Source organism: Oncorhynchus mykiss, chromosome 22, assembly GCF_057628025.1.
Source record: "Oncorhynchus mykiss isolate SJ-2025 chromosome 22, ASM5762802v1, whole genome shotgun sequence".
Taxonomy (NCBI): Eukaryota; Metazoa; Chordata; class Actinopteri; order Salmoniformes; family Salmonidae; genus Oncorhynchus; species Oncorhynchus mykiss.
This window is the reverse complement of record NC_143043.1, coordinates 1,594,058-1,664,434: the sequence shown is the minus strand read 5'-3', so window position 1 is coordinate 1,664,434 and position 70,377 is coordinate 1,594,058.

Sequence of the window (70,377 nt, the reverse complement as noted above, 5' to 3'; positions counted from 1 at the left end):
AAAAAATCTAGAAAAAAAATCTAGAAAAAAAATCTAGAAAAAAATCTAGAAAAAAAATCTAGAAAAAAAATCTAGAAAAAAAATCTAGAAAAAAAATCTAGAAAAAAATCTAGAAAAAAAATCTAGAAAAAAAATCTAGAAAAAAAATCTAGAAAAAAATCTAGAAAAAAAATCTAGAAAAAAATCTACAAAAAAAATCTTCAAAAAAATCTAGAAAAAAATCTAGAAAAAAAATCTAGAAAAAAAATCTAGAAAAAAAATCTAGAAAAAAAATCTAGAAAAAAAATCTAGAAAAAAAATCTAGAAAAAAATCTAGAAAAAAAATCTAGAAAAAAAATCTAGAAAAAAATCTAGAAAAAAAATCCAGAAAAAAAATCTAGAAAAAAATCTAGAAAAAAAATCTAGAAAAAAAATCTAGAAAAAAATCTAGAAAAAAAATCTAGAAAAAAAATCTAGAAAAAAATCTAGAAAAAAAATCTAGAAAAAAAATCTAGAAAAAAATCTAGAAAAAAATCTACAAAAAAAATCTAGAAAAAAATCTACAAAAAAAATCTTCAAAAAAATCTAGAAAAAAATCTAGAAAAAAAATCTAGAAAAAAAATCTAGAAAAAAAATCTAGAAAAAAAATCTAGAAAAAAATCTAGAAAAAAAATCTAGAAAAAAAATCTAGAAAAAAAATCTAGAAAAAAATCTACAAAAAAAATCTTCAAAAAAATCTAGAAAAAAATCTAGAAAAAAAATCTAGAAAAAAAATCTAGAAAAAAAATCTAGAAAAAAAATCTAGAAAAAAATCTAGAAAAAAAATCTAGAAAAAAAATCTAGAAAAAAATCTAGAAAAAAAATCTAGAAAAAAATCTAGAAAAAAAATCTAGAAAAAAAATCTAGAAAAAAAATCTAGAAAAAAAATCTAGAAAAAAATCTAGAAAAAAAATCTAGAAAAAAAATCTAGAAAAAAAATCTAGAAAAAAATCTAGAAAAAAAATCTAGAAAAAAAATCTAGAAAAAAATCTAGAAAAAAAATCTAGAAAAAAATCTAGAAAAAAAATCTAGAAAAAAATCTAGAAAAAAAATCTAGAAAAAAAATCTAGAAAAAAAATCTAGAAAAAAATCTAGAAAAAAAATCTAGAAAAAAAATCTAGAAAAAAATCTAGAAAAAAAATCTAGAAAAAAATCTAGAAAAAAAATCTAGAAAAAAAATCTAGAAAAAAAATCTAGAAAAAAAATCTAGAAAAAAAATCTAGAAAAAAATCTAGAAAAAAAATCTAGAAAAAAAATCTAGAAAAAAAATCTAGAAAAAAATCTAGAAAAAAAATCTAGAAAAAAAATCTAGAAAAAAATCTAGAAAAAAAATCTAGAAAAAAATCTAGAAAAAAAATCTAGAAAAAAATCTAGAAAAAAAATCTAGAAAAAAAATCTAGAAAAAAAATCTAGAAAAAAATCTACAAAAAAAATCTTCAAAAAAATCTAGAAAAAAATCTAGAAAAAAAATCTAGAAAAAAAATCTAGAAAAAAAATCTAGAAAAAAATCTAGAAAAAAAATCTAGAAAAAAATCTACAAAAAAAATCTTCAAAAAAATCTAGAAAAAAATCTAGAAAAAAAATCTAGAAAAAAAATCTAGAAAAAAAATCTAGAAAAAAAATCTAGAAAAAAATCTAGAAAAAAAATCTAGAAAAAAATCTAGAAAAAAAATCTTCAAAAAAATCTAGAAAAAAATCTAGAAAAAAAATCTAGAAAAAAAATCTAGAAAAAAAATCTAGAAAAAAAATCTAGAAAAAAAATCTAGAAAAAAAATCTAGAAAAAAAATCTAGAAAAAAATCTAGAAAAAAAATCTAGAAAAAAAATCTAGAAAAAAAATCTAGAAAAAAATCTAGAAAAAAAATCTAGAAAAAAAATCTAGAAAAAAAATCTAGAAAAAAATCTAGAAAAAAAATCTAGAAAAAAATCTACAAAAAAAATCTTCAAAAAAATCTAGAAAAAAATCTAGAAAAAAAATCTAGAAAAAAAATCTAGAAAAAAAATCTAGAAAAAAATCTAGAAAAAAAATCTAGAAAAAAAATCTAGAAAAAAATCTAGAAAAAAAATCCAGAAAAAAAATCTAGAAAAAAATCTAGAAAAAAAATCTAGAAAAAAAATCTAGAAAAAAATCTAGAAAAAAAATCTAGAAAAAAAATCTAGAAAAAAATCTAGAAAAAAAATCTAGAAAAAAAATCTAGAAAAAAATCTAGAAAAAAATCTACAAAAAAAATCTAGAAAAAAATCTACAAAAAAAATCTTCAAAAAAATCTAGAAAAAAATCTAGAAAAAAAATCTAGAAAAAAAATCTAGAAAAAAAATCTAGAAAAAAAATCTAGAAAAAAATCTAGAAAAAAAATCTAGAAAAAAAATCTAGAAAAAAAATCTAGAAAAAAATCTACAAAAAAAATCTTCAAAAAAATCTAGAAAAAAATCTAGAAAAAAAATCTAGAAAAAAAATCTAGAAAAAAAATCTAGAAAAAAAATCTAGAAAAAAATCTAGAAAAAAAATCTAGAAAAAAAATCTAGAAAAAAAATCTAGAAAAAAATCTAGAAAAAAAATCTAGAAAAAAAATCTAGAAAAAAATCTAGAAAAAAAATCTAGAAAAAAAATCTAGAAAAAAATCTAGAAAAAAAATCTAGAAAAAAAATCTAGAAAAAAATCTAGAAAAAAATCTACAAAAAAAATCTAGAAAAAAATCTACAAAAAAAATCTTCAAAAAAATCTAGAAAAAAATCTAGAAAAAAAATCTAGAAAAAAAATCTAGAAAAAAAATCTAGAAAAAAATCTAGAAAAAAAATCTAGAAAAAAAATCTAGAAAAAAAATCTAGAAAAAAATCTACAAAAAAAATCTTCAAAAAAATCTAGAAAAAAATCTAGAAAAAAAATCTAGAAAAAAAATCTAGAAAAAAAATCTAGAAAAAAAATCTAGAAAAAAATCTAGAAAAAAAATCTAGAAAAAAAATCTAGAAAAAAAATCTAGAAAAAAATCTAGAAAAAAAATCTAGAAAAAAAATCTAGAAAAAAATCTAGAAAAAAAATCTAGAAAAAAAATCTAGAAAAAAATCTAGAAAAAAATCTACAAAAAAAATCTAGAAAAAAATCTACAAAAAAAATCTTCAAAAAAATCTAGAAAAAAATCTAGAAAAAAAATCTAGAAAAAAAATCTAGAAAAAAAATCTAGAAAAAAAATCTAGAAAAAAATCTACAAAAAAAATCTTCAAAAAAATCTACAAAAAAATCTAGAAAAAAAATCTAGAAAAAAAATCTAGAAAAAAAATCTAGAAAAAAATCTAGAAAAAAAATCTAGAAAAAAAATCTAGAAAAAAATCTAGAAAAAAAATCTAGAAAAAAAATCTAGAAAAAAAATCTAGAAAAAAATCTAGAAAAAAAATCTAGAAAAAAAATCTAGAAAAAAATCTAGAAAAAAAATCTAGAAAAAAAATCTAGAAAAAAAATCTAGAAAAAAATCTAGAAAAAAAATCTAGAAAAAAAATCTAGAAAAAAAATCTAGAAAAAAATCTAGAAAAAAAATCTAGAAAAAAATCTACAAAAAAAATCTTCAAAAAAATCTAGAAAAAAATCTAGAAAAAAAATCTAGAAAAAAAATCTAGAAAAAAAATCTAGAAAAAAATCTAGAAAAAAAATCTAGAAAAAAAATCTAGAAAAAAATCTAGAAAAAAAATCTAGAAAAAAAATCTAGAAAAAAATCTAGAAAAAAAATCTAGAAAAAAAATCTAGAAAAAAATCTAGAAAAAAAATCCAGAAAAAAAATCTAGAAAAAAATCTAGAAAAAAAATCTAGAAAAAAAATCTAGAAAAAAAATCTAGAAAAAAATCTAGAAAAAAAATCTAGAAAAAAATCTAGAAAAAAAATCTAGAAAAAAAATCTAGAAAAAAAATCTAGAAAAAAAATCTAGAAAAAAAATCTAGAAAAAAAATCTAGAAAAAAAATCTAGAAAAAAAATCTAGAAAAAAATCTAGAAAAAAAATCTAGAAAAAAAATCTAGAAAAAAATCTAGAAAAAAAATCTAGAAAAAAATCTAGAAAAAAAATCTAGAAAAAAATCTAGAAAAAAAATCTAGAAAAAAAATCTAGAAAAAAAATCTAGAAAAAAATCTACAAAAAAAATCTTCAAAAAAATCTAGAAAAAAATCTAGAAAAAAAATCTAGAAAAAAAATCTAGAAAAAAAATCTAGAAAAAAATCTAGAAAAAAAATCTAGAAAAAAATCTACAAAAAAAATCTTCAAAAAAATCTAGAAAAAAATCTAGAAAAAAAATCTAGAAAAAAAATCTAGAAAAAAAATCTAGAAAAAAAATCTAGAAAAAAAATCTAGAAAAAAAATCTAGAAAAAAATCTAGAAAAAAAATCTAGAAAAAAAATCTAGAAAAAAATCTACAAAAAAAATCTTCAAAAAAATCTAGAAAAAAATCTAGAAAAAAAATCTAGAAAAAAATCTAGAAAAAAAATCTAGAAAAAAAATCTAGAAAAAAATCTAGAAAAAAAATCTAGAAAAAAAATCTAGAAAAAAATCTAGAAAAAAATCTACAAAAAAAATCTAGAAAAAAATCTACAAAAAAAATCTTCAAAAAAATCTAGAAAAAAATCTAGAAAAAAAATCTAGAAAAAAAATCTAGAAAAAAAATCTAGAAAAAAAATCTAGAAAAAAATCTACAAAAAAAATCTTCAAAAAAATCTACAAAAAAATCTAGAAAAAAAATCTAGAAAAAAAATCTAGAAAAAAAATCTAGAAAAAAATCTAGAAAAAAAATCTAGAAAAAAAATCTAGAAAAAAATCTAGAAAAAAAATCTAGAAAAAAAATCTAGAAAAAAAATCTAGAAAAAAATCTAGAAAAAAAATCTAGAAAAAAAATCTAGAAAAAAATCTAGAAAAAAAATCTAGAAAAAAAATCTAGAAAAAAAATCTAGAAAAAAATCTAGAAAAAAAATCTAGAAAAAAAATCTAGAAAAAAAATCTAGAAAAAAATCTAGAAAAAAAATCTAGAAAAAAATCTACAAAAAAAATCTTCAAAAAAATCTAGAAAAAAATCTAGAAAAAAAATCTAGAAAAAAAATCTAGAAAAAAAATCTAGAAAAAAATCTAGAAAAAAAATCTAGAAAAAAAATCTAGAAAAAAATCTAGAAAAAAAATCTAGAAAAAAAATCTAGAAAAAAATCTAGAAAAAAAATCTAGAAAAAAAATCTAGAAAAAAATCTAGAAAAAAAATCCAGAAAAAAAATCTAGAAAAAAATCTAGAAAAAAAATCTAGAAAAAAAATCTAGAAAAAAAATCTAGAAAAAAATCTAGAAAAAAAATCTAGAAAAAAATCTAGAAAAAAAATCTAGAAAAAAAATCTAGAAAAAAAATCTAGAAAAAAAATCTAGAAAAAAAATCTAGAAAAAAAATCTAGAAAAAAAATCTAGAAAAAAAATCTAGAAAAAAATCTAGAAAAAAAATCTAGAAAAAAAATCTAGAAAAAAATCTAGAAAAAAAATCTAGAAAAAAATCTAGAAAAAAAATCTAGAAAAAAATCTAGAAAAAAAATCTAGAAAAAAAATCTAGAAAAAAAATCTAGAAAAAAATCTACAAAAAAAATCTTCAAAAAAATCTAGAAAAAAATCTAGAAAAAAAATCTAGAAAAAAAATCTAGAAAAAAAATCTAGAAAAAAATCTAGAAAAAAAATCTAGAAAAAAATCTACAAAAAAAATCTTCAAAAAAATCTAGAAAAAAATCTAGAAAAAAAATCTAGAAAAAAAATCTAGAAAAAAAATCTAGAAAAAAAATCTAGAAAAAAAATCTAGAAAAAAAATCTAGAAAAAAATCTAGAAAAAAAATCTAGAAAAAAAATCTAGAAAAAAAATCTAGAAAAAAAATCTAGAAAAAAAATCTAGAAAAAAAATCTAGAAAAAAATCTAGAAAAAAATCTACAAAAAAAATCTTCAAAAAAATCTAGAAAAAAATCTAGAAAAAAAATCTAGAAAAAAAATCTAGAAAAAAAATCTAGAAAAAAAATCTAGAAAAAAAATCTAGAAAAAAAATCTAGAAAAAAAATCTAGAAAAAAATCTAGAAAAAAAATCTAGAAAAAAAATCTAGAAAAAAAATCTAGAAAAAAAATCTAGAAAAAAATCTAGAAAAAAATCTACAAAAAAAATCTTCAAAAAAATCTAGAAAAAAATCTAGAAAAAAAATCTAGAAAAAAAATCTAGAAAAAAAATCTAGAAAAAAAATCTAGAAAAAAAATCTAGAAAAAAAATCTAGAAAAAAAATCTAGAAAAAAATCTAGAAAAAAAATCTAGAAAAAAAATCTAGAAAAAAAATCTAGAAAAAAAATCTAGAAAAAAATCTAGAAAAAAAATCTAGAAAAAAAATCTAGAAAAAAAATCTAGAAAAAAATCTACAAAAAAAATCTTCAAAAAAATCTAGAAAAAAATCTAGAAAAAAAATCTAGAAAAAAAATCTAGAAAAAAAATCTAGAAAAAAAATCTAGAAAAAAAATCTAGAAAAAAAATCTAGAAAAAAAATCTAGAAAAAAATCTAGAAAAAAAATCTAGAAAAAAAATCTAGAAAAAAATCTAGAAAAAAAATCCAGAAAAAAAATCTAGAAAAAAATCTAGAAAAAAAATCTAGAAAAAAAATCTAGAAAAAAAATCTAGAAAAAAAATCTAGAAAAAAATCTAGAAAAAAAATCTAGAAAAAAAATCTAGAAAAAAAATCTAGAAAAAAATCTAGAAAAAAAATCTAGAAAAAAAATCTAGAAAAAAATCTAGAAAAAAAATCTAGAAAAAAAATCTAGAAAAAAAATCTAGAAAAAAATCTAGAAAAAAAATCTAGAAAAAAAATCTAGAAAAAAATCTAGAAAAAAAATCTAGAAAAAAAATCTAGAAAAAAAATCTAGAAAAAAATCTAGAAAAAAAATCTAGAAAAAAAATCTAGAAAAAAAATCTAGAAAAAAATCTAGAAAAAAAATCTAGAAAAAAAATCTAGAAAAAAATCTAGAAAAAAAATCTAGAAAAAAAATCTAGAAAAAAAATCTAGAAAAAAAATCTAGAAAAAAAATTTAGAAAAAAATCTACAAAAAAAATCTACAAAAAAAATCTAGAAAAAAATCTACAAAAAAAATATTCAAAAAAATCTAGAAAAAAAATCTAGAAAAAAAATCTAGAAAAAAAATCTAGAAAAAAAATCTAGAAAAAAAATCTAGAAAAAAATCTAGAAAAAAAATCTTCAAAAAAATCTAGAAAAAAATCTAGAAAAAAAATCTAGAAAAAAAATCTAGAAAAAAAATCTAGAAAAAAATCTAGAAAAAAAATCTAGAAAAAAATCTACAAAAAAAATCTTCAAAAAAATCTAGAAAAAAATCTAGAAAAAAAATCTAGAAAAAAAATCTAGAAAAAAAATCTAGAAAAAAAATCTAGAAAAAAAATCTAGAAAAAAAATCTAGAAAAAAATCTAGAAAAAAATCTAGAAAAAAAATCTAGAAAAAAATCTAGAAAAAAAATCTAGAAAAAAAATCTAGAAAAAAAATCTAGAAAAAAAATCTAGAAAAAAAATCTAGAAAAAAAATCTAGAAAAAAATCTAGAAAAAAAATCTAGAAAAAAATCTAGAAAAAAAATCTAGAAAAAAAATCTAGAAAAAAAATCTAGAAAAAAAATCTAGAAAAAAATCTAGAAAAAAAATCTAGAAAAAAATCTAGAAAAAAAATCTAGAAAAAAATCTAGAAAAAAAATCTAGAAAAAAAATCTAGAAAAAAAATCTAGAAAAAAAATCTAGAAAAAAAATCTAGAAAAAAATCTAGAAAAAAAATCTAGAAAAAAAATCTAGAAAAAAATCTAGAAAAAAAATCTAGAAAAAAAATCTAGAAAAAAAATCTAGAAAAAAATCTAGAAAAAAAATCTAGAAAAAAAATCTAGAAAAAAAATCTAGAAAAAAATCTAGAAAAAAAATCTAGAAAAAAATCTACAAAAAAAATCTTCAAAAAAATCTAGAAAAAAATCTAGAAAAAAAATCTAGAAAAAAAATCTAGAAAAAAAATCTAGAAAAAAATCTAGAAAAAAAATCCAGAAAAAAAATCTAGAAAAAAATCTAGAAAAAAAATCTAGAAAAAAAATCTAGAAAAAAATCTAGAAAAAAAATCTAGAAAAAAAATCTAGAAAAAAATCTAGAAAAAAAATCTAGAAAAAAAATCTAGAAAAAAATCTAGAAAAAAATCTACAAAAAAAATCTAGAAAAAAATCTACAAAAAAAATCTACAAAAAAAATCTAGAAAAAAATCTAGAAAAAAAATCTAGAAAAAAAATCTAGAAAAAAAATCTAGAAAAAAATCTACAAAAAAAATCTTCAAAAAAATCTAGAAAAAAATCTAGAAAAAAAATCTAGAAAAAAAATCTAGAAAAAAATCTAGAAAAAAAATCTAGAAAAAAAATCTAGAAAAAAAATCTAGAAAAAAATCTACAAAAAAAATCTTCAAAAAAATCTAGAAAAAAATCTAGAAAAAAAATCTAGAAAAAAAATCTAGAAAAAAAATCTAGAAAAAAAATCTAGAAAAAAATCTAGAAAAAAAATCTAGAAAAAAAATCTAGAAAAAAAATCTAGAAAAAAAATCTAGAAAAAAATCTAGAAAAAAAATCTAGAAAAAAAATCTAGAAAAAAAATCTAGAAAAAAAATCTAGAAAAAAAATCTAGAAAAAAAATCTAGAAAAAAATCTAGAAAAAAAATCTAGAAAAAAAATCTAGAAAAAAATCTAGAAAAAAATCTACAAAAAAAATCTTCAAAAAAATCTAGAAAAAAATCTAGAAAAAAAATGTAGAAAAAAAATCTAGAAAAAAAATCTAGAAAAAAAATCTAGAAAAAAAATCTAGAAAAAAAATCTAGAAAAAAAATCTAGAAAAAAATCTAGAAAAAAAATCTAGAAAAAAAATCTAGAAAAAAAATCTAGAAAAAAAATCTAGAAAAAAATCTAGAAAAAAAATCTAGAAAAAAAATCTAGAAAAAAAATCTAGAAAAAAATCTAGAAAAAAAATCTAGAAAAAAAATCTAGAAAAAAATCTAGAAAAAAAATCCAGAAAAAAAATCTAGAAAAAAATCTAGAAAAAAAATCTAGAAAAAAAATCTAGAAAAAAAATCTAGAAAAAAATCTAGAAAAAAAATCTAGAAAAAAATCTAGAAAAAAAATCTAGAAAAAAAATCTAGAAAAAAAATCTAGAAAAAAAATCTAGAAAAAAAATCTAGAAAAAAATCTAGAAAAAAAATCTAGAAAAAAAATCTAGAAAAAAAATCTAGAAAAAAATCTAGAAAAAAAATCTAGAAAAAAAATCTAGAAAAAAATCTAGAAAAAAAATCTAGAAAAAAAATCTAGAAAAAAAATCTAGAAAAAAATCTAGAAAAAAAATCTAGAAAAAAAATCTAGAAAAAAATCTACAAAAAAAATCTACAAAAAAAATCTAGAAAAAAAATCTAGAAAAAAATCTAGAAAAAAAATCTAGAAAAAAAATCTAGAAAAAAAATCTAGAAAAAAATCTAGAAAAAAAATCTAGAAAAAAATCTACAAAAAAAATCTACAAAAAAAATCTAGAAAAAAATCTACAAAAAAAATATTCAAAAAAATCTAGAAAAAAAATCTAGAAAAAAAATCTACAAAAAAAATCTAGAAAAAAATCTACAAAAAAAATCTTCAAAAAAATCTAGAAAAAAATCTAGAAAAAAAATCTAGAAAAAAAATCTAGAAAAAAAATCTAGAAAAAAATCTAGAAAAAAAATCTAGAAAAAAATCTACAAAAAAAATCTTCAAAAAAATCTAGAAAAAAATCTAGAAAAAAAATCTAGAAAAAAAATCTAGAAAAAAAATCTAGAAAAAAAATCTAGAAAAAAAATCTAGAAAAAAAATCTAGAAAAAAATCTAGAAAAAAATCTAGAAAAAAAATCTAGAAAAAAATCTAGAAAAAAAATCTAGAAAAAAAATCTAGAAAAAAAATCTAGAAAAAAAATCTAGAAAAAAAATCTAGAAAAAAAATCTAGAAAAAAATCTAGAAAAAAAATCTAGAAAAAAATCTAGAAAAAAAATCTGGAAAAAAAATCTAGAAAAAAATCTAGAAAAAAAATCTAGAAAAAAAATCTAGAAAAAAATCTAGAAAAAAAATCTAGAAAAAAAATCTAGAAAAAAAATCTAGAAAAAAATCTACAAAAAAAATCTAGAAAGAAATCTAGAAAAAAAATCTAGAAAAAAAATCTAGAAAAAAAATCTAGAAAAAAAATCTAGAAAAAAAATCTAGAAAAAAATCTAGAAAAAAAATCTAGAAAAAAAATCTAGAAAAAAATCTAGAAAAAAAATCTAGAAAAAAAATCTAGAAAAAAAATCTAGAAAAAAATCTAGAAAAAAAATCTAGAAAAAAAATCTAGAAAAAAAATCTAGAAAAAAATCTAGAAAAAAAATCTAGAAAAAAATCTACAAAAAAAATCTTCAAAAAAATCTAGAAAAAAATCTAGAAAAAAAATCTAGAAAAAAAATCTAGAAAAAAAATCTAGAAAAAAATCTAGAAAAAAAATCCAGAAAAAAAATCTAGAAAAAAATCTAGAAAAAAAATCTAGAAAAAAAATCTAGAAAAAAATCTAGAAAAAAAATCAAGAAAAAAAATCTAGAAAAAAATCTAGAAAAAAAATCTAGAAAAAAAATCTAGAAAAAAATCTAGAAAAAAATCTACAAAAAAAATCTAGAAAAAAATCTACAAAAAAAATCTTCAAAAAAATCTAGAAAAAAATCTAGAAAAAAAATCTAGAAAAAAAATCTAGAAAAAAAATCTAGAAAAAAAATCTAGAAAAAAATCTAGAAAAAAAATCTAGAAAAAAAATCTAGAAAAAAAATCTAGAAAAAAATCTACAAAAAAAATCTTCAAAAAAATCTAGAAAAAAATCTAGAAAAAAAATCTAGAAAAAAAATCTAGAAAAAAATCTACAAAAAAAATCTTCAAAAAAATCTAGAAAAAAATCTAGAAAAAAAATCTAGAAAAAAAATCTAGAAAAAAAATCTAGAAAAAAAATCTAGAAAAAAAATCTAGAAAAAAAATCTAGAAAAAAAATCTAGAAAAAAAATCTAGAAAAAAATCTAGAAAAAAAATCTAGAAAAAAAATCTAGAAAAAAATCTAGAAAAAAAATCCAGAAAAAAAATCTAGAAAAAAATCTAGAAAAAAAATCTAGAAAAAAAATCTAGAAAAAAAATCTAGAAAAAAATCTAGAAAAAAAATCTAGAAAAAAATCTAGAAAAAAAATCTAGAAAAAAAATCTAGAAAAAAAATCTAGAAAAAAAATCTAGAAAAAAAATCTAGAAAAAAATCTAGAAAAAAAATCTAGAAAAAAAATCTAGAAAAAAAATCTAGAAAAAAATCTAGAAAAAAAATCTAGAAAAAAAATCTAGAAAAAAATCTAGAAAAAAAATCTAGAAAAAAAATCTAGAAAAAAAATCTAGAAAAAAATCTAGAAAAAAAATCTAGAAAAAAAATCTAGAAAAAAATCTAGAAAAAAAATCTAGAAAAAAAATCTAGAAAAAAAATCTAGAAAAAAATCTAGAAAAAAAATCTAGAAAAAAAATCTAGAAAAAAAATCTAGAAAAAAATCTAGAAAAAAAATCTAGAAAAAAAATCTAGAAAAAAATCTAGAAAAAAAATCTAGAAAAAAAATCTAGAAAAAAAATCTAGAAAAAAATCTACAAAAAAAATCTACAAAAAAAATCTAGAAAAAAATCTACAAAAAAAATATTCAAAAAAATCTAGAAAAAAAATCTAGAAAAAAAATCTAGAAAAAAAATCTAGAAAAAAAATCTAGAAAAAAAATCTAGAAAAAAAATCTAGAAAAAAATCTACAAAAAAAATCTTCAAAAAAATCTAGAAAAAAATCTAGAAAAAAAATCTAGAAAAAAAATCTAGAAAAAAAATCTAGAAAAAAATCTAGAAAAAAAATCTAGAAAAAAATCTACAAAAAAAATCTTCAAAAAAATCTAGAAAAAAATCTAGAAAAAAAATCTAGAAAAAAAATCTAGAAAAAAAATCTAGAAAAAAAATCTAGAAAAAAAATCTAGAAAAAAAATCTAGAAAAAAATCTAGAAAAAAATCTAGAAAAAAAATCTAGAAAAAAATCTAGAAAAAAAATCTAGAAAAAAAATCTAGAAAAAAAATCTAGAAAAAAAATCTAGAAAAAAAATCTAGAAAAAAAATCTAGAAAAAAATCTAGAAAAAAAATCTAGAAAAAAATCTAGAAAAAAAATCTGGAAAAAAAATCTAGAAAAAAATCTAGAAAAAAAATCTAGAAAAAAAATCTAGAAAAAAATCTAGAAAAAAAATCTAGAAAAAAAATCTAGAAAAAAAATCTAGAAAAAAATCTAGAAAAAAAATCTAGAAAGAAATCTAGAAAAAAAATCTAGAAAAAAAATCTAGAAAAAAAATCTAGAAAAAAAATCTAGAAAAAAAATCTAGAAAAAAATCTAGAAAAAAAATCTAGAAAAAAAATCTAGAAAAAAATCTAGAAAAAAAATCTAGAAAAAAAATCTAGAAAAAAAATCTAGAAAAAAATCTAGAAAAAAAATCTAGAAAAAAAATCTAGAAAAAAAATCTAGAAAAAAATCTAGAAAAAAAATCTAGAAAAAAATCTACAAAAAAAATCTTCAAAAAAATCTAGAAAAAAATCTAGAAAAAAAATCTAGAAAAAAAATCTAGAAAAAAAATCTAGAAAAAAATCTAGAAAAAAAATCCAGAAAAAAAATCTAGAAAAAAATCTAGAAAAAAAATCTAGAAAAAAAATCTAGAAAAAAATCTAGAAAAAAAATATAGAAAAAAAATCTAGAAAAAAATCTAGAAAAAAAATCTAGAAAAAAAATCTAGAAAAAAATCTAGAAAAAAATCTACAAAAAAAATCTAGAAAAAAATCTACAAAAAAAATCTTCAAAAAAATCTAGAAAAAAATCTAGAAAAAAAATCTAGAAAAAAAATCTAGAAAAAAAATCTAGAAAAAAAATCTAGAAAAAAATCTAGAAAAAAAATCTAGAAAAAAAATCTAGAAAAAAAATCTAGAAAAAAATCTGCAAAAAAAATCTTCAAAAAAATCTAGAAAAAAATCTAGAAAAAAAATCTAGAAAAAAAATCTAGAAAAAAAATCTAGAAAAAAAATCTAGAAAAAAAATCTAGAAAAAAAATCTAGAAAAAAATCTAGAAAAAAAATCTAGAAAAAAAATCTAGAAAAAAAATCTAGAAAAAAATCTAGAAAAAAAATCTAGAAAAAAAATCTAGAAAAAAATCTAGAAAAAAAATCTAGAAAAAAAATCTAGAAAAAAAATCTAGAAAAAAAATCTAGAAAAAAATCTAGAAAAAAAATCTAGAAAAAAAATCTAGAAAAAAAATCTAGAAAAAAATCTACAAAAAAAATCTACAAAAAAAATCTAGAAAAAAATCTACAAAAAAAATATTCAAAAAAATCTAGAAAAAAAATCTAGAAAAAAAATCTAGAAAAAAAATCTAGAAAAAAAATCTAGAAAAAAAATCTAGAAAAAAAATCTAGAAAAAAATCTACAAAAAAAATCTTCAAAAAAATCTAGAAAAAAATCTAGAAAAAAAATCTAGAAAAAAAATCTAGAAAAAAAATCTAGAAAAAAATCTAGAAAAAAAATCTAGAAAAAAATCTACAAAAAAAATCTTCAAAAAAATCTAGAAAAAAATCTAGAAAAAAAATCTAGAAAAAAAATCTAGAAAAAAAATCTAGAAAAAAAATCTAGAAAAAAAATCTAGAAAAAAAATCTAGAAAAAAATCTAGAAAAAAATCTAGAAAAAAAATCTAGAAAAAAATCTAGAAAAAAAATCTAGAAAAAAAATCTAGAAAAAAAATCTAGAAAAAAAATCTAGAAAAAAAATCTAGAAAAAAAATCTAGAAAAAAATCTAGAAAAAAAATCTAGAAAAAAATCTAGAAAAAAAATCTGGAAAAAAAATCTAGAAAAAAATCTAGAAAAAAAATCTAGAAAAAAAATCTAGAAAAAAATCTAGAAAAAAAATCTAGAAAAAAAATCTAGAAAAAAAATCTAGAAAAAAATCTAGAAAAAAAATCTAGAAAGAAATCTAGAAAAAAAATCTAGAAAAAAAATCTAGAAAAAAAATCTAGAAAAAAAATCTAGAAAAAAAATCTAGAAAAAAATCTAGAAAAAAAATCTAGAAAAAAAATCTAGAAAAAAATCTAGAAAAAAAATCTAGAAAAAAAATCTAGAAAAAAAATCTAGAAAAAAATCTAGAAAAAAAATCTAGAAAAAAAATCTAGAAAAAAAATCTAGAAAAAAATCTAGAAAAAAAATCTAGAAAAAAATCTACAAAAAAAATCTTCAAAAAAATCTAGAAAAAAATCTAGAAAAAAAATCTAGAAAAAAAATCTAGAAAAAAAATCTAGAAAAAAATCTAGAAAAAAAATCCAGAAAAAAAATCTAGAAAAAAATCTAGAAAAAAAATCTAGAAAAAAAATCTAGAAAAAAATCTAGAAAAAAAATATAGAAAAAAAATCTAGAAAAAAATCTAGAAAAAAAATCTAGAAAAAAAATCTAGAAAAAAATCTAGAAAAAAATCTACAAAAAAAATCTAGAAAAAAATCTACAAAAAAAATCTTCAAAAAAATCTAGAAAAAAATCTAGAAAAAAAATCTAGAAAAAAAATCTAGAAAAAAAATCTAGAAAAAAAATCTAGAAAAAAATCTAGAAAAAAAATCTAGAAAAAAAATCTAGAAAAAAAATCTAGAAAAAAATCTGCAAAAAAAATCTTCAAAAAAATCTAGAAAAAAATCTAGAAAAAAAATCTAGAAAAAAAATCTAGAAAAAAAATCTAGAAAAAAAATCTAGAAAAAAAATCTAGAAAAAAAATCTAGAAAAAAAATCTAGAAAAAAATCTAGAAAAAAAATCTAGAAAAAAAATCTAGAAAAAAAATCTAGAAAAAAATCTAGAAAAAAAATCTAGAAAAAAAATCTAGAAAAAAATCTAGAAAAAAAATCTAGAAAAAAAATCTAGAAAAAAAATCTAGAAAAAAAATCTAGAAAAAAAATCTAGAAAAAAATCTACAAAAAAAATCTTCAAAAAAATCTAGAAAAAAATCTAGAAAAAAAATCTAGAAAAAAAATCTAGAAAAAAAATCTAGAAAAAAATCTACAAAAAAAATCTAGAAAAAAAATCTAGAAAAAAATCTAGAAAAAAAATCTAGAAAAAAAATCTAGAAAAAAAATCTAGAAAAAAATCTAGAAAAAAAATCTAGAAAAAAAATCTAGAAAAAAATCTAGAAAAAAAATCTAGAAAAAAAATCTAGAAAAAAAATCTAGAAAAAAATCTAGAAAAAAAATCTAGAAAAAAAATCTAGAAAAAAAATCTAGAAAAAAATCTAGAAAAAAATCTAGAAAAAAAATCTAGAAAAAAATCTAGAAAAAAAATCTAGAAAAAAAATCTAGAAAAAAAATCTAGAAAAAAAATCTAGAAAAAAAATCTAGAAAAAAAATCTAGAAAAAAATCTAGAAAAAAAATCTAGAAAAAAATCTAGAAAAAAAATCTGGAAAAAAAATCTAGAAAAAAATCTAGAAAAAAAATCTAGAAAAAAAATCTAGAAAAAAATCTAGAAAAAAAATCTAGAAAAAAAATCTAGAAAAAAAATCTAGAAAAAAATCTAGAAAAAAAATCTAGAAAGAAATCTAGAAAAAAAATCTAGAAAAAAAATCTAGAAAAAAAATCTAGAAAAAAAATCTAGAAAAAAAATCTAGAAAAAAATCTAGAAAAAAAATCTAGAAAAAAAATCTAGAAAAAAATCTAGAAAAAAAATCTAGAAAAAAAATCTAGAAAAAAAATCTAGAAAAAAATCTAGAAAAAAAATCTAGAAAAAAAATCTAGAAAAAAAATCTAGAAAAAAATCTAGAAAAAAAATCTAGAAAAAAATCTACAAAAAAAATCTTCAAAAAAATCTAGAAAAAAATCTAGAAAAAAAATCTAGAAAAAAAATCTAGAAAAAAAATCTAGAAAAAAATCTAGAAAAAAAATCCAGAAAAAAAATCTAGAAAAAAATCTAGAAAAAAAATCTAGAAAAAAAATCTAGAAAAAAATCTAGAAAAAAAATATAGAAAAAAAATCTAGAAAAAAATCTAGAAAAAAAATCTAGAAAAAAAATCTAGAAAAAAATCTAGAAAAAAATCTACAAAAAAAATCTAGAAAAAAATCTACAAAAAAAATCTTCAAAAAAATCTAGAAAAAAATCTAGAAAAAAAATCTAGAAAAAAAATCTAGAAAAAAAATCTAGAAAAAAAATCTAGAAAAAAATCTAGAAAAAAAATCTAGAAAAAAAATCTAGAAAAAAAATCTAGAAAAAAATCTGCAAAAAAAATCTTCAAAAAAATCTAGAAAAAAATCTAGAAAAAAAATCTAGAAAAAAAATCTAGAAAAAAAATCTAGAAAAAAAATCTAGAAAAAAAATCTAGAAAAAAATCTAGAAAAAAAATCTAGAAAAAAATCTAGAAAAAAAATCTAGAAAAAAAATCTAGAAAAAAATCTAGAAAAAAAATCTAGAAAAAAAATCTAGAAAAAAAATCTAGAAAAAAAATCTAGAAAAAAAATCTAGAAAAAAATCTACAAAAAAAATCTTCAAAAAAATCTAGAAAAAAATCTAGAAAAAAAATCTAGAAAAAAAATCTAGAAAAAAAATCTAGAAAAAAATCTACAAAAAAAATCTAGAAAAAAAATCTAGAAAAAAATCTAGAAAAAAAATCTAGAAAAAAAATCTAGAAAAAAAATCTAGAAAAAAATCTAGAAAAAAAATCTAGAAAAAAAATCTAGAAAAAAATCTAGAAAAAAAATCTAGAAAAAAAATCTAGAAAAAAAATCTAGAAAAAAATCTAGAAAAAAAATCTAGAAAAAAAATCTAGAAAAAAAATCTAGAAAAAAATCTAGAAAAAAAATCTAGAAAAAAATCTACAAAAAAAATCTTCAAAAAAATCTAGAAAAAAATCTAGAAAAAAAATCTAGAAAAAAAATCTAGAAAAAAAATCTAGAAAAAAATCTAGAAAAAAAATCTAGAAAAAAAATCTAGAAAAAAATCTAGAAAAAAAATCTAGAAAAAAAATCTAGAAAAAAATCTAGAAAAAAAATCTAGAAAAAAAATCTAGAAAAAAATCTAGAAAAAAAATCCAGAAAAAAAATCTAGAAAAAAATCTAGAAAAAAAATCTAGAAAAAAAATCTAGAAAAAAAATCTAGAAAAAAAATCTAGAAAAAAAATCTAGAAAAAAAATCTAGAAAAAAATCTAGAAAAAAAATCTAGAAAAAAAATCTAGAAAAAAAATCTAGAAAAAAATCTAGAAAAAAAATCTAGAAAAAAAATCTAGAAAAAAATCTAGAAAAAAAATCTAGAAAAAAATCTAGAAAAAAAATCTAGAAAAAAATCTAGAAAAAAAATCTAGAAAAAAAATCTAGAAAAAAAATCTAGAAAAAAAATCTAGAAAAAAATCTGCAAAAAAAATCTTCAAAAAAATCTAGAAAAAAATCTAGAAAAAAAATCTAGAAAAAAAATCTAGAAAAAAAATCTAGAAAAAAAATCTAGAAAAAAAATCTAGAAAAAAATCTAGAAAAAAAATCTAGAAAAAAATCTAGAAAAAAAATCTAGAAAAAAAATCTAGAAAAAAATCTAGAAAAAAAATCTAGAAAAAAAATCTAGAAAAAAAATCTAGAAAAAAAATCTAGAAAAAAAATCTAGAAAAAAATCTACAAAAAAAATCTTCAAAAAAATCTAGAAAAAAATCTAGAAAAAAAATCTAGAAAAAAAATCTAGAAAAAAAATCTAGAAAAAAATCTACAAAAAAAATCTAGAAAAAAAATCTAGAAAAAAATCTAGAAAAAAAATCTAGAAAAAAAATCTAGAAAAAAAATCTAGAAAAAAATCTAGAAAAAAAATCTAGAAAAAAAATCTAGAAAAAAATCTAGAAAAAAAATCTAGAAAAAAAATCTAGAAAAAAAATCTAGAAAAAAATCTAGAAAAAAAATCTAGAAAAAAAATCTAGAAAAAAAATCTAGAAAAAAATCTAGAAAAAAATCTAGAAAAAAAATCTAGAAAAAAATCTAGAAAAAAAATCTAGAAAAAAAATCTAGAAAAAAAATCTAGAAAAAAAATCTAGAAAAAAAATCTAGAAAAAAAATCTAGAAAAAAATCTAGAAAAAAAATCTAGAAAAAAATCTAGAAAAAAAATCTGGAAAAAAAATCTAGAAAAAAATCTAGAAAAAAAATCTAGAAAAAAAATCTAGAAAAAAATCTAGAAAAAAAATCTAGAAAAAAAATCTAGAAAAAAAATCTAGAAAAAAATCTAGAAAAAAAATCTAGAAAGAAATCTAGAAAAAAAATCTAGAAAAAAAATCTAGAAAAAAAATCTAGAAAAAAAATCTAGAAAAAAAATCTAGAAAAAAATCTAGAAAAAAAATCTAGAAAAAAAATCTAGAAAAAAATCTAGAAAAAAAATCTAGAAAAAAAATCTAGAAAAAAAATCTAGAAAAAAATCTAGAAAAAAAATCTAGAAAAAAAATCTAGAAAAAAAATCTAGAAAAAAATCTAGAAAAAAAATCTAGAAAAAAATCTACAAAAAAAATCTTCAAAAAAATCTAGAAAAAAATCTAGAAAAAAAATCTAGAAAAAAAATCTAGAAAAAAAATCTAGAAAAAAATCTAGAAAAAAAATCCAGAAAAAAAATCTAGAAAAAAATCTAGAAAAAAAATCTAGAAAAAAAATCTAGAAAAAAATCTAGAAAAAAAATATAGAAAAAAAATCTAGAAAAAAATCTAGAAAAAAAATCTAGAAAAAAAATCTAGAAAAAAATCTAGAAAAAAATCTACAAAAAAAATCTAGAAAAAAATCTACAAAAAAAATCTTCAAAAAAATCTAGAAAAAAATCTAGAAAAAAAATCTAGAAAAAAAATCTAGAAAAAAAATCTAGAAAAAAAATCTAGAAAAAAATCTAGAAAAAAAATCTAGAAAAAAAATCTAGAAAAAAAATCTAGAAAAAAATCTGCAAAAAAAATCTTCAAAAAAATCTAGAAAAAAATCTAGAAAAAAAATCTAGAAAAAAAATCTAGAAAAAAAATCTAGAAAAAAAATCTAGAAAAAAAATCTAGAAAAAAATCTAGAAAAAAAATCTAGAAAAAAATCTAGAAAAAAAATCTAGAAAAAAAATCTAGAAAAAAATCTAGAAAAAAAATCTAGAAAAAAAATCTAGAAAAAAAATCTAGAAAAAAAATCTAGAAAAAAAATCTAGAAAAAAATCTACAAAAAAAATCTTCAAAAAAATCTAGAAAAAAATCTAGAAAAAAAATCTAGAAAAAAAATCTAGAAAAAAAATCTAGAAAAAAATCTACAAAAAAAATCTAGAAAAAAAATCTAGAAAAAAATCTAGAAAAAAAATCTAGAAAAAAAATCTAGAAAAAAAATCTAGAAAAAAATCTAGAAAAAAAATCTAGAAAAAAAATCTAGAAAAAAATCTAGAAAAAAAATCTAGAAAAAAAATCTAGAAAAAAAATCTAGAAAAAAATCTAGAAAAAAAATCTAGAAAAAAAATCTAGAAAAAAAATCTAGAAAAAAATCTAGAAAAAAAATCTAGAAAAAAATCTACAAAAAAAATCTTCAAAAAAATCTAGAAAAAAATCTAGAAAAAAAATCTAGAAAAAAAATCTAGAAAAAAAATCTAGAAAAAAATCTAGAAAAAAAATCTAGAAAAAAAATCTAGAAAAAAATCTAGAAAAAAAATCTAGAAAAAAAATCTAGAAAAAAATCTAGAAAAAAAATCTAGAAAAAAAATCTAGAAAAAAATCTAGAAAAAAAATCCAGAAAAAAAATCTAGAAAAAAATCTAGAAAAAAAATCTAGAAAAAAAATCTAGAAAAAAAATCTAGAAAAAAAATCTAGAAAAAAAATCTAGAAAAAAAATCTAGAAAAAAATCTAGAAAAAAAATCTAGAAAAAAAATCTAGAAAAAAAATCTAGAAAAAAATCTAGAAAAAAAATCTAGAAAAAAAATCTAGAAAAAAATCTAGAAAAAAAATCTAGAAAAAAATCTAGAAAAAAAATCTAGAAAAAAATCTAGAAAAAAAATCTAGAAAAAAAATCTAGAAAAAAAATCTAGAAAAAAAATCTAGAAAAAAATCTGCAAAAAAAATCTTCAAAAAAATCTAGAAAAAAATCTAGAAAAAAAATCTAGAAAAAAAATCTAGAAAAAAAATCTAGAAAAAAAATCTAGAAAAAAAATCTAGAAAAAAATCTAGAAAAAAAATCTAGAAAAAAATCTAGAAAAAAAATCTAGAAAAAAAATCTAGAAAAAAATCTAGAAAAAAAATCTAGAAAAAAAATCTAGAAAAAAAATCTAGAAAAAAAATCTAGAAAAAAAATCTAGAAAAAAATCTACAAAAAAAATCTTCAAAAAAATCTAGAAAAAAATCTAGAAAAAAAATCTAGAAAAAAAATCTAGAAAAAAAATCTAGAAAAAAATCTACAAAAAAAATCTAGAAAAAAAATCTAGAAAAAAATCTAGAAAAAAAATCTAGAAAAAAAATCTAGAAAAAAAATCTAGAAAAAAATCTAGAAAAAAAATCTAGAAAAAAAATCTAGAAAAAAATCTAGAAAAAAAATCTAGAAAAAAAATCTAGAAAAAAAATCTAGAAAAAAATCTAGAAAAAAAATCTAGAAAAAAAATCTAGAAAAAAAATCTAGAAAAAAATCTAGAAAAAAAATCTAGAAAAAAATCTACAAAAAAAATCTTCAAAAAAATCTAGAAAAAAATCTAGAAAAAAAATCTAGAAAAAAAATCTAGAAAAAAAATCTAGAAAAAAATCTAGAAAAAAAATCTAGAAAAAAAATCTAGAAAAAAATCTAGAAAAAAAATCTAGAAAAAAAATCTAGAAAAAAATCTAGAAAAAAAATCTAGAAAAAAAATCTAGAAAAAAATCTAGAAAAAAAATCCAGAAAAAAAATCTAGAAAAAAATCTAGAAAAAAAATCTAGAAAAAAAATCTAGAAAAAAAATCTAGAAAAAAAATCTAGAAAAAAAATCTAGAAAAAAAATCTAGAAAAAAATCTAGAAAAAAAATCTAGAAAAAAAATCTAGAAAAAAAATCTAGAAAAAAATCTAGAAAAAAAATCTAGAAAAAAAATCTAGAAAAAAATCTAGAAAAAAAATCTAGAAAAAAATCTAGAAAAAAAATCTAGAAAAAAATCTAGAAAAAAAATCTAGAAAAAAAATCTAGAAAAAAAATCTAGAAAAAAATCTACAAAAAAAATCTTCAAAAAAATCTAGAAAAAAATCTAGAAAAAAAATCTAGAAAAAAAATCTAGAAAAAAAATCTAGAAAAAAATCTACAAAAAAAATCTTCAAAAAAATCTAGAAAAAAATCTAGAAAAAAAATCTAGAAAAAAAATCTAGAAAAAAAATCTAGAAAAAAAATCTAGAAAAAAAATCTAGAAAAAAAATCTAGAAAAAAATCTAGAAAAAAAATCTAGAAAAAAAATCTAGAAAAAAAATCTAGAAAAAAAATCTAGAAAAAAAATCTAGAAAAAAATCTAGAAAAAAAATCTAGAAAAAAAATCTAGAAAAAAATCTAGAAAAAAATCTACAAAAAAAATCTTCAAAAAAATCTAGAAAAAAATCTAGAAAAAAAATGTAGAAAAAAAATCTAGAAAAAAAATCTAGAAAAAAAATCTAGAAAAAAAATCTAGAAAAAAAATCTAGAAAAAAAATCTAGAAAAAAATCTAGAAAAAAAATCTAGAAAAAAAATCTAGAAAAAAAATCTAGAAAAAAAATCTAGAAAAAAATCTAGAAAAAAAATCTAGAAAAAAAATCTAGAAAAAAAATCTAGAAAAAAATCTACAAAAAAAATCTTCAAAAAAATCTAGAAAAAAATCTAGAAAAAAAATCTAGAAAAAAAATCTAGAAAAAAAATCTAGAAAAAAAATCTAGAAAAAAAATCTAGAAAAAAAATCTAGAAAAAAAATCTAGAAAAAAATCTAGAAAAAAATCTAGAAAAAAAATCTAGAAAAAAATCTAGAAAAAAAATCCAGAAAAAAAATCTAGAAAAAAATCTAGAAAAAAAATCTAGAAAAAAAATCTAGAAAAAAAATCTAGAAAAAAATCTAGAAAAAAAATCTAGAAAAAAATCTAGAAAAAAAATCTAGAAAAAAAATCTAGAAAAAAAATCTAGAAAAAAAATCTAGAAAAAAAATCTAGAAAAAAATCTAGAAAAAAAATCTAGAAAAAAAATCTAGAAAAAAAATCTAGAAAAAAATCTAGAAAAAAAATCTAGAAAAAAAATCTAGAAAAAAATCTAGAAAAAAAATCTAGAAAAAAAATCTAGAAAAAAAATCTAGAAAAAAATCTAGAAAAAAAATCTAGAAAAAAAATCTAGAAAAAAATCTAGAAAAAAAATCTAGAAAAAAAATCTAGAAAAAAAATCTAGAAAAAAATCTAGAAAAAAAATCTAGAAAAAAAATCTAGAAAAAAAATCTAGAAAAAAATCTAGAAAAAAAATCTAGAAAAAAAATCTAGAAAAAAATCTAGAAAAAAAATCTAGAAAAAAAATCTAGAAAAAAAATCTAGAAAAAAAATCTAGAAAAAAAATCTAGAAAAAAATCTACAAAAAAAATCTACAAAAAAAATCTAGAAAAAAATCTACAAAAAAAATATTCAAAAAAATCTAGAAAAAAAATCTAGAAAAAAATCTACAAAAAAAATCTTCAAAAAAATTTAGAAAAAAATCTAGAAAAAAAATCTAGAAAAAAAATCTAGAAAAAAAATCTAGAAAAAAATCTAGAAAAAAAATCTAGAAAAAAATCTACAAAAAAAATCTTCAAAAAAATCTAGAAAAAAATCTAGAAAAAAAATCTAGAAAAAAAATCTAGAAAAAAAATCTAGAAAAAAAATCTAGAAAAAAAATCTAGAAAAAAAATCTAGAAAAAAATCTAGAAAAAAATCTAGAAAAAAAATCTAGAAAAAAATCTAGAAAAAAAATCTAGAAAAAAAATCTAGAAAAAAATCTAGAAAAAAAATCTAGAAAAAAAATCTAGAAAAAAATCTAGAAAAAAAATCCAGAAAAAAAATCTAGAAAAAAATCTAGAAAAAAAATCTAGAAAAAAAATCTAGAAAAAAAATCTAGAAAAAAATCTAGAAAAAAAATCTAGAAAAAAATCTAGAAAAAAAATCTAGAAAAAAAATCTAGAAAAAAAATCTAGAAAAAAAATCTAGAAAAAAAATCTAGAAAAAAATCTAGAAAAAAAATCTAGAAAAAAAATCTAGAAAAAAATCTAGAAAAAAAATCTAGAAAAAAAATCTAGAAAAAAAATCTAGAAAAAAATCTAGAAAAAAAATCTAGAAAAAAAATCTAGAAAAAAAATCTAGAAAAAAATCTAGAAAAAAAATCTAGAAAAAAAATCTAGAAAAAAATCTAGAAAAAAAATCTAGAAAAAAAATCTAGAAAAAAAATCTAGAAAAAAATCTAGAAAAAAAATCTAGAAAAAAAATCTAGAAAAAAAATCTAGAAAAAAATCTAGAAAAAAAATCTAGAAAAAAAATCTAGAAAAAAATCTAGAAAAAAAATCTAGAAAAAAAATCTAGAAAAAAAATCTAGAAAAAAAATCTAGAAAAAAAATCTAGAAAAAAATCTACAAAAAAAATCTACAAAAAAAATCTAGAAAAAAATCTACAAAAAAAATATTCAAAAAAATCTAGAAAAAAATCTACAAAAAAAATCTTCAAAAAAATTTAGAAAAAAATCTAGAAAAAAAATCTAGAAAAAAAATCTAGAAAAAAAATCTAGAAAAAAATCTAGAAAAAAAATCTAGAAAAAAATCTACAAAAAAAATCTTCAAAAAAATCTAGAAAAAAATCTAGAAAAAAAATCTAGAAAAAAAATCTAGAAAAAAAATCTAGAAAAAAATCTAGAAAAAAAATCTAGAAAAAAATCTAGAAAAAAAATCTAGAAAAAAAATCTAGAAAAAAAATCTAGAAAAAAAATCTAGAAAAAAAATCTAGAAAAAAATCTAGAAAAAAAATCTAGAAAAAAATCTAGAAAAAAAATCTAGAAAAAAAATCTAGAAAAAAATCTAGAAAAAAAATCTAGAAAAAAAATCTAGAAAAAAATCTAGAAAAAAAATCTAGAAAAAAAATCTAGAAAAAAAATCTAGAAAAAAATCTAGAAAAAAAATCTAGAAAAAAATCTAGAAAAAAAATCTAGAAAAAAAATCTAGAAAAAAAATCTAGAAAAAAAATCTAGAAAAAAAATCTAGAAAAAAATCTAGAAAAAAAATCTAGAAAAAAAATCTAGAAAAAAAATCTAGAAAAAAATCTAGAAAAAAAATCTAGAAAAAAAATCTAGAAAAAAATCTAGAAAAAAATCTAGAAAAAAATCTACAAAAAAAATCTTCAAAAAAATGTAGAAAAAAATCTAGAAAAAAAATGTAGAAAAAAAATGTAGAAAAAAAATGTAGAAAAAAAATCTAGAAAAAAAATCTAGAAAAAAAATCTAGAAAAAAATCTAGAAAAAAATCTACAAAAAAAATCTTCAAAAAAATGTAGAAAAAAATCTAGAAAAAAAATGTAGAAAAAAAATCTAGAAAAAAAATCTAGAAAAAAAATCTAGAAAAAAAATCTAGAAAAAAATCTAGAAAAAAATCTACAAAAAAAATCTTCAAAAAAATGTAGAAAAAAATCTAGAAAAAAAATGTAGAAAAAAAATGTAGAAAAAAAATGTAGAAAAAAAATGTAGAAAAAAAATCTAGAAAAAAAATCTAGAAAAAAAATCTAGAAAAAAAATCTAGAAAAAAAATCTAGAAAAAAAATCTAGAAAAAAAATCTAGAAAAAAAATCTAGAAAAAAATCTAGAAAAAAAATCTAGAAAAAAAATCTAGAAAAAAAATCTAGAAAAAAATCTAGAAAAAAAATCTAGAAAAAAATCTAGAAAAAAAATCTAGAAAAAAAATCTAGAAAAAAAATATAGAAAAAAAATCTAGAAAAAAAATCTAGAAAAAAAATCTAGAAAAAAATCTAGAAAAAAATCTAGAAAAAAAATCTAGAAAAAAATCTAGAAAAAAAATCTAGAAAAAAAATCTAGAAAAAAAATCTAGAAAAAAAATCTAGAAAAAAATCTAGAAAAAAAATCTAGAAAAAAAATCTAGAAAAAAAATCTAGAAAAAAATCTAGAAAAAAAATCTAGAAAAAAAATATAGAAAAAAAATATAGAAAAAAAATATAGAAAAAAAATCTAGAAAAAAAATCTAGAAAAAAATCTAGAAAAAAATCTAGAAAAAAAATCTAGAAAAAAATCTAGAAAAAAAATCTAGAAAAAAAATCTAGAAAAAAAATCTAGAAAAAAAATCTAGAAAAAAATCTAGAAAAAAAATCTAGAAAAAAATCTAGAAAAAAAATCTAGAAAAAAAATCTAGAAAAAAAATCTAGAAAAAAAATCTAGAAAAAAATCTAGAAAAAAATCTAGAAAAAAATCTAGAAAAAAAATCTAGAAAAAAAATCTAGAAAAAAAATCTAGAAAAAAATCTAGAAAAAAAATCTACAAAAAAAATCTAGAAAAAAATCTACAAAAAAAATCTACAAAAAAAATCTACAAAAAAAATCTAGAAAAAAATCTACAAAAAAAATCTTCAAAAAAATCTAGAAAAAAAATCTAGAAAAAAAATCTAGAAAAAAAATCTAGAAAAAAATCTAGAAAAAAAATCTAGAAAAAAAATCTAGAAAAAAAATCTAGAAAAAAATCTAGAAAAAAAATCTAGAAAAAAAATCTAGAAAAAAATCTACAAAAAAAATCTAGAAAAAAAATCTAGAAAAAAATCTAGAAAAAAAACTACAAAAAAAATCTTCAAAAAAATCTAGAAAAAAATCTAGAAAAAAAATGTAGAAAAAAAATGTAGAAAAAAAATCTAGAAAAAAAATCTAGAAAAAAAATCTAGAAAAAAATCTAGAAAAAAAATCTAGAAAAAAATCTACAAAAAAAATCTAGAAAAAAAATCTAGAAAAAAATCTACAAAAAAAATCTACAAAAAAAATCTAGAAAAAAATCTACAAAAAAAATCTTCAAAAAAATCTAGAAAAAAAATCTAGAAAAAAAATCTAGAAAAAAATCTAGAAAAAAAATCTAGAAAAAAATCTAGAAAAAAATCTAGAAAAAAAATCTAGAAAAAAAATCTAGAAAAAAAATCTAGAAAAAAATCTAGAAAAAAAATCTAGAAAAAAAATCTAGAAAAAAATCTACAAAAAAAATCTACAAAAAAAATCTAGAAAAAAATCTACAAAAAAAATCTTCAAAAAAATCTAGAAAAAAAATCTAGAAAAAAAATCTAGAAAAAAATCTAGAAAAAAAATCTAGAAAAAAATCTAGAAAAAAAATCTAGAAAAAAATCTAGAAAAAAAATCTAGAAAAAAATCTAGAAAAAAAATCTAGAAAAAAATCTAGAAAAAAATCTAGAAAAAAAATCTAGAAAAAAAATCTAGAAAAAAAATCTAGAAAAAAATCTAGAAAAAAAATCTAGAAAAAAAATCTAGAAAAAAATCTACAAAAAAAATCTACAAAAAAAATCTACAAAAAAATCTACAAAAAAAATCTTCAAAAAAATCTAGAAAAAAAATCTAGAAAAAAAATCTAGAAAAAAATCTAGAAAAAAAATCTAGAAAAAAATCTAGAAAAAAATCTAGAAAAAAATCTAGAAAAAAAATCTAGAAAAAAAATCTAGAAAAAAAATCTAGAAAAAAAATCTAGAAAAAAAATCTAGAAAAAAAATCTAGAAAAAAAATCTAGAAAAAAAATCTAGAAAAAAAATCTAGAAAAAAAATCTAGAAAAAAATCTAGAAAAAAAATCTAGAAAAAAAATCTAGAAAAAAAATCTAGAAAAAAATCTAGAAAAAAAATCTAGAAAAAAAATCTAGAAAAAAAATCTAGAAAAAAAATCTAGAAAAAAATCTAGAAAAAAAATCTAGAAAAAAATCTACAAAAAAAATCTTCAAAAAAATCTAGAAAAAAATCTAGAAAAAAAATCTAGAAAAAAAATCTAGAAAAAAAATCTAGAAAAAAAATCTAGAAAAAAAATCTAGAAAAAAAATCTAGAAAAAAATCTAGAAAAAAATCTAGAAAAAAAATCTAGAAAAAAAATCTAGAAAAAAATCTACAAAAAAAATCTTCAAAAAAATCTAGAAAAAAAATCTAGAAAAAAAATCTAGAAAAAAAATCTAGAAAAAAAATCTAGAAAAAAAATCTAGAAAAAAAATCTAGAAAAAAAATCTAGAAAAAAATCTAGAAAAAAATCTAGAAAAAAAATCTAGAAAAAAATCTAGAAAAAAAATCTAGAAAAAAAATCTAGAAAAAAATCTAGAAAAAAAATCTAGAAAAAAAATCTAGAAAAAAATCTAGAAAAAAAATCTAGAAAAAAAATCTAGAAAAAAATCTAGAAAAAAAATCTAGAAAAAAAATCTAGAAAAAAAATCTAGAAAAAAAATCTAGAAAAAAAATCTAGAAAAAAATCTAGAAAAAAAATCTAGAAAAAAAATCTAGAAAAAAAATCTAGAAAAAAATCTAGAAAAAAAATCTAGAAAAAAAATCTAGAAAAAAATCTAGAAAAAAAATCTAGAAAAAAAATCTAGAAAAAAAATCTAGAAAAAAATCTAGAAAAAAAATCTAGAAAAAAAATCTAGAAAAAAAATCTAGAAAAAAATCTAGAAAAAAAATCTAGAAAAAAAATCTAGAAAAAAATCTAGAAAAAAAATCTAGAAAAAAAATCTAGAAAAAAAATCTAGAAAAAAAATCTAGAAAAAAAATCTAGAAAAAAAATCTAGAAAAAAATCTACAAAAAAAATCTACAAAAAAAATCTAGAAAAAAATCTACAAAAAAAATATTCAAAAAAATCTAGAAAAAAAATCTAGAAAAAAATCTACAAAAAAAATCTTCAAAAAAATTTAGAAAAAAATCTAGAAAAAAAATCTAGAAAAAAAATCTAGAAAAAAAATCTAGAAAAAAATCTAGAAAAAAAATCTAGAAAAAAATCTACAAAAAAAATCTTCAAAAAAATCTAGAAAAAAATCTAGAAAAAAAATCTAGAAAAAAAATCTAGAAAAAAAATCTAGAAAAAAAATCTAGAAAAAAAATCTAGAAAAAAAATCTAGAAAAAAATCTAGAAAAAAATCTAGAAAAAAAATCTAGAAAAAAATCTAGAAAAAAAATCTAGAAAAAAAATCTAGAAAAAAAATCTAGAAAAAAAATCTAGAAAAAAAATCTAGAAAAAAATCTAGAAAAAAAATCTAGAAAAAAATCTAGAAAAAAAATCTAGAAAAAAAATCTAGAAAAAAATCTAGAAAAAAAATCTAGAAAAAAAATCTAGAAAAAAATCTAGAAAAAAAATCTAGAAAAAAAATCTAGAAAAAAAATCTAGAAAAAAATCTAGAAAAAAAATCTAGAAAAAAATCTAGAAAAAAAATCTAGAAAAAAAATCTAGAAAAAAAATCTAGAAAAAAAATCTAGAAAAAAAATCTAGAAAAAAATCTAGAAAAAAAATCTAGAAAAAAAATCTAGAAAAAAAATCTAGAAAAAAATCTAGAAAAAAAATCTAGAAAAAAAATCTAGAAAAAAATCTAGAAAAAAATCTAGAAAAAAATCTAGAAAAAAAATCTAGAAAAAAAATCTAGAAAAAAAATCTAGAAAAAAAATCTAGAAAAAAATCTAGAAAAAAATCTACAAAAAAAATCTTCAAAAAAATGTAGAAAAAAATCTAGAAAAAAAATGTAGAAAAAAAATGTAGAAAAAAAATGTAGAAAAAAAATCTAGAAAAAAAATCTAGAAAAAAAATCTAGAAAAAAAATCTAGAAAAAAAATCTAGAAAAAAAATCTAGAAAAAAAATCTAGAAAAAAAATCTAGAAAAAAAATCTAGAAAAAAATCTAGAAAAAAAATCTAGAAAAAAAATCTAGAAAAAAAATCTAGAAAAAAATCTAGAAAAAAAATCTAGAAAAAAAATCTAGAAAAAAAATCTAGAAAAAAATCTAGAAAAAAAATCTAGAAAAAAATCTAGAAAAAAAATCTAGAAAAAAAATCTAGAAAAAAAATCTAGAAAAAAAATCTAGAAAAAAAATCTAGAAAAAAATCTAGAAAAAAAATCTAGAAAAAAAATCTAGAAAAAAAATCTAGAAAAAAATCTAGAAAAAAAATCTAGAAAAAAAATCTAGAAAAAAATCTAGAAAAAAATCTAGAAAAAAATCTAGAAAAAAAATCTAGAAAAAAAATCTAGAAAAAAAATCTAGAAAAAAAATCTAGAAAAAAATCTAGAAAAAAATCTACAAAAAAAATCTTCAAAAAAATGTAGAAAAAAATCTAGAAAAAAAATGTAGAAAAAAAATGTAGAAAAAAAATGTAGAAAAAAAATGTAGAAAAAAAATGTAGAAAAAAAATCTAGAAAAAAAATCTAGAAAAAAAATCTAGAAAAAAAATCTAGAAAAAAAATCTAGAAAAAAAATCTAGAAAAAAAATCTAGAAAAAAATCTAGAAAAAAAATCTAGAAAAAAAATCTAGAAAAAAAATCTAGAAAAAAATCTAGAAAAAAAATCTAGAAAAAAATCTAGAAAAAAAATCTAGAAAAAAAATCTAGAAAAAAAATCTAGAAAAAAAATCTAGAAAAAAAATATAGAAAAAAAATCTAGAAAAAAATCTAGAAAAAAATCTAGAAAAAAAATCTAGAAAAAAATCTAGAAAAAAAATCTAGAAAAAAAATCTAGAAAAAAAATCTAGAAAAAAAATCTAGAAAAAAATCTAGAAAAAAAATCTAGAAAAAAAATCTAGAAAAAAAATCTAGAAAAAAATCTAGAAAAAAAATCTAGAAAAAAAATCTAGAAAAAAAATATAGAAAAAAAATCTAGAAAAAAAATCTAGAAAAAAAATCTAGAAAAAAATCTAGAAAAAAATCTAGAAAAAAAATCTAGAAAAAAATCTAGAAAAAAAATCTAGAAAAAAAATCTAGAAAAAAAATCTAGAAAAAAAATCTAGAAAAAAATCTAGAAAAAAAATCTAGAAAAAAATCTAGAAAAAAAATCTAGAAAAAAAATCTAGAAAAAAAATCTAGAAAAAAATCTAGAAAAAAAATCTAGAAAAAAAATCTAGAAAAAAATCTACAAAAAAAATCTACAAAAAAAATCTAGAAAAAAATCTACAAAAAAAATCTTCAAAAAAATCTAGAAAAAAAATCTAGAAAAAAAATCTAGAAAAAAATCTAGAAAAAAAATCTAGAAAAAAATCTAGAAAAAAATCTAGAAAAAAATCTAGAAAAAAAATCTAGAAAAAAAATCTAGAAAAAAAATCTAGAAAAAAAATCTAGAAAAAAAATCTAGAAAAAAAATCTAGAAAAAAAATCTAGAAAAAAAATCTAGAAAAAAAATCTAGAAAAAAAATCTAGAAAAAAATCTAGAAAAAAAATCTAGAAAAAAAATCTAGAAAAAAAATCTAGAAAAAAATCTAGAAAAAAAATCTAGAAAAAAAATCTAGAAAAAAAATCTAGAAAAAAATCTAGAAAAAAAATCTAGAAAAAAAATCTAGAAAAAAATCTACAAAAAAAATCTAGAAAAAAAATCTAGAAAAAAATCTAGAAAAAAAACTACAAAAAAAATCTTCAAAAAAATCTAGAAAAAAATCTAGAAAAAAAATGTAGAAAAAAAATGTAGAAAAAAAATCTAGAAAAAAAATCTAGAAAAAAAATCTAGAAAAAAAATCTAGAAAAAAATCTAGAAAAAAAATCTAGAAAAAAAATATAGAAATAAAATATAGAAAAAAAATCTAGAAAAAAAATCTAGAAAAAAAATCTAGAAAAAAATCTAGAAAAAAATCTAGAAAAAAAATCTAGAAAAAAATCTAGAAAAAAAATCTAGAAAAAAAATCTAGAAAAAAAATCTAGAAAAAAAATCTAGAAAAAAATCTAGAAAAAAAATCTAGAAAAAAATCTAGAAAAAAAATCTAGAAAAAAAATCTAGAAAAAAAATCTAGAAAAAAAATCTAGAAAAAAATCTAGAAAAAAATCTAGAAAAAAATCTAGAAAAAAAATCTAGAAAAAAAATCTAGAAAAAAAATCTAGAAAAAAATCTAGAAAAAAAATCTAGAAAAAAAATCTAGAAAAAAATCTACAAAAAAAATCTACAAAAAAAATCTAGAAAAAAATCTACAAAAAAAATCTTCAAAAAAATCTAGAAAAAAAATCTAGAAAAAAAATCTAGAAAAAAATCTACAAAAAAAATCTTCAAAAAAATCTAGAAAAAAATCTAGAAAAAAAATCTAGAAAAAAAATCTAGAAAAAAATCTAGAAAAAAAATCTAGAAAAAAATCTACAAAAAAAATCTTCAAAAAAATCTAGAAAAAAATCTAGAAAAAAAATCTAGAAAAAAAATCTAGAAAAAAAATCTAGAAAAAAAATCTAGAAAAAAAATCTAGAAAAAAATCTAGAAAAAAAATCTAGAAAAAAAATCTAGAAAAAAATCTAGAAAAAAAATCTAGAAAAAAAATCTAGAAAAAAAATCTAGAAAAAAATCTAGAAAAAAAATCTAGAAAAAAAATCTAGAAAAAAATCTAGAAAAAAATCTACAAAAAAAATCTTCAAAAAAATCTAGAAAAAAATCTAGAAAAAAAATGTAGAAAAAAAATCTAGAAAAAAAATCTAGAAAAAAAATCTAGAAAAAAAATGTAGAAAAAAAATCTAGAAAAAAATCTAGAAAAAAAATCTAGAAAAAAAATCTAGAAAAAAAATCTAGAAAAAAAATCTAGAAAAAAAATCTAGAAAAAAAATCTAGAAAAAAAATCTAGAAAAAAATCTAGAAAAAAAATCTAGAAAAAAAATCTAGAAAAAAAATCTAGAAAAAAATCTAGAAAAAAAATCTAGAAAAAAAATCTAGAAAAAAAATCTAGAAAAAAATCTAGAAAAAAAATCTAGAAAAAAATCTAGAAAAAAAATCTAGAAAAAAAATCTAGAAAAAAAATCTAGAAAAAAAATCTAGAAAAAAAATCTAGAAAAAAATCTAGAAAAAAAATCTAGAAAAAAAATCTAGAAAAAAAATCTAGAAAAAAATCTAGAAAAAAAATCTAGAAAAAAAATCTAGAAAAAAATCTAGAAAAAAATCTAGAAAAAAATCTAGAAAAAAAATCTAGAAAAAAAATCTAGAAAAAAAATCTAGAAAAAAAATCTAGAAAAAAATCTAGAAAAAAATCTACAAAAAAAATCTTCAAAAAAATGTAGAAAAAAATCTAGAAAAAAAATGTAGAAAAAAAATGTAGAAAAAAAATGTAGAAAAAAAATGTAGAAAAAAAATGTAGAAAAAAAATGTAGAAAAAAAATCTAGAAAAAAAATCTAGAAAAAAAATCTAGAAAAAAAATCTAGAAAAAAAATCTAGAAAAAAAATCTAGAAAAAAATCTAGAAAAAAAATCTAGAAAAAAAATCTAGAAAAAAAATCTAGAAAAAAATCTAGAAAAAAAATCTAGAAAAAAATCTAGAAAAAAAATCTAGAAAAAAAATCTAGAAAAAAAATCTAGAAAAAAAATCTAGAAAAAAAATCTAGAAAAAAAATCTAGAAAAAAATCTAGAAAAAAATCTAGAAAAAAAATCTAGAAAAAAATCTAGAAAAAAAATCTAGAAAAAAAATCTAGAAAAAAAATCTAGAAAAAAAATCTAGAAAAAAATCTAGAAAAAAAATCTAGAAAAAAAATCTAGAAAAAAAATCTAGAAAAAAATCTAGAAAAAAAATCTAGAAAAAAAATCTAGAAAAAAAATATAGAAAAAAAATCTAGAAAAAAAATCTAGAAAAAAAATCTAGAAAAAAATCTAGAAAAAAATCTAGAAAAAAAATCTAGAAAAAAATCTAGAAAAAAAATCTAGAAAAAAAATCTAGAAAAAAAATCTAGAAAAAAAATCTAGAAAAAAATCTAGAAAAAAAATCTAGAAAAAAATCTAGAAAAAAAATCTAGAAAAAAAATCTAGAAAAAAAATCTAGAAAAAAATCTAGAAAAAAAATCTAGAAAAAAAATCTAGAAAAAAATCTACAAAAAAAATCTACAAAAAAAATCTAGAAAAAAATCTACAAAAAAAATCTTCAAAAAAATCTAGAAAAAAAATCTAGAAAAAAAATCTAGAAAAAAATCTAGAAAAAAAATCTAGAAAAAAATCTAGAAAAAAATCTAGAAAAAAATCTAGAAAAAAAATCTAGAAAAAAAATCTAGAAAAAAAATCTAGAAAAAAAATCTAGAAAAAAAATCTAGAAAAAAAATCTAGAAAAAAAATCTAGAAAAAAAATCTAGAAAAAAAATCTAGAAAAAAAATCTAGAAAAAAATCTAGAAAAAAAATCTAGAAAAAAAATCTAGAAAAAAAATCTAGAAAAAAATCTAGAAAAAAAATCTAGAAAAAAAATCTAGAAAAAAAATCTAGAAAAAAATCTAGAAAAAAAATCTAGAAAAAAAATCTAGAAAAAAATCTACAAAAAAAATCTAGAAAAAAAATCTAGAAAAAAATCTAGAAAAAAAACTACAAAAAAAATCTTCAAAAAAATCTAGAAAAAAATCTAGAAAAAAAATGTAGAAAAAAAATGTAGAAAAAAAATCTAGAAAAAAAATCTAGAAAAAAAATCTAGAAAAAAAATCTAGAAAAAAATCTAGAAAAAAAATCTAGAAAAAAAATATAGAAATAAAATCTAGAAAAAAAATCTAGAAAAAAAATCTAGAAAAAAAATCTAGAAAAAAATCTAGAAAAAAATCTAGAAAAAAAATCTAGAAAAAAATCTAGAAAAAAAATCTAGAAAAAAAATCTAGAAAAAAAATCTAGAAAAAAAATCTAGAAAAAAATCTAGAAAAAAAATCTAGAAAAAAATCTAGAAAAAAAATCTAGAAAAAAAATCTAGAAAAAAAATCTAGAAAAAAAATCTAGAAAAAAATCTAGAAAAAAATCTAGAAAAAAATCTAGAAAAAAAATCTAGAAAAAAAATCTAGAAAAAAAATCTAGAAAAAAATCTAGAAAAAAAATCTAGAAAAAAAATCTAGAAAAAAATCTACAAAAAAAATCTACAAAAAAAATCTAGAAAAAAATCTACAAAAAAAATCTTCAAAAAAATCTAGAAAAAAAATCTAGAAAAAAAATCTAGAAAAAAATCTACAAAAAAAATCTTCAAAAAAATCTAGAAAAAAATCTAGAAAAAAAATCTAGAAAAAAAATCTAGAAAAAAATCTAGAAAAAAAATCTAGAAAAAAATCTACAAAAAAAATCTTCAAAAAAATCTAGAAAAAAATCTAGAAAAAAAATCTAGAAAAAAAATCTAGAAAAAAAATCTAGAAAAAAAATCTAGAAAAAAAATCTAGAAAAAAATCTAGAAAAAAAATCTAGAAAAAAAATCTAGAAAAAAATCTAGAAAAAAAATCTAGAAAAAAAATCTAGAAAAAAAATCTAGAAAAAAATCTAGAAAAAAAATCTAGAAAAAAATCTAGAAAAAAATCTACAAAAAAAATCTTCAAAAAAATCTAGAAAAAAATCTAGAAAAAAAATGTAGAAAAAAAATCTAGAAAAAAAATCTAGAAAAAAAATCTAGAAAAAAAATGTAGAAAAAAAATCTAGAAAAAAATCTAGAAAAAAAATCTAGAAAAAAAATCTAGAAAAAAAATCTAGAAAAAAAATCTAGAAAAAAAATCTAGAAAAAAAATCTTGAAAAAAATCTAGAAAAAAATCTAGAAAAAAATCTAGAAAAAAAATCTAGAAAAAAAATCTAGAAAAAAAATCTAGAAAAAAAATCTAGAAAAAAAATCTAGAAAAAAAATCTAGAAAAAATCTAGAAAAAAAATCTAGAAAAAAATCTAGAAAAAAAATCTAGAAAAAAAATCTAGAAAAAAAATCTAGAAAAAAATCTACAAAAAAAATCTTCAAAAAAATCTAGAAAAAAATCTAGAAAAAAAATCTAGAAAAAAAATCTAGAAAAAAAATCGAGAAAAAAAATCTAGAAAAAAAATCTAGAAAAAAAATCTAGAAAAAAAATCTAGAAAAAAAATCTAGAAAAAAATCTAGAAAAATAATCTAGAAAAAAAATCTAGAAAAAAATCTAGAAAAAAAATCCAGAAAAAAAATCTAGAAAAAAATCTAGAAAAAAAATCTAGAAAAAAAATCTAGAAAAAAAATCTAGAAAAAAAATCTAGAAAAAAAATCTAGAAAAAAATCTAGAAAAAAAATCTAGAAAAAAAATCTAGAAAAAAATCTAGAAAAAAAATCTAGAAAAAAAATCTAGAAAAAAAATCTAGAAAAAAATCTAGAAAAAAAATCTAGAAAAAAAATCTAGAAAAAAATCTAGAAAAAAATCTACAAAAAAAATCTTCAAAAAAATCTAGAAAAAAATCTAGAAAAAAAATGTAGAAAAAAAATCTAGAAAAAAAATCTAGAAAAAAAATCTAGAAAAAAAATGTAGAAAAAAAATCTAGAAAAAAATCTAGAAAAAAAATCTAGAAAAAAAATCTAGAAAAAAAATCTAGAAAAAAAATCTAGAAAAAAAATCTAGAAAAAAAATCTAGAAAAAAAATCTAGAAAAAAATCTACAAAAAAAATCTTCAAAAAAATCTAGAAAAAAATCTAGAAAAAAAATCTAGAAAAAAAATCTAGAAAAAAAATCTAGAAAAAAAATCTAGAAAAAAAATCTAGAAAAAAAATCTAGAAAAAAATCTAGAAAAAAATCTAGAAAAAAAATCTAGAAAAAAAATCTAGAAAAAAAATCTAGAAAAAAATCTAGAAAAAAAATCTAGAAAAAAAATCTAGAAAAAAAATCTAGAAAAAAATCTAGAAAAAAAATCTAGAAAAAAAATCTAGAAAAAAAATCTAGAAAAAAATCTAGAAAAAAAATCTAGAAAAAAAATCTAGAAAAAAATCTAGAAAAAAAATCTAGAAAAAAAATCTAGAAAAAAATCTAGAAAAAAATCTACAAAAAAAATCTAGAAAAAAAATCTAGAAAAAAATCTAGAAAAAAAATCTACAAAAAAAATCTTCAAAAAAATCTAGAAAAAAAATCTAGAAAAAAAATCTAGAAAAAAAATCTAGAAAAAAAATCTAGAAAAAAAATCTAGAAAAAAAATCTAGAAAAAAATCTACAAAAAAAATCTTCAAAAAAATCTAGAAAAAAATCTAGAAAAAAAATCTAGAAAAAAAATCTAGAAAAAAAATCTAGAAAAAAATCTACAAAAAAAATCTTCAAAAAAATCTACAAAAAAATCTAGAAAAAAAATCTAGAAAAAAAATCTAGAAAAAAAATCTAGAAAAAAATCTAGAAAAAAAATCTAGAAAAAAAATCTAGAAAAAAATCTAGAAAAAAAATCTAGAAAAAAAATCTAGAAAAAAATCTAGAAAAAAAATCTAGAAAAAAAATCTAGAAAAAAAATCTAGAAAAAAAATCTTGAAAAAAATCTAGAAAAAAATCTAGAAAAAAATCTAGAAAAAAAATCTAGAAAAAAAATCTAGAAAAAAAATCTAGAAAAAAAATCTAGAAAAAAAATCTAGAAAAAAAATCTAGAAAAAATCTAGAAAAAAAATCTAGAAAAAAATCTAGAAAAAAAATCTAGAAAAAAAATCTAGAAAAAAAATCTAGAAAAAAATCTACAAAAAAAATCTTCAAAAAAATCTAGAAAAAAATCTAGAAAAAAAATCTAGAAAAAAAATCTAGAAAAAAAATCTAGAAAAAAGATCTAGAAAAAAATCTAGAAAAAAAATCTAGAAAAAAAATCTAGAAAAAAAATCTAGAAAAAAATCTAGAAAAAAAATCTAGAAAAAAAATCTAGAAAAAAATCTAGAAAAAAAATCTACAAAAAAAATCTAGAAAAAAAATCTAGAAAAAAAATCTAGAAAAAAATCTAGAAAAAAAATCTAGAAAAAAAATCTAGAAAAAAAATCTAGAAAAAAATCTAGAAAAAAAATCTAGAAAAAAATCTACAAAAAAAATCTTCAAAAAAATCTAGAAAAAAATCTAGAAAAAAAATCTAGAAAAAAAATCTAGAAAAAAAATCTAGAAAAAAATCTAGAAAAAAAATCTAGAAAAAAAATCTAGAAAAAAATCTAGAAAAAAAATCTAGAAAAAAAATCTAGAAAAAAATCTAGAAAAAAAATCTAGAAAAAAAATCTAGAAAAAAAATCTAGAAAAAAAATCTTGAAAAAAATCTAGAAAAAAATCTAGAAAAAAATCTAGAAAAAAAATCTAGAAAAAAAATCTAGAAAAAAAATCTAGAAAAAAATCTAGAAAAAAAATCTAGAAAAAAAATCTAGAAAAAAATCTACAAAAAAAATCTACAAAAAAAATCTACAAAAAAATCTACAAAAAAAATCTTCAAAAAAATCTAGAAAAAAAATCTAGAAAAAAAATCTAGAAAAAAAATCTAGAAAAAAAATCTAGAAAAAAAATCTAGAAAAAAAATCTAGAAAAAAATCTACAAAAAAAATCTTCAAAAAAATCTAGAAAAAAATCTAGAAAAAAAATCTAGAAAAAAAATCTAGAAAAAAAATCTAGAAAAAAATCTACAAAAAAAATCTTCAAAAAAATCTAGAAAAAAATCTAGAAAAAAAATCTAGAAAAAAAATCTAGAAAAAAAATCTAGAAAAAAATCTAGAAAAAAAATCTAGAAAAAAAATCTAGAAAAAAATCTAGAAAAAAAATCTAGAAAAAAAATCTAGAAAAAAATCTAGAAAAAAAATCTAGAAAAAAAATCTAGAAAAAAAATCTAGAAAAAAAATCTTGAAAAAAATCTAGAAAAAAATCTAGAAAAAAATCTAGAAAAAAAATCTAGAAAAAAAATCTAGAAAAAAAATCTAGAAAAAAATCTAGAAAAAAAATCTAGAAAAAAAATCTAGAAAAAAATCTACAAAAAAAATCTACAAAAAAAATCTACAAAAAAATCTACAAAAAAAATCTTCAAAAAAATCTAGAAAAAAAATCTAGAAAAAAAATCTAGAAAAAAAATCTAGAAAAAAAATCTAGAAAAAAAATCTAGAAAAAAATCTAGAAAAAAAATCTACAAAAAAAATCTAGAAAAAAAATCTAGAAAAAAAATCTAGAAAAAAATCTAGAAAAAAAATCTAGAAAAAAAATCTAGAAAAAAAATCTAGAAAAAAATCTAGAAAAAAAATCTAGAAAAAAAATCTAGAAAAAAATCTAGAAAAAAAATCTACAAAAAAAATCTTCAAAAAAATCTAGAAAAAAAATCTAGAAAAAAAATCTAGAAAAAAAATCTAGAAAAAAAATCTAGAAAAAAAATCTAGAAAAAAAATCTAGAAAAAAAATCTAGAAAAAAAATCTAGAAAAAAATCTACAAAAAAAATCTTCAAAAAAATCTAGAAAAAAATCTAGAAAAAAAATCTAGAAAAAAAATCTAGAAAAAAAATCTAGAAAAAAATCTAGAAAAAAAATCTAGAAAAAAAATCTAGAAAAAAATCTAGAAAAAAAATCTAGAAAAAAAATCTAGAAAAAAATCTAGAAAAAAAATCTAGAAAAAAAATCTAGAAAAAAAATCTAGAAAAAAAATCTAGAAAAAAAATCTAGAAAAAATCTAGAAAAAAAATCTAGAAAAAAATCTAGAAAAAGAATCTAGAAAAAAAATCTAGAAAAAAAATCTAGAAAAAAATCTACAAAAAAAATCTTCAAAAAAATCTAGAAAAAAATCTAGAAAAAAAATCGAGAAAAAAAATCTAGAAAAAAATCTAGAAAAAAAATCTAGAAAAAAAATCTAGAAAAAAAATCTAGAAAAAAAATCTAGAAAAAAAATCTAGAAAAAATCTAGAAAAAAAATCTAGAAAAAAATCTAGAAAAAGAATCTAGAAAAAAAATCTAGAAAAAAAATCTAGAAAAAAATCTACAAAAAAAATCTTCAAAAAAATCTAGAAAAAAATCTAGAAAAAAAATCGAGAAAAAAAATCTAGAAAAAAAATCGAGAAAAAAAATCTAGAAAAAAAATCTAGAAAAAAAATCTAGAAAAAAATCTAGAAAAAGAATCTAGAAAAAAAATCTAGAAAAAAATCTAGAAAAAAAATCCAGAAAAAAAATCTAGAAAAAAATCTAGAAAAAAAATCTAGAAAAAAAATCTAGAAAAAAAATCTAGAAAAAAATCTAGAAAAAAAATCTAGAAAAAAATCTAGAAAAAAAATATAGAAAAAAAATCTAGAAAAAAAATCTAGAAAAAAATCTAGAAAAAAAATCTAGAAAAAAAATCTAGAAAAAAAATCTAGAAAAAAATCTAGAAAAAAAATCTAGAAAAAAAATCTAGAAAAAAATCTAGAAAAAAAATCTAGAAAAAAAATCTAGAAAAAAAATCTAGAAAAAAAATCTAGAAAAAAATCTAGAAAAAAAATCTAGAAAAAAAATCTAGAAAAAAAATCTAGAAAAAAATCTAGAAAAAAAATCTAGAAAAAAATCTACAAAAAAAATCTTCAAAAAAATCTAGAAAAAAATCTAGAAAAAAAATCTAGAAAAAAAATCTAGAAAAAAAATCTAGAAAAAAATCTAGAAAAAAAATCTAGAAAAAAAATCTAGAAAAAAATCTAGAAAAAAAATCTAGAAAAAAAATCTAGAAAAAAATCTAGAAAAAAAATCTAGAAAAAAAATCTACAAAAAAAATCTTCAAAAAAATCTAGAAAAAAAATCTAGAAAAAAATCTAGAAAAAAATCTACAAAAAAAATCTTCAAAAAAATCTAGAAAAAAATCTAGAAAAAAAATGTAGAAAAAAAATCTAGAAAAAAAATCTAGAAAAAAAATCTAGAAAAAAAATGTAGAAAAAAAATCTAGAAAAAAATCTAGAAAAAAAATCTAGAAAAAAAATCTAGAAAAAAAATCTAGAAAAAAAATCTAGAAAAAAAATCTAGAAAAAAAATCTAGAAAAAAAATCTAGAAAAAAATCTACAAAAAAAATCTTCAAAAAAATCTAGAAAAAAATCTAGAAAAAAAATCTAGAAAAAAAATCTAGAAAAAAAATCTAGAAAAAAAATCTAGAAAAAAAATCTAGAAAAAAAATCTAGAAAAAAATCTAGAAAAAAATCTAGAAAAAAAATCTAGAAAAAAAATCTAGAAAAAAAATCTAGAAAAAAATCTAGAAAAAAAATCTAGAAAAAAAATCTAGAAAAAAAATCTAGAAAAAAAATCTAGAAAAAAATCTACAAAAAAAATCTTCAAAAAAATCTAGAAAAAAATCTAGAAAAAAAATCTAGAAAAAAAATCTAGAAAAAAAATCTAGAAAAAAATCTACAAAAAAAATCTTCAAAAAAATCTAGAAAAAAATCTAGAAAAAAAATCTAGAAAAAAAATCTAGAAAAAAAATCTAGAAAAAAATCTAGAAAAAAAATCTAGAAAAAAAATCTAGAAAAAAATCTAGAAAAAAAATCTAGAAAAAAAATCTAGAAAAAAATCTAGAAAAAAAATCTAGAAAAAAAATCTAGAAAAAAAATCTAGAAAAAAAATCTTGAAAAAAATCTAGAAAAAAATCTAGAAAAAAATCTAGAAAAAAAATCTAGAAAAAAAATCTAGAAAAAAAATCTAGAAAAAAATCTAGAAAAAAAATCTAGAAAAAAAATCTAGAAAAAAATCTACAAAAAAAATCTACAAAAAAAATCTACAAAAAAATCTACAAAAAAAATCTTCAAAAAAATCTAGAAAAAAAATCTAGAAAAAAAATCTAGAAAAAAAATCTAGAAAAAAAATCTAGAAAAAAAATCTAGAAAAAAATCTAGAAAAAAAATCTACAAAAAAAATCTAGAAAAAAAATCTAGAAAAAAAATCTAGAAAAAAATCTAGAAAAAAAATCTAGAAAAAAAATCTAGAAAAAAAATCTAGAAAAAAATCTAGAAAAAAAATCTAGAAAAAAAATCTAGAAAAAAATCTAGAAAAAAAATCTACAAAAAAAATCTTCAAAAAAATCTAGAAAAAAAATCTAGAAAAAAAATCTAGAAAAAAAATCTAGAAAAAAAATCTAGAAAAAAAATCTAGAAAAAAAATCTAGAAAAAAAATCTAGAAAAAAAATCTAGAAAAAAATCTACAAAAAAAATCTTCAAAAAAATCTAGAAAAAAATCTAGAAAAAAAATCTAGAAAAAAAATCTAGAAAAAAAATCTAGAAAAAAATCTAGAAAAAAAATCTAGAAAAAAAATCTAGAAAAAAATCTAGAAAAAAAATCTAGAAAAAAAATCTAGAAAAAAATCTAGAAAAAAAATCTAGAAAAAAAATCTAGAAAAAAAATCTAGAAAAAAAATCTTGAAAAAAATCTAGAAAAAAATCTAGAAAAAAATCTAGAAAAAAAATCTAGAAAAAAAATCTAGAAAAAAAATCTAGAAAAAAAATCTAGAAAAAAAATCTAGAAAAAAAATCTAGAAAAAATCTAGAAAAAAAATCTAGAAAAAAATCTAGAAAAAGAATCTAGAAAAAAAATCTAGAAAAAAAATCTAGAAAAAAATCTACAAAAAAAATCTTCAAAAAAATCTAGAAAAAAATCTAGAAAAAAAATCGAGAAAAAAAATCTAGAAAAAAAATCGAGAAAAAAAATCTAGAAAAAAAATCTAGAAAAAAAATCTAGAAAAAAAATCTAGAAAAAAAATCTAGAAAAAAATCTAGAAAAAGAATCTAGAAAAAAAATCTAGAAAAAAATCTAGAAAAAAAATCCAGAAAAAAAATCTAGAAAAAAATCTAGAAAAAAAATCTAGAAAAAAAATCTAGAAAAAAAATCTAGAAAAAAATCTAGAAAAAAAATCTAGAAAAAAATCTAGAAAAAAAATCTAGAAAAAAAATCTAGAAAAAAAATCTAGAAAAAAATCTAGAAAAAAAATCTAGAAAAAAAATCTAGAAAAAAAATCTAGAAAAAAATCTAGAAAAAAAATCTAGAAAAAAAATCTAGAAAAAAATCTAGAAAAAAAATCTAGAAAAAAAATCTAGAAAAAAAATCTAGAAAAAAAATCTAGAAAAAAATCTAGAAAAAAAATCTAGAAAAAAAATCTAGAAAAAAAATCTAGAAAAAAATCTAGAAAAAAAATCTAGAAAAAAATCTACAAAAAAAATCTTCAAAAAAATCTAGAAAAAAATCTAGAAAAAAAATCTAGAAAAAAAATCTAGAAAAAAAATCTAGAAAAAAATCTAGAAAAAAAATCTAGAAAAAAAATCTAGAAAAAAATCTAGAAAAAAAATCTAGAAAAAAAATCTAGAAAAAAATCTAGAAAAAAAATCTAGAAAAAAAATCTACAAAAAAAATCTTCAAAAAAATCTAGAAAAAAAATCTAGAAAAAAATCTAGAAAAAAATCTACAAAAAAAATCTTCAAAAAAATCTAGAAAAAAATCTAGAAAAAAAATGTAGAAAAAAAATCTAGAAAAAAAATCTAGAAAAAAAATCTAGAAAAAAAATGTAGAAAAAAAATCTAGAAAAAAATCTAGAAAAAAAATCTAGAAAAAAAATCTAGAAAAAAAATCTAGAAAAAAAATCTAGAAAAAAAATCTAGAAAAAAAATCTAGAAAAAAAATCTAGAAAAAAATCTACAAAAAAAATCTTCAAAAAAATCTAGAAAAAAATCTAGAAAAAAAATCTAGAAAAAAAATCTAGAAAAAAAATCTAGAAAAAAAATCTAGAAAAAAAATCTAGAAAAAAAATCTAGAAAAAAATCTAGAAAAAAATCTAGAAAAAAAATCTAGAAAAAAAATCTAGAAAAAAAATCTAGAAAAAAATCTAGAAAAAAAATCTAGAAAAAAAATCTAGAAAAAAAATCTAGAAAAAAAATCTAGAAAAAAATCTACAAAAAAAATCTTCAAAAAAATCTAGAAAAAAATCTAGAAAAAAAATCTAGAAAAAAAATCTAGAAAAAAAATCTAGAAAAAAATCTACAAAAAAAATCTTCAAAAAAATCTAGAAAAAAATCTAGAAAAAAAATCTAGAAAAAAAATCTAGAAAAAAAATCTAGAAAAAAATCTAGAAAAAAAATCTAGAAAAAAAATCTAGAAAAAAATCTAGAAAAAAAATCTAGAAAAAAAATCTAGAAAAAAATCTTGAAAAAAAATCTAGAAAAAAATTCTAGAAAAAAAATCTAGAAAAAAAATCTTGAAAAAAATCTAGAAAAAAATCTAGAAAAAAATCTAGAAAAAAAATCTAGAAAAAAAATCTAGAAAAAAAATCTAGAAAAAAATCTAGAAAAAAAATCTAGAAAAAAAATCTAGAAAAAAATCTACAAAAAAAATCTACAAAAAAAATCTACAAAAAAATCTACAAAAAAAATCTTCAAAAAAATCTAGAAAAAAAATCTAGAAAAAAAATCTAGAAAAAAAATCTAGAAAAAAAATCTAGAAAAAAAATCTAGAAAAAAAATCTAGAAAAAAATCTACAAAAAAAATCTTCAAAAAAATCTAGAAAAAAATCTAGAAAAAAAATCTAGAAAAAAAATCTAGAAAAAAAATCTAGAAAAAAATCTACAAAAAAAATCTTCAAAAAAATCTAGAAAAAAATCTACAAAAAAAATCTAGAAAAAAAATCTAGAAAAAAAATCTAGAAAAAAATCTAGAAAAAAAATCTAGAAAAAAAATCTAGAAAAAAAATCTAGAAAAATATCTAGAAAAAAAATCTAGAAAAAAAATCTAGAAAAAAAATCTAGAAAAAAAATCTAGAAAAAAAATCTAGAAAAAATCTAGAAAAAAAATCTAGAAAAAAATCTAGAAAAAAAATCTAGAAAAAAATCTAGAAAAAAATCTAGAAAAAAAATCTAGAAAAAAATCTACAAAAAAAATCTTCAAAAAAATCTAGAAAAAAAATCTAGAAAAAAAATCTAGAAAAAAATCTAGAAAAAAAATCTAGAAAAAAAATCTAGAAAAAAATCTACAAAAAAAATCTACAAAAAAAATCTACAAAAAAATCTACAAAAAAAATCTTCAAAAAAATCTAGAAAAAAAATCTAGAAAAAAAATCTAGAAAAAAAATCTAGAAAAAAAATCTAGAAAAAAAATCTAGAAAAAAAATCTAGAAAAAAATCTACAAAAAAAATCTTCAAAAAAATCTAGAAAAAAATCTAGAAAAAAAATCTAGAAAAAAAATCTAGAAAAAAAATCTAGAAAAAAATCTACAAAAAAAATCTTCAAAAAAATCTAGAAAAAAATCTACAAAAAAAATCTAGAAAAAAAATCTAGAAAAAAAATCTAGAAAAAAATCTAGAAAAAAAATCTAGAAAAAAAATCTAGAAAAAAAATCTAGAAAAATATCTAGAAAAAAAATCTAGAAAAAAAATCTAGAAAAAAAATCTAGAAAAAAAATCTAGAAAAAAAATCTAGAAAAAATCTAGAAAAAAAATCTAGAAAAAAATCTAGAAAAAAAATCTAGAAAAAAATCTAGAAAAAAAATCTAGAAAAAAATCTACAAAAAAAATCTTCAAAAAAATCTAGAAAAAAATCTAGAAAAAAAATCTAGAAAAAAAATCTAGAAAAAAAATCTAGAAAAAAATCTAGAAAAAAAATCTAGAAAAAAATCTAGAAAAAAAATCTAGAAAAAAAATCTAGAAAAAAATCTAGAAAAAAAATCTAGAAAAAAAATCTAGAAAAAAATCTAGAAAAAAAATCTAGAAAAAAAATCTAGAAAAAAAATCTAGAAAAAAATCTAGAAAAAAAATCTAGAAAAAAATCTAGAAAAAAAATCTAGAAAAAAAATCTAGAAAAAAAATCTAGAAAAAAAATCTAGAAAAAAAATCTAGAAAAAAATCTAGAAAAAAAATCTAGAAAAAAAATCTAGAAAAAAAATCTAGAAAAAAATCTAGAAAAAAAATCTAGAAAAAAAATCTACAAAAAAAATCTTCAAAATAATCTAGAAAAAAATCTAGAAAAAAAATCTAGAAAAACAATCTAGAAAAAAAATCTAGAAAAAAATCTAGAAAAAAAATCTAGAAAAAAATCTACAAAAAAAATCTTCAAAAAAATCTAGAAAAAAATCTAGAAAAAAAATCTAGAAAAAAAATCTAGAAAAAAAATCTAGAAAAAAAATCTAGAAAAAAAATCTAGAAAAAAAATCTAGAAAAAAATCTAGAAAAAAAATCTAGAAAAAAAATCTAGAAAAAAATCTAGAAAAAAAATCTAGAAAAAAAATCTAGAAAAAAAATCTAGAAAAAAAATCTAGAAAAAAAATCTAGAAAAAATCTAGAAAAAAAATCTAGAAAAAAATCTAGAAAAAAAATCTAGAAAAAAATCTAGAAAAAAAATCTAGAAAAAAATCTACAAAAAAAATCTTCAAAAAAATCTAGAAAAAAATCTAGAAAAAAAATCTAGAAAAAAAATCTAGAAAAAAAATCTAGAAAAAAAATCTAGAAAAAAAATCTAGAAAAAAATCTAGAAAAAAAATCTAGAAAAAAATCTAGAAAAAAAATCTAGAAAAAAAATCTAGAAAAAAAATCTAGAAAAAAAATCTAGAAAAAAAATCTAGAAAAAAAATCTAGAAAAAATCTAGAAAAAAAATCTAGAAAAAAAATCTAGAAAAAAAATCTAGAAAAAAATCTAGAAAAAAAATCTAGAAAAAAAATCTAGAAAAAAAATCTAGAAAAAAAATCTAGAAAAAAATCTAGAAAAAAAATCTAGAAAAAAAATCTAGAAAAAAAATCTAGAAAAAAAATCTAGAAAAAAATCTAGAAAAAAAATCTAGAAAAAAAATCTAGAAAAAAATCTAGAAAAAAAATCTAGAAAAAAAATCTAGAAAAAAAATCTAGAAAAAAAATCTAGAAAAAAAATCTAGAAAAAAAATCTAGAAAAAATCTAGAAAAAAAATCTAGAAAAAAATCTAGAAAAAAAATCTAGAAAAAAATCTAGAAAAAAAATCTAGAAAAAAATCTACAAAAAAAATCTTCAAAAAAATCTAGAAAAAAATCTAGAAAAAAAATCTAGAAAAAAAATCTAGAAAAAAAATCTAGAAAAAAATCTAGAAAAAAAATCTAGAAAAAAATCTAGAAAAAAAATCTAGAAAAAAAATCTAGAAAAAAATCTAGAAAAAAAATCTAGAAAAAAAATCTAGAAAAAAATCTAGAAAAAAAATCTAGAAAAAAAATCTAGAAAAAAAATCTAGAAAAAAATCTAGAAAAAAAATCTAGAAAAAAATCTAGAAAAAAAATCTAGAAAAAAAATCTAGAAAAAAAATCTAGAAAAAAAATCTAGAAAAAAAATCTAGAAAAAAATCTAGAAAAAAAATCTAGAAAAAAAATCTAGAAAAAAAATCTAGAAAAAAATCTAGAAAAAAAATCTAGAAAAAAAATCTACAAAAAAAATCTTCAAAATAATCTAGAAAAAAATCTAGAAAAAAAATCTAGAAAAAAAATCTAGAAAAAAAATCTAGAAAAAAATCTAGAAAAAAAATCTAGAAAAAAATCTACAAAAAAAATCTTCAAAAAAATCTAGAAAAAAATCTAGAAAAAAAATCTAGAAAAAAAATCTAGAAAAAAAATCTAGAAAAAAAATCTAGAAAAAAAATCTAGAAAAAAAATCTAGAAAAAAATCTAGAAAAAAAATCTAGAAAAAAAATCTAGAAAAAAATCTAGAAAAAAAATCTAGAAAAAAAATCTAGAAAAAAAATCTAGAAAAAAAATCTAGAAAAAAAATCTAGAAAAAAAATCTAGAAAAAATCTAGAAAAAAAATCTAGAAAAAAATCTAGAAAAAAAATCTAGAAAAAAATCTAGAAAAAAAATCTAGAAAAAAATCTACAAAAAAAATCTTCAAAAAAATCTAGAAAAAAATCTAGAAAAAAAAATCTAGAAAAAAAATCTAGAAAAAAAATCTAGAAAAAAAATCTAGAAAAAAAATCTAGAAAAAAAATCTAGAAAAAAATCTAGAAAAAAAATCTAGAAAAAAATCTAGAAAAAAAATCTAGAAAAAAAATCTAGAAAAAAAATCTAGAAAAAAAATCTAGAAAAAAAATCTAGAAAAAAAATCTAGAAAAAATCTAGAAAAAAAATCTAGAAAAAAAATCTAGAAAAAAAATCTAGAAAAAAATCTAGAAAAAAAATCTAGAAAAAAAATCTAGAAAAAAAATCTAGAAAAAAAATCTAGAAAAAAATCTAGAAAAAAAATCTAGAAAAAAAATCTAGAAAAAAATCTACAAAAAAAATCTTCAAAAAAATCTAGAAAAAAATCTAGAAAAAAAATCTAGAAAAAAAATCTAGAAAAAAAATCTAGAAAAAAAATCTAGAAAAAAAATCTAGAAAAAAAATCTAGAAAAAATCTAGAAAAAAAATCTAGAAAAAAAATCTAGAAAAAAAATCTAGAAAAAAATCTAGAAAAAAAATCTAGAAAAAAAATCTAGAAAAAAAATCTAGAAAAAAAATCTAGAAAAAAAATCTAGAAAAAATCTAGAAAAAAAATCTAGAAAAAAAATCTAGAAAAAAAATCTAGAAAAAAATCTAGAAAAAAAATCTAGAAAAAAAATCTAGAAAAAAAATCTAGAAAAAAAATCTAGAAAAAAATCTAGAAAAAAAATCTAGAAAATAAATCTAGAAAAAAAATCTAGAAAAAAATCTACAAAAAAAATCTTCAAAAAAATCTAGAAAAAAATCTACAAAAAAAATCTTCAAAAAAATCTAGAAAAAAAATCTAGAAAAAAAATCTAGAAAAAAAATCTAGAAAAAAAATCTAGAAAAAAAATCTACAAAAAAATCTACAAAAAAAATCTTCAAAAAAATCTAGAAAAAAATCTAGAAAAAAAATCTAGAAAAAAAATCTAGAAAAAAAATCTAGAAAAAAATCTAGAAAAAAAATCTAGAAAAAAAATCTAGAAAAAAATCTACAAAAAAAATCTACAAAAAAAATCTACAAAAAAATCTACAAAAAAAATCTTCAAAAAAATCTAGAAAAAAAATCTAGAAAAAAAATCTAGAAAAAAAATCTAGAAAAAAAATCTAGAAAAAAAATCTAGAAAAAAAATCTAGAAAAAAATCTAGAAAAAAAATCTAGAAAAAAATCTACAAAAAAAATCTTCAAAAAAATCTAGAAAAAAATCTAGAAAAAAAATCTAGAAAAAAAATCTAGAAAAAAAATCTAGAAAAAAAATCTAGAAAAAAAATCTAGAAAAAAATCTAGAAAAAAATCTAGAAAAAAAATCTAGAAAAAAATCTAGAAAAAAAATCTAGAAAAAAAATCTAGAAAAAAAATCTAGAAAAAAAATCTAGAAAAAAAATCTAGAAAAAAAATCTAGAAAAATATCTAGAAAAAAAATCTAGAAAAAAATCTAGAAAAAAAATCTAGAAAAAAAATCTAGAAAAAAATCTAGAAAAAAAATCTAGAAAAAAAATCTAGAAAAAAATCTAGAAAAAAAATCTAGAAAAAAAATCTAGAAAAAAAATCTAGAAAAAAATCTAGAAAAAAAATCTAGAAAAAAATCTAGAAAAAAAATCTAGAAAAAAAATCTAGAAAAAAAATCTAGAAAAAAAATCTAGAAAAAAAATCTAGAAAAAAATCTAGAAAAAAAATCTAGAAAAAAAATCTAGAAAAAAAATCTAGAAAAAAATCTAGAAAAAAAATCTAGAAAAAAAATCTACAAAAAAAATCTTCAAAATAATCTAGAAAAAAATCTAGAAAAAAAATCTAGAAAAAAAATCTAGAAAAAAAATCTAGAAAAAAATCTAGAAAAAAAATCTAGAAAAAAATCTACAAAAAAAATCTTCAAAAAAATCTAGAAAAAAATCTAGAAAAAAAATCTAGAAAAAAAATCTAGAAAAAAAATCTAGAAAAAAAATCTAGAAAAAAAATCTAGAAAAAAAATCTAGAAAAAAATCTAGAAAAAAAATCTAGAAAAAAAATCTAGAAAAAAATCTAGAAAAAAAATCTAGAAAAAAAATCTAGAAAAAAAATCTAGAAAAAAAATCTAGAAAAAAAATCTAGAAAAAAAATCTAGAAAAAAATCTAGAAAAAAAATCTAGAAAAAAAATCTAGAAAAAAATCTACAAAAAAAATCTACAAAAAAAATCTACAAAAAAATCTACAAAAAAAATCTTCAAAAAAATCTAGAAAAAAAATCTAGAAAAAAAATCTAGAAAAAAAATCTAGAAAAAAAATCTAGAAAAAAAATCTAGAAAAAAAATCTAGAAAAAAATCTAGAAAAAAAATCTAGAAAAAAATCTACAAAAAAAATCTTCAAAAAAATCTAGAAAAAAATCTAGAAAAAAAATCTAGAAAAAAAATCTAGAAAAAAAATCTAGAAAAAAAATCTAGAAAAAAAATCTAGAAAAAAATCTAGAAAAAAATCTAGAAAAAAAATCTAGAAAAAAATCTAGAAAAAAAATCTAGAAAAAAAATCTAGAAAAAAAATCTAGAAAAAAAATCTAGAAAAAAAATCTAGAAAAAAAATCTAGAAAAATATCTAGAAAAAAAATCTAGAAAAAAATCTAGAAAAAAAATCTAGAAAAAAAATCTAGAAAAAAATCTAGAAAAAAAATCTAGAAAAAAAATCTAGAAAAAAATCTAGAAAAAAAATCTAGAAAAAAAATCTAGAAAAAAAATCTAGAAAAAAATCTAGAAAAAAAATCTAGAAAAAAATCTAGAAAAAAAATCTAGAAAAAAAATCTAGAAAAAAAATCTAGAAAAAAAATCTAGAAAAAAAATCTAGAAAAAAATCTAGAAAAAAAATCTAGAAAAAAAATCTAGAAAAAAAATCTAGAAAAAAATCTAGAAAAAAAATCTAGAAAAAAAATCTACAAAAAAAATCTTCAAAATAATCTAGAAAAAAATCTAGAAAAAAAATCTAGAAAAAAAATCTAGAAAAAAAATCTAGAAAAAAATCTAGAAAAAAAATCTAGAAAAAAATCTACAAAAAAAATCTTCAAAAAAATCTAGAAAAAAATCTAGAAAAAAAATCTAGAAAAAAAATCTAGAAAAAAAATCTAGAAAAAAAATCTAGAAAAAAAATCTAGAAAAAAAATCTAGAAAAAAATCTAGAAAAAAAATCTAGAAAAAAAATCTAGAAAAAAATCTAGAAAAAAAATCTAGAAAAAAAATCTAGAAAAAAAATCTAGAAAAAAAATCTAGAAAAAAAATCTAGAAAAAAAATCTAGAAAAAATCTAGAAAAAAAATCTAGAAAAAAATCTAGAAAAAAAATCTAGAAAAAAATCTAGAAAAAAAATCTAGAAAAAAATCTACAAAAAAAATCTTCAAAAAAATCTAGAAAAAAATCTAGAAAAAAAATCTAGAAAAAAATCTACAAAAAAAATCTTCAAAAAAATCTAGAAAAAAATCTACAAAAAAAATCTTCAAAAAAATCTAGAAAAAAAATCTAGAAAAAAAATCTAGAAAAAAAATCTAGAAAAAAAATCTAGAAAAAAAATCTAGAAAAAAATCTACAAAAAAAATCTTCAAAAAAATCTAGAAAAAAATCTAGAAAAAAAATCTAGAAAAAAAATCTAGAAAAAAAATCTAGAAAAAAATCTAGAAAAAAAATCTAGAAAAAAAATCTAGAAAAAAATCTACAAAAAAAATCTACAAAAAAAATCTACAAAAAAATCTACAAAAAAAATCTTCAAAAAAATCTAGAAAAAAAATCTAGAAAAAAAATCTAGAAAAAAAATCTAGAAAAAAAATCTAGAAAAAAAATCTAGAAAAAAATCTAGAAAAAAAATCTAGAAAAAAAATCTAGAAAAAAATCTACAAAAAAAATCTTCAAAAAAATCTAGAAAAAAATCTAGAAAAAAAATCTAGAAAAAAAATCTAGAAAAAAAATCTAGAAAAAAAATCTAGAAAAAAAATCTAGAAAAAAAATCTAGAAAAAAATCTAGAAAAAAATCTAGAAAAAAAATCTAGAAAAAAATCTAGAAAAAAAATCTAGAAAAAAAATCTAGAAAAAAAATCTAGAAAAAAAATCTAGAAAAAAAATCTAGAAAAAAAATCTAGAAAAATATCTAGAAAAAAAATCTAGAAAAAAATCTAGAAAAAAAATCTAGAAAAAAAATCTAGAAAAAAATCTAGAAAAAAAATCTAGAAAAAAAATCTAGAAAAAAATCTAGAAAAAAAATCTAGAAAAAAAATCTAGAAAAAAAATCTAGAAAAAAAATCTAGAAAAAAAATCTAGAAAAAAATCTAGAAAAAAAATCTAGAAAAAAAATCTAGAAAAAAAATCTAGAAAAAAATCTAGAAAAAAAATCTAGAAAAAAAATCTACAAAAAAAATCTTCAAAATAATCTAGAAAAAAATCTAGAAAAAAAATCTAGAAAAAAAATCTAGAAAAAAATCTAGAAAAAAAATCTAGAAAAAAATCTACAAAAAAAATCTTCAAAAAAATCTAGAAAAAAATCTAGAAAAAAAATCTAGAAAAAAAATCTAGAAAAAAAATCTAGAAAAAAAATCTAGAAAAAAAATCTAGAAAAAAATCTAGAAAAAAAATCTAGAAAAAAAATCTAGAAAAAAATCTAGAAAAAAAATCTAGAAAAAAAATCTAGAAAAAAAATCTAGAAAAAAAATCTAGAAAAAAAATCTAGAAAAAATCTAGAAAAAAAATCTAGAAAAAAATCTAGAAAAAAAATCTAGAAAAAAATCTAGAAAAAAAATCTAGAAAAAAATCTACAAAAAAAATCTTCAAAAAAATCTAGAAAAAAATCTAGAAAAAAAATCTAGAAAAAAAATCTAGAAAAAAAATCTAGAAAAAAATCTAGAAAAAAAATCTAGAAAAAAATCTAGAAAAAAAATCTAGAAAAAAAATCTAGAAAAAAATCTAGAAAAAAAATCTAGAAAAAAAATCTAGAAAAAAATCTAGAAAAAAAATCTAGAAAAAAAATCTAGAAAAAAAATCTAGAAAAAAATCTAGAAAAAAAATCTAGAAAAAAAATCTAGAAAAAAAATCTAGAAAAAAAATCTAGAAAAAAATCTAGAAAAAAATCTAGAAAAAAAATCTAGAAAAAAATCTAGAAAAAAAATCTAGAAAAAAAATCTAGAAAAAAAATCTAGAAAAAAAATCTAGAAAAAAAATCTAGAAAAAAAATCTAGAAAAATATCTAGAAAAAAAATCTAGAAAAAAATCTAGAAAAAAAATCTAGAAAAAAAATCTAGAAAAAAATCTAGAAAAAAAATCTAGAAAAAAAATCTAGAAAAAAATCTAGAAAAAAAATCTAGAAAAAAAATCTAGAAAAAAAATCTAGAAAAAAATCTAGAAAAAAAATCTAGAAAAAAATCTAGAAAAAAAATCTAGAAAAAAAATCTAGAAAAAAAATCTAGAAAAAAAATCTAGAAAAAAAATCTAGAAAAAAATCTAGAAAAAAAATCTAGAAAAAAAATCTAGAAAAAAAATCTAGAAAAAAATCTAGAAAAAAAATCTAGAAAAAAAATCTACAAAAAAAATCTTCAAAATAATCTAGAAAAAAATCTAGAAAAAAAATCTAGAAAAAAAATCTAGAAAAAAAATCTAGAAAAAAATCTAGAAAAAAAATCTAGAAAAAAATCTACAAAAAAAATCTTCAAAAAAATCTAGAAAAAAATCTAGAAAAAAAATCTAGAAAAAAAATCTAGAAAAAAAATCTAGAAAAAAAATCTAGAAAAAAAATCTAGAAAAAAAATCTAGAAAAAAATCTAGAAAAAAAATCTAGAAAAAAAATCTAGAAAAAAATCTAGAAAAAAAATCTAGAAAAAAAATCTAGAAAAAAAATCTAGAAAAAAAATCTAGAAAAAAAATCTAGAAAAAAAATCTAGAAAAAATCTAGAAAAAAAATCTAGAAAAAAATCTAGAAAAAAAATCTAGAAAAAAATCTAGAAAAAAAATCTAGAAAAAAATCTACAAAAAAAATCTTCAAAAAAATCTAGAAAAAAATCTAGAAAAAAAATCTAGAAAAAAATCTACAAAAAAAATCTTCAAAAAAATCTAGAAAAAAATCTACAAAAAAAATCTTCAAAAAAATCTAGAAAAAAAATCTAGAAAAAAAATCTAGAAAAAAAATCTAGAAAAAAAATCTAGAAAAAAATCTACAAAAAAAATCTTCAAAAAAATCTAGAAAAAAATCTAGAAAAAAAATCTAGAAAAAAAATCTAGAAAAAAAATCTAGAAAAAAATCTAGAAAAAAAATCTAGAAAAAAAATCTAGAAAAAAATCTACAAAAAAAATCTACAAAAAAAATCTACAAAAAAATCTACAAAAAAAATCTTCAAAAAAATCTAGAAAAAAAATCTAGAAAAAAAATCTAGAAAAAAAATCTAGAAAAAAAATCTAGAAAAAAAATCTAGAAAAAAATCTAGAAAAAAAATCTAGAAAAAAAATCTAGAAAAAAATCTACAAAAAAAATCTTCAAAAAAATCTAGAAAAAAATCTAGAAAAAAAATCTAGAAAAAAAATCTAGAAAAAAAATCTAGAAAAAAAATCTAGAAAAAAAATCTAGAAAAAAAATCTAGAAAAAAATCTAGAAAAAAATCTAGAAAAAAAATCTAGAAAAAAATCTAGAAAAAAAATCTAGAAAAAAAATCTAGAAAAAAAATCTAGAAAAAAAATCTAGAAAAAAAATCTAGAAAAAAAATCTAGAAAAATATCTAGAAAAAAAATCTAGAAAAAAATCTAGAAAAAAAATCTAGAAAAAAAATCTAGAAAAAAATCTAGAAAAAAAATCTAGAAAAAAAATCTAGAAAAAAATCTAGAAAAAAAATCTAGAAAAAAAATCTAGAAAAAAAATCTAGAAAAAAAATCTAGAAAAAAAATCTAGAAAAAAATCTAGAAAAAAAATCTAGAAAAAAAATCTAGAAAAAAAATCTAGAAAAAAATCTAGAAAAAAAATCTAGAAAAAAAATCTACAAAAAAAATCTTCAAAATAATCTAGAAAAAAATCTAGAAAAAAAATCTAGAAAAAAAATCTAGAAAAAAATCTAGAAAAAAAATCTAGAAAAAAATCTACAAAAAAAATCTTCAAAAAAATCTAGAAAAAAATCTAGAAAAAAAATCTAGAAAAAAAATCTAGAAAAAAAATCTAGAAAAAAAATCTAGAAAAAAAATCTAGAAAAAAATCTAGAAAAAAAATCTAGAAAAAAAATCTAGAAAAAAATCTAGAAAAAAAATCTAGAAAAAAAATCTAGAAAAAAAATCTAGAAAAAAAATCTAGAAAAAAAATCTAGAAAAAATCTAGAAAAAAAATCTAGAAAAAAATCTAGAAAAAAAATCTAGAAAAAAATCTAGAAAAAAAATCTAGAAAAAAATCTACAAAAAAAATCTTCAAAAAAATCTAGAAAAAAATCTAGAAAAAAAATCTAGAAAAAAAATCTAGAAAAAAAATCTAGAAAAAAATCTAGAAAAAAAATCTAGAAAAAAATCTAGAAAAAAAATCTAGAAAAAAAATCTAGAAAAAAATCTAGAAAAAAAATCTAGAAAAAAAATCTAGAAAAAAATCTAGAAAAAAAATCTAGAAAAAAAATCTAGAAAAAAAATCTAGAAAAAAATCTAGAAAAAAAATCTAGAAAAAAAATCTAGAAAAAAAATCTAGAAAAAAAATCTAGAAAAAAAATCTAGAAAAAAAATCTAGAAAAAAATCTAGAAAAAAAATCTAGAAAAAAAATCTAGAAAAAAAATCTAGAAAAAAATCTAGAAAAAAATCTAGAAAAAAAATCTAGAAAAAAATCTACAAAAAAAATCTTCAAAAAAATCTAGAAAAAAATCTAGAAAAAAAATCTAGAAAAAAAATCTAGAAAAAAAATCTAGAAAAAAAATCTAGAAAAAAAATCTAGAAAAAAAATCTAGAAAAAAATCTAGAAAAAAAATCTAGAAAAAAAATCTAGAAAAAAATCTAGAAAAAAAATCTAGAAAAAAAATCTAGAAAAAAAATCTAGAAAAAAAATCTAGAAAAAAAATCTAGAAAAAAAATCTAGAAAAAATCTAGAAAAAAAATCTAGAAAAAAATCTAGAAAAAAAATCTAGAAAAAAATCTAGAAAAAAAATCTAGAAAAAAATCTACAAAAAAAATCTTCAAAAAAATCTAGAAAAAAATCTAGAAAAAAAATCTAGAAAAAAAATCTAGAAAAAAAATCTAGAAAAAAAATCTAGAAAAAAAATCTAGAAAAAAAATCTAGAAAAAAATCTAGAAAAAAAATCTAGAAAAAAATCTAGAAAAAAAATCTAGAAAAAAAATCTAGAAAAAAAATCTAGAAAAAAAATCTAGAAAAAAAATCTAGAAAAAAAATCTAGAAAAAATCTAGAAAAAAAATCTAGAAAAAAAATCTAGAAAAAAAATCTAGAAAAAAATCTAGAAAAAAAATCTAGAAAAAAAATCTAGAAAAAAAATCTAGAAAAAAAATCTAGAAAAAAATCTAGAAAAAAAATCTAGAAAAAAAATCTAGAAAAAAAATCTAGAAAAAAATCTACAAAAAAAATCTTCAAAAAAATCTAGAAAAAAATCTAGAAAAAAAATCTAGAAAAAAAATCTAGAAAAAAAATCTAGAAAAAAAATCTAGAAAAAAAATCTAGAAAAAAAATCTAGAAAAAATCTAGAAAAAAAATCTAGAAAAAAAATCTAGAAAAAAAATCTAGAAAAAAATCTAGAAAAAAAATCTAGAAAAAAAATCTAGAAAAAAAATCTAGAAAAAAAATCTAGAAAAAAAATCTAGAAAAAATCTAGAAAAAAAATCTAGAAAAAAAATCTAGAAAAAAAATCTAGAAAAAAATCTAGAAAAAAAATCTAGAAAAAAAATCTAGAAAAAAAATCTAGAAAAAAAATCTAGAAAAAAATCTAGAAAAAAAATCTAGAAAAAAAATCTAGAAAAAAATCTACAAAAAAAATCTTCAAAAAAATCTAGAAAAAAATCTAGAAAAAAAATCTAGAAAAAAAATCTAGAAAAAAAATCTAGAAAAAAAATCTAGAAAAAAAATCTAGAAAAAAAATCTAGAAAAAAAATCTAGAAAAAAAATCTAGAAAAAAATCTAGAAAAAAAATCTAGAAAAAAAATCTAGAAAAAAATCTAGAAAAAAAATCCAGAAAAAAAATCTAGAAAAAAATCTAGAAAAAAAATCTAGAAAAAAAATCTAGAAAAAAAATCTAGAAAAAAAATCTAGAAAAAAAATCTAGAAAAAAATCTACAAAAAAAATCTAGAAAAAAATCTACAAAAAAAATCTTCAAAAAAATCTAGAAAAAAATCTAGAAAAAAAATCTAGAAAAAAAATCTAGAAAAAAAATCTAGAAAAAAAATCTAGAAAAAAATCTAGAAAAAAAATCTAGAAAAAAAATCTAGAAAAAAAATCTAGAAAAAAATCTACAAAAAAAATCTTCAAAAAAATCTAGAAAAAAATCTAGAAAAAAAATCTAGAAAAAAAATCTAGAAAAAAAATCTAGAAAAAAAATCTAGAAAAAAATCTAGAAAAAAATCTACAAAAAAAATCTAGAAAAAAATCTACAAAAAAAATCTTCAAAAAAATCTAGAAAAAAATCTAGAAAAAAAATCTAGAAAAAAAATCTAGAAAAAAAATCTAGAAAAAAAATCTAGAAAAAAATCTAGAAAAAAAATCTAGAAAAAAAATCTAGAAAAAAAATCTAGAAAAAAATCTACAAAAAAAATCTTCAAAAAAATCTAGAAAAAAATCTACAAAAAAAATCTTCAAAAAAATCTAGAAAAAAAATCTAGAAAAAAAATCTAGAAAAAAATCTAGAAAAAAATCTAGAAAAAAAATCTAGAAAAAAAATCTAGAAAAAAAATCTAGAAAAAAAATCTAGAAAAAAAATCTAGAAAAAAAATCTAGAAAAAATCTAGAAATAAAATCTAGAAAAAAAATCTAGAAAAAAAATCTAGAAAAAAAATCTAGAAAAAAATCTAGAAAAAAAATCTAGAAAAAAAATCTAGAAAAAAATCTACAAAAAAAATCTACAAAAAAAATCTAGAAAAAAATCTACAAAAAAAATCTTCAAAAAAATCTAGAAAAAAAATCTAGAAAAAAAATCTAGAAAAAAATCTACAAAAAAAATCTTCAAAAAAATCTAGAAAAAAATCTAGAAAAAAAATCTAGAAAAAAAATCTAGAAAAAAAATCTAGAAAAAAATCTAGAAAAAAAATCTAGAAAAAAATCTACAAAAAAAATCTTCAAAAAAATCTAGAAAAAAATCTAGAAAAAAAATCTAGAAAAAAAATCTAGAAAAAAAATCTAGAAAAAAAATCTAGAAAAAAAATCTAGAAAAAAAATCTAGAAAAAAAATCTAGAAAAAAATCTAGAAAAAAATCTAGAAAAAAAATCTAGAAAAAAAATCTAGAAAAAAAATCTAGAAAAAAAATCTAGAAAAAAATCTAGAAAAAAATCTAGAAAAAAAATCTAGAAAAAAAATCTAGAAAAAAAATCTAGAAAAAAATCTAGAAAAAAAATCTAGAAAAAAAATCTAGAAAAAAAATCTAGAAAAAAATCTAGAAAAAAAATCTAGAAAAAAAATCTAGAAAAAAATCTAGAAAAAAAATCTAGAAAAAAAATCTAGAAAAAAAATCTAGAAAAAAAATTTAGAAAAAAAATCTAGAAAAAAAATCTAGAAAAAAATCTAGAAAAAAAATCTAGAAAAAAAATCTAGAAAAAAATCTAGAAAAAAAATCTAGAAAAAAAATCTAGAAAAAAAATCTAGAAAAAAAATCTAGAAAAAAATCTAGAAAAAAAATCTAGAAAAAAAATCTAGAAAAAAATCTACAAAAAAAATCTTCAAAAAAATCTAGAAAAAAATCTAGAAAAAAAATCTAGAAAAAAAATCTAGAAAAAAAATCTAGAAAAAAAATCTAGAAAAAAAATCTAGAAAAAAAATCTAGAAAAAATCTAGAAAAAAAATCTAGAAAAAAAATCTAGAAAAAAAATCTAGAAAAAAATCTAGAAAAAAAATCTAGAAAAAAAATCTAGAAAAAAAATCTAGAAAAAAAATCTAGAAAAAATCTAGAAAAAAAATCTAGAAAAAAAATCTAGAAAAAAATCTAGAAAAAAAATCTAGAAAAAAAATCTAGAAAAAAAATCTAGAAAAAAAATCTAGAAAAAAATCTACAAAAAAAATCTTCAAAAAAATCTAGAAAAAAAATCTAGAAAAAAAATCTAGAAAAAAAATCTAGAAAAAAAATCTAGAAAAAAAATCTAGAAAAAAAATCTAGAAAAAAAATCTAGAAAAAAAATCTAGAAAAAAAATCTAGAAAAAAATCTAGAAAAAAAATCTAGAAAAAAAATCTAGAAAAAAATCTAGAAAAAAAATCCAGAAAAAAAATCTAGAAAAAAATCTAGAAAAAAAATCTAGAAAAAAAATCTAGAAAAAAAATCTAGAAAAAAATCTAGAAAAAAAATCTAGAAAAAAAATCTAGAAAAAAAATCTAGAAAAAAATCTAGAAAAAAAATCTAGAAAAAAAATCTAGAAAAAAAATCTAGAAAAAAATCTAGAAAAAAAATCTAGAAAAAAATCTAGAAAAAAAATCTAGAAAAAAATCTAGAAAAAAAATCTAGAAAAAAAATCTAGAAAAAAATCTACAAAAAAAATCTAGAAAAAAATCTACAAAAAAAATCTTCAAAAAAATCTAGAAAAAAATCTAGAAAAAAAATCTAGAAAAAAAATCTAGAAAAAAAATCTAGAAAAAAAATCTAGAAAAAAATCTAGAAAAAAAATCTAGAAAAAAAATCTAGAAAAAAAATCTAGAAAAAAATCTACAAAAAAAATCTTCAAAAAAATCTAGAAAAAAATCTAGAAAAAAAATCTAGAAAAAAAATCTAGAAAAAAAATCTAGAAAAAAAATCTAGAAAAAAATCTAGAAAAAAATCTACAAAAAAAATCTAGAAAAAAATCTACAAAAAAAATCTTCAAAAAAATCTAGAAAAAAATCTAGAAAAAAAATCTAGAAAAAAAATCTAGAAAAAAAATCTAGAAAAAAAATCTAGAAAAAAATCTAGAAAAAAAATCTAGAAAAAAAATCTAGAAAAAAAATCTACAAAAAAATCTACAAAAAAAATCTTCAAAAAAATCTAGAAAAAAATCTACAAAAAAAATCTTCAAAAAAATCTAGAAAAAAAATCTAGAAAAAAAATCTAGAAAAAAATCTAGAAAAAAATCTAGAAAAAAAATCTAGAAAAAAAATCTAGAAAAAAAATCTAGAAAAAAAATCTAGAAAAAAAATCTAGAAAAAAAATCTAGAAAAAATCTAGAAATATAATCTAGAAAAAAAATCTAGAAAAAAAATCTAGAAAAAAAATCTAGAAAAAAATCTAGAAAAAAAATCTAGAAAAAAAATCTAGAAAAAAATCTACAAAAAAAATCTACAAAAAAAATCTAGAAAAAAATCTACAAAAAAAATCTTCAAAAAAATCTAGAAAAAAAATCTAGAAAAAAAATCTAGAAAAAAATCTACAAAAAAAATCTTCAAAAAAATCTAGAAAAAAATCTAGAAAAAAAATCTAGAAAAAAAATCTAGAAAAAAAATCTAGAAAAAAATCTAGAAAAAAAATCTAGAAAAAAATCTACAAAAAAAATCTTCAAAAAAATCTAGAAAAAAATCTAGAAAAAAAATCTAGAAAAAAAATCTAGAAAAAAAATCTAGAAAAAAAATCTAGAAAAAAAATCTAGAAAAAAATCTAGAAAAAAATCTAGAAAAAAAATCTAGAAAAAAAATCTAGAAAAAAAATCTAGAAAAAAAATCTAGAAAAAAATCTAGAAAAAAATCTAGAAAAAAAATCTAGAAAAAAAATCTAGAAAAAAAATCTAGAAAAAAATCTAGAAAAAAAATCTAGAAAAAAAATCTAGAAAAAAAATCTAGAAAAAAATCTAGAAAAAAAATCTAGAAAAAAAATCTAGAAAAAAATCTAGAAAAAAAATCTAGAAAAAAAATCTAGAAAAAAAATCTAGAAAAAAAATTTAGAAAAAAAATCTAGAAAAAAAATCTAGAAAAAAATCTAGAAAAAAAATCTAGAAAAAAAATCTAGAAAAAAATCTAGAAAAAAAATCTAGAAAAAAAATCTAGAAAAAAAATCTAGAAAAAAAATCTAGAAAAAAATCTAGAAAAAAAATCTAGAAAAAAAATCTAGAAAAAAATCTAGAAAAAAAATCTAGAAAAAAAATCTAGAAAAAAATCTAGAAAAAAAATCTAGAAAAAAAATCTAGAAAAAAAATCTAGAAAAAAATCTAGAAAAAAAATCTAGAAAAAAAATCTAGAAAAAAATCTAGAAAAAAAATCTAGAAAAAAAATCTAGAAAAAAAATCTAGAAAAAAAATCTAGAAAAAAAATCTAGAAAAAAATCTAGAAAAAAAATCTAGAAAAAAATCTACAAAAAAAATCTTCAAAAAAATCTAGAAAAAAATCTAGAAAAAAAATCTAGAAAAAAAATCTAGAAAAAAAATCTAGAAAAAAATCTAGAAAAAAAATCTAGAAAAAAAATCTAGAAAAAAATCTAGAAAAAAAATCTAGAAAAAAAATCTAGAAAAAAAATCTAGAAAAAAAATTTAGAAAAAAAATCTAGAAAAAAAATCTAGAAAAAAATCTAGAAAAAAAATCTAGAAAAAAAATCTAGAAAAAAATCTAGAAAAAAAATCTAGAAAAAAAATCTAGAAAAAAATCTAGAAAAAAAATCTAGAAAAAAATCTAGAAAAAAATCTAGAAAAAAATCTAGAAAAAAAATCTAGAAAAAAAATCTAGAAAAAAAATCACGAAAAAAAATCTAGAAAAAAATCTAGAAAAAAATCTACAAAAAAAATCTTCAAAAAAATGTAGAAAAAAATGTAGAAAAAAAATGTAGAAAAAAAATCTAGAAAAAAAATCTAGAAAAAAAATCTAGAAAAAAAATCTAGAAAAAAAATCTAGAAAAAAAATCTAGAAAAAAAATCTAGAAAAAAAATCTAGAAAAAAAATCTAGAAAAAAATCTAGAAAAAAAATCTAGAAAAAAAATCTAGAAAAAAAATCTAGAAAAAAATCTAGAAAAAAAATCTAGAAAAAAAATCTAGAAAAAAAATCTAGAAAAAAATCTAGAAAAAAAATCTAGAAAAAAAATCTAGAAAAAAATCTACAAAAAAAATCTAGAAAAAAAATCTAGAAAAAAATCTAGAAAAAAATCTACAAAAAAAATCTTCAAAAAAATCTAGAAAAAAATCTAGAAAAAAAATGTAGAAAAAAAATGTAGAAAAAAATGTAGAAAAAAAATCTAGAAAAAAAATCTAGAAAAAAAATCTAGAAAAAAAATCTAGAAAAAAATCTAGAAAAAAAATCTAGAAAAAAAATCTAGAAAAAAAATCTAGAAAAAAAATCTAGAAAAAAAATCTAGAAAAAAAATCTAGAAAAAAAATCTAGAAAAAAATCTAGAAAAAAATCTAGAAAAAAATCTAGAAAAAAAATCTAGAAAAAAAATCTAGAAAAAAAATCTAGAAAAAAATCTAGAAAAAAAATCTAGAAAAAAAATCTAGAAAAAAATCTACAAAAAAAATCTACAAAAAAAATCTAGAAAAAAATCTACAAAAAAAATCTTCAAAAAAATCTAGAAAAAAAATCTAGAAAAAAAATCTAGAAAAAAATCTACAAAAAAAATCTTCAAAAAAATCTAGAAAAAAATCTAGAAAAAAAATCTAGAAAAAAAATCTAGAAAAAAAATCTAGAAAAAAATCTAGAAAAAAAATCTAGAAAAAAATCTACAAAAAAAATCTTCCAAAAAATCTAGAAAAAAATCTAGAAAAAAAATCTAGAAAAAAAATCTAGAAAAAAAATCTAGAAAAAAATCTAGAAAAAAATCTAGAAAAAAAATCTAGAAAAAAAATCTAGAAAAAAAATCTAGAAAAAAAATCTAGAAAAAAAATCTAGAAAAAAAATCTAGAAAAAATCTAGAAATAAAATCTAGAAAAAAAATCTAGAAAAAAAATCTAGAAAAAAAATCTAGAAAAAAATCTAGAAAAAAAATCTAGAAAAAAAATCTAGAAAAAAATCTACAAAAAAAATCTACAAAAAAAATCTAGAAAAAAATCTACAAAAAAAATCTTCAAAAAAATCTAGAAAAAAAATCTAGAAAAAAAATCTAGAAAAAAATCTACAAAAAAAATCTTCAAAAAAATCTAGAAAAAAATCTAGAAAAAAAATCTAGAAAAAAAATCTAGAAAAAAAATCTAGAAAAAAATCTAGAAAAAAAATCTAGAAAAAAATCTACAAAAAAAATCTTCAAAAAAATCTAGAAAAAAATCTAGAAAAAAAATCTAGAAAAAAAATCTAGAAAAAAAATCTAGAAAAAAAATCTAGAAAAAAATCTAGAAAAAAATCTAGAAAAAAAATCTAGAAAAAAAATCTAGAAAAAAAATCTAGAAAAAAATCTAGAAAAAAATCTAGAAAAAAAATCTAGAAAAAAAATCTAGAAAAAAAATCTAGAAAAAAATCTAGAAAAAAAATCTAGAAAAAAAATCTAGAAAAAAAATCTAGAAAAAAATCTAGAAAAAAAATCTAGAAAAAAAATCTAGAAAAAAATCTAGAAAAAAAATCTAGAAAAAAAATCTAGAAAAAAAATCTAGAAAAAAAATTTAGAAAAAAAATCTAGAAAAAAAATCTAGAAAAAAATCTACAAAAAAAATCTTCAAAAAAATCTAGAAAAAAATCTAGAAAAAAAATCTAGAAAAAAAAATCTAGAAAAAAAATCTAGAAAAAAATCTAGAAAAAAAATCTAGAAAAAAAATCTAGAAAAAAATCTAGAAAAAAAATCTAGAAAAAAAATCTAGAAAAAAAATCTAGAAAAAAAATCTAGAAAAAAAATCTAGAAAAAAAATCTAGAAAAAAATCTAGAAAAAAATCTACAAAAAAAATCTTCAAAAAAATGTAGAAAAAAATGTAGAAAAAAAATGTAGAAAAAAAATCTAGAAAAAAAATCTAGAAAAAAAATCTAGAAAAAAAATCTAGAAAAAAAATCTAGAAAAAAAATCTAGAAAAAAAATCTAGAAAAAAAATCTAGAAAAAAAATCTAGAAAAAAATCTAGAAAAAAAATCTAGAAAAAAAATCTAGAAAAAAAATCTAGAAAAAAATCTAGAAAAAAAATCTAGAAAAAAAATCTAGAAAAAAAATCTAGAAAAAAATCTAGAAAAAAAATCTAGAAAAAAAATCTAGAAAAAAATCTACAAAAAAAATCTTCAAAAAAATCTAGAAAAAAATCTAGAAAAAAAATGTAGAAAAAAAATGTAGAAAAAAAATGTAGAAAAAAAATCTAGAAAAAAAATCTAGAAAAAAAATCTAGAAAAAAAATCTAGAAAAAAATCTAGAAAAAAAATCTAGAAAAAAAATCTAGAAAAAAAATCTAGAAAAAAAATCTAGAAAAAAAATCTAGAAAAAAAATCTAGAAAAAAAATCTAGAAAAAAATCTAGAAAAAAATCTAGAAAAAAATCTAGAAAAAAAATCTAGAAAAAAAATCTAGAAAAAAAATCTAGAAAAAAATCTAGAAAAAAAATCTAGAAAAAAAATCTAGAAAAAAATCTACAAAAAAAATCTACAAAAAAAATCTAGAAAAAAATCTACAAAAAAAATCTTCAAAAAAATCTAGAAAAAAAATCTAGAAAAAAAATCTAGAAAAAAATCTACAAAAAAAATCTTCAAAAAAATCTAGAAAAAAATCTAGAAAAAAAATCTAGAAAAAAAATCTAGAAAAAAAATCTAGAAAAAAATCTAGAAAAAAAATCTAGAAAAAAATCTACAAAAAAAATCTTCAAAAAAATCTAGAAAAAAATCTAGAAAAAAAATCTAGAAAAAAAATCTAGAAAAAAAATCTAGAAAAAAAATCTAGAAAAAAAATCTAGAAAAAAATCTAGAAAAAAATCTAGAAAAAAAATCTAGAAAAAAAATCTAGAAAAAAAATCTAGAAAAAAAATCTAGAAAAAAATCTAGAAAAAAATCTAGAAAAAAAATCTAGAAAAAAAATCTAGAAAAAAAATCTAGAAAAAAATCTAGAAAAAAAATCTAGAAAAAAAATCTAGAAAAAAAATCTAGAAAAAAATCTAGAAAAAAAATCTAGAAAAAAAATCTAGAAAAAAATCTAGAAAAAAAATCTAGAAAAAAAATCTAGAAAAAAAATCTAGAAAAAAAATTTAGAAAAAAAATCTAGAAAAAAAATCTAGAAAAAAATCTAGAAAAAAAATCTAGAAAAAAAATCTAGAAAAAAATCTAGAAAAAAAATCTAGAAAAAAAATCTAGAAAAAAAATCTAGAAAAAAAATCTAGAAAAAAATCTAGAAAAAAAATCTAGAAAAAAAATCTAGAAAAAAATCTAGAAAAAAAATCTAGAAAAAAAATCTAGAAAAAAATCTAGAAAAAAAATCTAGAAAAAAAATCTAGAAAAAAAATCTAGAAAAAAATCTAGAAAAAAAATCTAGAAAAAAAATCTAGAAAAAAATCTAGAAAAAAAATCTAGAAAAAAAATCTAGAAAAAAAATCTAGAAAAAAAATCTAGAAAAAAAATCTAGAAAAAAATCTAGAAAAAAAATCTAGAAAAAAATCTACAAAAAAAATCTTCAAAAAAATCTAGAAAAAAATCTAGAAAAAAAATCTAGAAAAAAAATCTAGAAAAAAAATCTAGAAAAAAATCTAGAAAAAAAATCTAGAAAAAAAATCTAGAAAAAAATCTAGAAAAAAAATCTAGAAAAAAAATCTAGAAAAAAAATCTAGAAAAAAAATTTAGAAAAAAAATCTAGAAAAAAAATCTAGAAAAAAATCTAGAAAAAAAATCTAGAAAAAAAATCTAGAAAAAAAATCTAGAAAAAAAATCTAGAAAAAAAATCTAGAAAAAAATCTAGAAAAAAAATCTAGAAAAAAAATCTAGAAAAAAATCTAGAAAAAAAATCTAGAAAAAAAATCTAGAAAAAAATCTAGAAAAAAAATCTAGAAAAAAAATCTAGAAAAAAAATCTAGAAAAAAATCTAGAAAAAAAATCTAGAAAAAAAATCTAGAAAAAAATCTAGAAAAAAAATCTACAAAAAAAATCTTCAAAAAAATCTAGAAAAAAATCTAGAAAAAAAATCTAGAAAAAAAATCTAGAAAAAAAATCTAGAAAAAAATCTAGAAAAAAAATCTAGAAAAAAAATCTAGAAAAAAATCTAGAAAAAAAATCTAGAAAAAAAATCTAGAAAAAAAATCTAGAAAAAAAATTTAGAAAAAAAATCTAGAAAAAAAATCTAGAAAAAAATCTAGAAAAAAAATCTAGAAAAAAAATCTAGAAAAAAATCTAGAAAAAAAATCTAGAAAAAAAATCTAGAAAAAAATCTAGAAAAAAAATCTAGAAAAAAATCTAGAAAAAAATCTAGAAAAAAATCTAGAAAAAAAATCTAGAAAAAAAATCTAGAAAAAAAATCACGAAAAAAAATCTAGAAAAAAATCTAGAAAAAAATCTACAAAAAAAATCTTCAAAAAAATGTAGAAAAAAATGTAGAAAAAAAATGTAGAAAAAAAATCTAGAAAAAAAATCTAGAAAAAAAATCTAGAAAAAAAATCTAGAAAAAAAATCTAGAAAAAAAATCTAGAAAAAAAATCTAGAAAAAAAATCTAGAAAAAAAATCTAGAAAAAAATCTAGAAAAAAAATCTAGAAAAAAAATCTAGAAAAAAAATCTAGAAAAAAATCTAGAAAAAAAATCTAGAAAAAAAATCTAGAAAAAAAATCTAGAAAAAAATCTAGAAAAAAAATCTAGAAAAAAAATCTAGAAAAAAATCTACAAAAAAAATCTAGAAAAAAAATCTAGAAAAAAATCTAGAAAAAAATCTACAAAAAAAATCTTCAAAAAAATCTAGAAAAAAATCTAGAAAAAAAATGTAGAAAAAAAATGTAGAAAAAAATGTAGAAAAAAAATCTAGAAAAAAAATCTAGAAAAAAAATCTAGAAAAAAAATCTAGAAAAAAATCTAGAAAAAAAATCTAGAAAAAAAATCTAGAAAAAAAATCTAGAAAAAAAATCTAGAAAAAAAATCTAGAAAAAAAATCTAGAAAAAAAATCTAGAAAAAAATCTAGAAAAAAATCTAGAAAAAAATCTAGAAAAAAAATCTAGAAAAAAAATCTAGAAAAAAAATCTAGAAAAAAATCTAGAAAAAAAATCTAGAAAAAAAATCTAGAAAAAAATCTACAAAAAAAATCTACAAAAAAAATCTAGAAAAAAATCTACAAAAAAAATCTTCAAAAAAATCTAGAAAAAAAATCTAGAAAAAAAATCTAGAAAAAAATCTACAAAAAAAATCTTCAAAAAAATCTAGAAAAAAATCTAGAAAAAAAATCTAGAAAAAAAATCTAGAAAAAAAATCTAGAAAAAAATCTAGAAAAAAAATCTAGAAAAAAATCTACAAAAAAAATCTTCCAAAAAATCTAGAAAAAAATCTAGAAAAAAAATCTAGAAAAAAAATCTAGAAAAAAAATCTAGAAAAAAATCTAGAAAAAAATCTAGAAAAAAAATCTAGAAAAAAAATCTAGAAAAAAAATCTAGAAAAAAAATCTAGAAAAAAAATCTAGAAAAAAAATCTAGAAAAAATCTAGAAATAAAATCTAGAAAAAAAATCTAGAAAAAAAATCTAGAAAAAAAATCTAGAAAAAAATCTAGAAAAAAAATCTAGAAAAAAAATCTAGAAAAAAATCTACAAAAAAAATCTACAAAAAAAATCTAGAAAAAAATCTACAAAAAAAATCTTCAAAAAAATCTAGAAAAAAAATCTAGAAAAAAAATCTAGAAAAAAATCTACAAAAAAAATCTTCAAAAAAATCTAGAAAAAAATCTAGAAAAAAAATCTAGAAAAAAAATCTAGAAAAAAAATCTAGAAAAAAATCTAGAAAAAAAATCTAGAAAAAAATCTACAAAAAAAATCTTCAAAAAAATCTAGAAAAAAATCTAGAAAAAAAATCTAGAAAAAAAATCTAGAAAAAAAATCTAGAAAAAAAATCTAGAAAAAAATCTAGAAAAAAATCTAGAAAAAAAATCTAGAAAAAAAATCTAGAAAAAAAATCTAGAAAAAAATCTAGAAAAAAATCTAGAAAAAAAATCTAGAAAAAAAATCTAGAAAAAAAATCTAGAAAAAAATCTAGAAAAAAAATCTAGAAAAAAAATCTAGAAAAAAAATCTAGAAAAAAATCTAGAAAAAAAATCTAGAAAAAAAATCTAGAAAAAAATCTAGAAAAAAAATCTAGAAAAAAAATCTAGAAAAAAAATCTAGAAAAAAAATTTAGAAAAAAAATCTAGAAAAAAAATCTAGAAAAAAATCTACAAAAAAAATCTTCAAAAAAATCTAGAAAAAAATCTAGAAAAAAAATCTAGAAAAAAAAATCTAGAAAAAAAATCTAGAAAAAAATCTAGAAAAAAAATCTAGAAAAAAAATCTAGAAAAAAATCTAGAAAAAAAATCTAGAAAAAAAATCTAGAAAAAAAATCTAGAAAAAAAATCTAGAAAAAAAATCTAGAAAAAAAATCTAGAAAAAAATCTAGAAAAAAATCTACAAAAAAAATCTTCAAAAAAATGTAGAAAAAAATGTAGAAAAAAAATGTAGAAAAAAAATCTAGAAAAAAAATCTAGAAAAAAAATCTAGAAAAAAAATCTAGAAAAAAAATCTAGAAAAAAAATCTAGAAAAAAAATCTAGAAAAAAAATCTAGAAAAAAAATCTAGAAAAAAATCTAGAAAAAAAATCTAGAAAAAAAATCTAGAAAAAAAATCTAGAAAAAAATCTAGAAAAAAAATCTAGAAAAAAAATCTAGAAAAAAAATCTAGAAAAAAATCTAGAAAAAAAATCTAGAAAAAAAATCTAGAAAAAAATCTACAAAAAAAATCTTCAAAAAAATCTAGAAAAAAATCTAGAAAAAAAATGTAGAAAAAAAATGTAGAAAAAAAATGTAGAAAAAAAATCTAGAAAAAAAATCTAGAAAAAAAATCTAGAAAAAAAATCTAGAAAAAAATCTAGAAAAAAAATCTAGAAAAAAAATCTAGAAAAAAAATCTAGAAAAAAAATCTAGAAAAAAAATCTAGAAAAAAAATCTAGAAAAAAAATCTAGAAAAAAATCTAGAAAAAAATCTAGAAAAAAATCTAGAAAAAAAATCTAGAAAAAAAATCTAGAAAAAAAATCTAGAAAAAAATCTAGAAAAAAAATCTAGAAAAAAAATCTAGAAAAAAATCTACAAAAAAAATCTACAAAAAAAATCTAGAAAAAAATCTACAAAAAAAATCTTCAAAAAAATCTAGAAAAAAAATCTAGAAAAAAAATCTAGAAAAAAATCTACAAAAAAAATCTTCAAAAAAATCTAGAAAAAAATCTAGAAAAAAAATCTAGAAAAAAAATCTAGAAAAAAAATCTAGAAAAAAATCTAGAAAAAAAATCTAGAAAAAAATCTACAAAAAAAATCTTCAAAAAAATCTAGAAAAAAATCTAGAAAAAAAATCTAGAAAAAAAATCTAGAAAAAAAATCTAGAAAAAAAATCTAGAAAAAAAATCTAGAAAAAAATCTAGAAAAAAATCTAGAAAAAAAATCTAGAAAAAAAATCTAGAAAAAAAATCTAGAAAAAAAATCTAGAAAAAAATCTAGAAAAAAATCTAGAAAAAAAATCTAGAAAAAAAATCTAGAAAAAAAATCTAGAAAAAAATCTAGAAAAAAAATCTAGAAAAAAAATCTAGAAAAAAAATCTAGAAAAAAATCTAGAAAAAAAATCTAGAAAAAAAATCTAGAAAAAAATCTAGAAAAAAAATCTAGAAAAAAAATCTAGAAAAAAAATCTAGAAAAAAAATTTAGAAAAAAAATCTAGAAAAAAAATCTAGAAAAAAATCTAGAAAAAAAATCTAGAAAAAAAATCTAGAAAAAAATCTAGAAAAAAAATCTAGAAAAAAAATCTAGAAAAAAAATCTAGAAAAAAAATCTAGAAAAAAATCTAGAAAAAAAATCTAGAAAAAAAATCTAGAAAAAAATCTAGAAAAAAAATCTAGAAAAAAAATCTAGAAAAAAATCTAGAAAAAAAATCTAGAAAAAAAATCTAGAAAAAAAATCTAGAAAAAAATCTAGAAAAAAAATCTAGAAAAAAAATCTAGAAAAAAATCTAGAAAAAAAATCTAGAAAAAAAATCTAGAAAAAAAATCTAGAAAAAAAATCTAGAAAAAAAATCTAGAAAAAAATCTAGAAAAAAAATCTAGAAAAAAATCTACAAAAAAAATCTTCAAAAAAATCTAGAAAAAAATCTAGAAAAAAAATCTAGAAAAAAAATCTAGAAAAAAAATCTAGAAAAAAATCTAGAAAAAAAATCTAGAAAAAAAATCTAGAAAAAAATCTAGAAAAAAAATCTAGAAAAAAAATCTAGAAAAAAAATCTAGAAAAAAAATTTAGAAAAAAAATCTAGAAAAAAAATCTAGAAAAAAATCTAGAAAAAAAATCTAGAAAAAAAATCTAGAAAAAAAATCTAGAAAAAAAATCTAGAAAAAAAATCTAGAAAAAAATCTAGAAAAAAAATCTAGAAAAAAAATCTAGAAAAAAATCTAGAAAAAAAATCTAGAAAAAAAATCTAGAAAAAAATCTAGAAAAAAAATCTAGAAAAAAAATCTAGAAAAAAAATCTAGAAAAAAATCTAGAAAAAAAATCTAGAAAAAAAATCTAGAAAAAAATCTAGAAAAAAAATCTAGAAAAAAAATCTAGAAAAAAAATCTAGAAAAAAAATCTAGAAAAAAAATCTAGAAAAAAATCTAGAAAAAAAATCTAGAAAAAAATCTACAAAAAAAATCTTCAAAAAAATCTAGAAAAAAATCTAGAAAAAAAATCTAGAAAAAAAATCTAGAAAAAAAATCTAGAAAAAAATCTAGAAAAAAAATCTAGAAAAAAAATCTAGAAAAAAATCTAGAAAAAAAATCTAGAAAAAAAATCTAGAAAAAAAATCTAGAAAAAAAATTTAGAAAAAAAATCTAGAAAAAAAATCTAGAAAAAAATCTAGAAAAAAAATCTAGAAAAAAAATCTAGAAAAAAATCTAGAAAAAAAATCTAGAAAAAAAATCTAGAAAAAAATCTAGAAAAAAAATCTAGAAAAAAATCTAGAAAAAAATCTAGAAAAAAATCTAGAAAAAAAATCTAGAAAAAAAATCTAGAAAAAAAATCTAGAAAAAAAATCTAGAAAAAAAATCTAGAAAAAAATCTAGAAAAAAAATCTACAAAAAAAATCTTCAAAAAAAATCTAGAAAAAAATCTACAAAAAAAATCTTCAAAAAAATCTAGAAAAAAATCTAGAAAAAAAATCTAGAAAAAAAATCTAGAAAAAAAATCTAGAAAAAAAATCTAGAAAAAAATCTAGAAAAAAATCTACAAAAAAAATCTAGAAAAAAATCTACAAAAAAAATCTTCAAAAAAATCTAGAAAAAAATCTAGAAAAAAAATCTAGAAAAAAAATCTAGAAAAAAAATCTAGAAAAAAATCTAGAAAAAAAATCTAGAAAAAAAATCTAGAAAAAAATCTAGAAA